This window comes from Melanerpes formicivorus, unplaced genomic scaffold, assembly GCF_026170545.1.
Source record: "Melanerpes formicivorus ecotype bairdi unplaced genomic scaffold, bMelFor1.0.p_v2 SCAF_95, whole genome shotgun sequence".
Classification (NCBI taxonomy): Eukaryota; Metazoa; Chordata; class Aves; order Piciformes; family Picidae; genus Melanerpes; species Melanerpes formicivorus.
Window position 1 is genome coordinate 1728885 of NW_027142447.1, and position 70921 is coordinate 1799805.

General features: G+C 49.7%; 1 protein-coding gene across 1 annotated transcript; it reads right to left on the minus strand.

Moving 5' to 3' along the window:
• Positions 1-18453: 18453 nt before the first annotated feature.
• ATP1A1 (ATPase Na+/K+ transporting subunit alpha 1) lies at positions 18454-50146 on the minus strand. The gene is made up of 23 exons (XM_068165968.1): positions 49903-50146; positions 43351-43455; positions 41841-41900; positions 40409-40612; positions 39934-40047; positions 39193-39327; positions 38879-38996; positions 37674-37942; positions 36469-36667; positions 33969-34078; positions 32464-32598; positions 31777-31969; positions 31107-31282; positions 30405-30541; positions 26755-26905; positions 25499-25667; positions 24727-24881; positions 23878-24001; positions 22528-22673; positions 22271-22401; positions 21641-21742; positions 19272-19363; positions 18454-18796 (listed from the first exon to the last, which is right to left on the minus strand). Exons 1-23 carry the CDS (start codon positions 49912-49914, stop codon positions 18768-18770), a joined length of 3066 nt encoding a protein of 1021 aa, XP_068022069.1. The 5' UTR covers positions 49915-50146; the 3' UTR covers positions 18454-18767.
• Between the last annotated feature and the right edge of the window lie 20775 nt (positions 50147-70921).

The following is a 70921-nucleotide window of genomic DNA, read 5'->3' on the forward strand; positions in this document are numbered from 1 at the left end:
CCTATCTACTTCCAAGCTGACTCCAAATTATTTCTTGGTGGATTTTCTCCTTCCCTTTCTTTTCATCTCCATTGGGAAAGAGGAGGGGGGAGCAGGGGAAGGATTCTCAGCCTTGCCCCCATCTGAGCTCTTAAGTCCCAGTTAAGGCTCAAACCACCACAACATCAAATATCCTTGCAGGTGCATTCTGAGGTCTTCAGGTGTTGCCCCACCGTGAGTGCTCTCCATTTGCAGCATTCACTACCTGGTAGTGTGGTGGAGAGGGCTACCAACCAAACATGGGAATTGTCTCTTCCACCCAAGTCTCATCTGAAAGAGCTCTGCCACTCAGCAGGACGACCTGCTGACTCTCTCCCTCTGCTAGATGCTGGGCACAACTGCTTGCCAAGGATCACTGCATGAGAGGCTGCCTTTTCTTGGGTAAGCATGTCCCATGGGCTGGGATTACACCAGCAGTGGTAATTTACCCCTTTTCAGGCACTGTCTTTTCTTAAATAATATGAGAGAATGAGCTCACCCTAATGAACACCAGCTAGGACTCAACAACACTACACCCCTTGCCCTTGCACTCATCTGTCAGGGGAGGAGGGAGAGCAGAATGCCCAAATGATGAGATTAGGAGGTGCTAAGGGAAACTGGAGAGATAAAACAGGAACAAGAGCACTGTGCATGCTCTTGGTATCTGCTGGCACAAGGCTTGTGACCTGCTCTCTACAACTACCTGAAGGGAGGCTATAGCCAGGAGGGGGTTGCTCTCTTCTCCCAGGCAACCAGCACCAGAACAAGAGGACACAGTCTCAAGCTGTGCCAGGGGAGGTTTAGGCTGGATGTTAGGAAGAAGTTCTTCACAGAAAGAGATATTGGCCATTAGGGAGGTGGTGGAGTCACCATCACTGGTAGTGTTTAAGGGGGGACTGGATGAGGCACTTGGTGCCATGGTTTAGTTGATTAGATGGTGTTGGGTGATAGGTTGGACTCGATGATCTGGAAGGTCTTTTCCAACCTGGTCTGGTCTATTCTATTCTATTCTATTCTATTCTATTCTACTCTACTCTACTCTACTCTACTTTAGTCCAGTCCAGTCTATTCTACCCTATCCTATCCTATCCTATCCTATCCTATCCTATCCTATCCTATCCTGTCCTATCCTATCCTATCCTATCCTGTCCTATCCTATCCTATCCTATCCTATCCTATCCTATCCTATCCTATCCTATCCTGTCCTATCCTATCCTATCCTATCCTATCCTATCCTATCCTATCCTATCCTATCCTATCCTACCTATGGTCCTGCTCAGTACCAAGGGGCTCCTTGGAGAATGCAGCCCAGCTGAGTGATAAGGAGACACGTCTTTGCCTGTGCCCTCTACAGAGGTCACTGGTGAACCAGAGCAGCACCTTCCCAAGGGGTACAGGTGGCAGAGGTCCTAGCTGGGAGCTGGCCAAGACATGCTGCCCATAGAGTCTTAAAACACACCCTGTTCCAGCACGCCTATGAACAGCTCGAGGGAGGTAGAGGAAAGAAGGGAGCCCTTTGTCACCACTCTGGGAACAAAGGCTGGTCTGTGAGAGCGAGAGCAGTACTGCCCCAGCCAGCATCAGCTGCCGCTGTTTCTTCCGTCACACTGACAATGCACAGTTGCAGGGTTTCTTTCCCTGGGAGGATAACGGGATTTAGTGATACCATAAGTTAGTCAAACAGGAGCCAAGATCCCAATTCAAGCCCCGTTCAATGGATGCAGCCTTTGCTTTGTGTTGTTTTTCTCCCACTTCCTTTATTTTGCTCGGAGGCTCACTTCCTCTCTCCTTCTCTGCAGCACCAGCACCACCACTGCCTGCAGCCTTTGCTCCTCCCGCTTCCATTTGCCCCCTAGCTTGGAGGAAGCAGCTGTGCCTTTGTATCTCTAAGGAGAGCAAATATTGTTGCCAACACAGCCTTCAGAGGAGCAAACAGTCTCTGAGATCAGCACTGGTGTGCACCAGTGGTGTCACAGAAACAATAAGGTTGGAAGAGACCTCAGGGATCATCAAGTCCAAGCTGTCACCCAACACCTCAGGACTACTAAACCATGGCACCAAGTGCCACATCCAATCCCCTCTTGAACACCTCCAGGGATGGTGACTCCACCACCTCCCTGGGCAGCACATTCCAATGGCTAACAACTCTCTCTGGGAAGAACTTTCTCCTCACCTCCAGCCTAAACCTCCCCTGGCACAGCTTGAGACTGTGTCCTCTTGTTCTGGTGCTGGTTGCCTGGGAGAAGAGACCAACCCCCTCCTGGCTACAACCTCCCTTCAGGTAGCTGTAGAGATCAATGAGGTCTCCCCTGAGCCTCCTCTTCTCCAGGCTAAACAACCCCAGCTCCCTCAGCCTCTCCTCACAGGGCTTGTGCTCTCCCCAGCCTTGTTGCCCTTCTCTGGACACGTTCAAGTGTCTCAATGTCCTCCTTAAACTGAGGGGCCCAGAACTGGACGCAGTATTCAGGGTGTCATGTTCTCCCAAATCAGTGGGACAGTGCTCCTTGCTCTTTCAGGTTGCCTTTACAGGTGTCATGGGTAGGCATTGGACCAGGTTCTTCCAGAAAGTTTCCTCTAGGAGAGAGAAGCCACAGCTGGTCCCTGCTGGCAGCTGGTCTCCAGGCAGGGGACACTGGCAAGGAAGCAAGGCTGTGACGTTGGGTGCTGAGTGTACAGACACTGAATGGGTTGTGATCGACGCAGCTTGGCTGCTGGCCTTGTGTTGTCATTAGATAACCCCTGGAACAAGGGCCAGCCAGGAGCTCTGGGTGCAACAGCTGGCTCAGGTGAGCTGTCCCTGCCCTTCCCACCCAATCCACCTTTGGTGATAGGGTGCCTTCAGCATCTGCTGAGATGGCAGATCGTGAGGCTCCCACCAGGCACTCACAGCACCCTGGTGGGGCGAAGAAGAGAGGGGCTGGGTTTGCAGGGTCCACTGATTGCTGGTGTCCTCACACCTTTTGGCACCTGTAGTTCACTCCTGGTGCCCAGAGGCAGCTGCTGAGCTACAGCTTCCCTTTTCTCCTGAGGTGTTATCCAGAGGCAATGAGTTCCCTAGAGCTCCCTTCTCTATCACAGATGTGCTCACTGACTGCCTGGTCAGGAGGAAGGCATGCAGTCTGGCTAGATTTTGTCTCTGCAAGCCACATGCTTAACTCCTCCCTGTTGCTACAAATTCCTGTAAAATCAGGACAGTTCTGGCTGACTATCTGAAGTGCTAGAGATTGGCCACAGATAAGAGAGACCAGCTGATATGTGTTCAGGTGAGCCGAGCAATCTCGTGAGGATCTCCCTGGTGCATCTTGGTCATGTATTCAAGGTGGAACTGGTGTCCAGATCTAAGGCAGGTCAGGTGGGATAGAATTGTGAGGATGTGATTTGATCCCATTGGATTTCACCTAGCAGATCTAATCCTCCTGTTGCAAGGAGCTGAGAGCTGGCAGGACTGTGGCTCTCAGGCTTTTGTGTTGCAGGGTTTCCATCAGCATTTCTTGGGACAAGAGAAATGAGGGGGCAGAGTTTGCATGTAATAAAGAGAAAGGCACCTCCTTATAGACCACAGGCAGACCCCTGCCCTGCAAACTAATTTCTGAATTACTGAGTAATCTCTGATGATCACACAGTGCCAGACATAGCAGAAAGATGGAGCATTTAATGCTCCACTGAGTTCTGAAAGACTGTTTCCCTCTGTGTCTGCAGAAGGTGCACAGAAATAAGAAGGCCTTGAGAAATAGTCCTGCTTCTTACACTATTTGGCTCTAATGTGCTTGATAGATTTGGTAGTGTTAGGGGAGGAGAAAGGAAAAGAAGAGGATAGCCAACTCCTTCAGAGGAGACCAGCCCATTGCTGGAACCAAAAACAAGAAGGAGTACACTGTAGAGCCAGAACTAACCCCAGCTACGCCAAGCAACACAGCACATCCCCTCCAGAAGCATAACTGTGGCCAGGCAAATAGGGTCCTGAAGCTGTTTGTAGAGCTAGGAATTCACAGCACTGCAAGCAAGCAAGTTAGGACCTGCAGAGCAAGGTGTGTGGGTCAAGGATGATTGCACACAGACTTCCAGGCCCTAGGCAAGCCATTCAGGCCACAAAAAAATATGAGTATGGCTGGATATGGCTGATATCTGATGCTGTAATATGATAATGTGTGAGACTGGCTGCAGTTCAGTGGGTCTGGGGTAGAGCAGACTGCACAGAAGATATTCAGACTGGTGGCTGCTGATGTCTATCACTGCATTGGTAATGACCAGTACCATGGAGGAACGGACAGAATGGAAAGTAATCCTGTTAATATTGGAAAAGCCCCCAAAACATGGCCTAAACTGGCTCTGAAACTTTCCATGGAGTTCATCTCCCAGGTAACCTGCTGTCACAGCTTCAAGAGCCATGGAATCATTTTGGCTTGGTAAAGACCTTTGATATCGAGTCCAACCATTACCGATCCCTAACAAAGCTACTGCTGAACTGTTTCACTCAGCACTGCATCTCTGCAACTCTGAAACACCTCCAGGGATGGGGATTCCACCACCTCCCTGAAAAGCCTACTGCAGTGTTTGAGAACCCTTTCAGTGAAGCTGGAGGTGGGGAGATTCAGGCTAGATGTGAGGAGGAGGTTCTTCACCATGAGAGTGGTGAGACCCTGGAATGGGTTGTCCAGGGAGGTGGTCGAGGCCCCGTCCCTGGAGGTGTTTAAGCCCAGGCTGGCTGAGGCTGTGGCCAGCCTGATGTAGTGTGGGGTGTCCCTGCCCATGGCAGGGGGGTTGGAACTAGATGATCCTTGTGGTCCCTTCCAACCCTGAATGAAACTATGAAACTATGAAATTTCTTCTAATATCCAGTCTAAACCTTCGTACCTGAGGCCATTTCCTTTTGTCCCTAACCACAGACACTTGTACTGCAAAGCACTGCAGAGTAATTAGTGATGTGTCCAGTTCTGGGCCACTCAGTTCAAGAAGGACCTCAAGGAACTGCTTGAAAGAGTTCAGCACAGAGCTACAAAAATGATTAAGGGAGTGGAACATCTTCCTTATGGGCAGAGACTGAGGGAGCTGGGGCTGTTTAGCTTGGAGAGGAGGAGACTGGTGTGGTGACTATGTAAAGGATGACTGACAAGAGGATTGAGCCAGGATCTTCTTGGTGATGCCCAATGACAAGACAAGGGGTAATAGGTCTAAGTTGAGGCATAGGAAGTTCCATGTGAATGTGAAGAAGAATTTTTTCCCTGTGAGGGTGATGGAACACTGGAACAGGCTGACTGAGGGGTGTGTGTGTGGAGTCTCCCTCTTCAAGACCTGCGTGGATGCATTCCTGTGTGACCTGGTGTAGGTGATCTTGCTCTGGATGGTCTTTTGAGGTCCCTTCCAGCCCCTAGCATTCTGTGGTTCTGTGAATATTGTGTCACATGTGTGAATACATGGCCTACAGAGATAGCTGTATGCCTGTGGATGCTTGTGCATGTTTGTGTATGTATGGGTAGGCACACAGGCTCACAGGCAGTGCACACACTGTGTATCTGTTATATGTATTACTATGTAGACTCAGAGCACTTAATAAAGAGCACATTCCTGCCTGCTGACATCACCTTCAACAGAACCCAAAGAGTTCTGTACAGAAAGAGAAGCAAGACATAACAACAATTTCCCCCCCAGCCAGGATCTAAAGTTATGGAACAGTCTCACAGTATCACCAAAGTTGGAAGAGACCTCAAAGATCATTGAGTCCAACCTCTCACCACAGACCTCATGACTAGACCATGGCACCAAGTGGTCTTGAACACCTCCAGGGATGGTGACTCCACCACCAGGGCAGTGCTATAGCAGAATGAGATCCCTAAGACCTACAGGGACTACAAAACCCCCAGGTGAGGAAATCTTCTTACTCCTGGTGGCAGCTGTCTGAACAAGGAGCATCTCTCAGGCACTGCTCACCGAGTGGGTTGCTAACCAAGTGGGTCATGGTGGTGCCCTGCACTGAAGAGCTTTGCTGTTGTTCTCCCGTTTTGGTCTGAAAAGAAGTTGTGGGACTGCACATGATGCATGCCAGACATGGCCCTGCTGGTCCAGGCAAGCTGCAGTGCTAGTTGTGCTGCACAGCAAAAGGCAGTTCTCTCGTCAAGCCCCCGAGCCTCTGAGCAGCACAAGGGCTACTGACACCCCCAGAGGACCATGCTTAGTGCCCCTTGGTGAGAGCACTGCAAAAGGGGAGCCCGTGGCATGTGCATAGCTGAGGGCAGAGCAGCCCAGGGTAGGTTGAAGCCACTGCTGCAGGGCCAAAATTAACATTAACCATTAGCTCTGCAGAGAAGGACTTCGGGAGTGCTGGTGAGCATCAGGTGCACCCTAAGCCAGCAATGTGCCCTCGTGGCCATTTCTGGGGTGCATCAAGAAGAGTGTGGCCAGCAGGCTGAGGGGGCCACCTCCATTCTGCCCTGGTGAAGCTGCACCTGGAGTATTGTGTCCAGTTCTGGGGTCCCCTGTTCAAGAGAGACAGGTAAGAGAGACTGGAGAGAGTCTAATGGAGGGCTATAAAGATGCTGAGGGGATTGGAGAGTCTCTCTTATGAGGAGAGGCTGAAAGACCTGGAGCTGTTAGTCTGGAGAAGGCTGAGAGGGGATCTTATCAATGCTTATCATATCTAAAGGGTGGGGTCATGAGGGTGGGGCTGGCTCTTTTCAGTGGTGCCCAATGATGGGACAAGGAACAAGAGGCAAAACTAGAACACAGAAGGTTTCACTTAAACTTGAGGTAAAACTTCTTTACTGTGAGGATGAGAGAGCATGGGACCAGGCTGCCCAGGCAAGTTGTGGAGTCTCCATCTCTGGACACTTTAAAAACCCACCTGGCCATGTTCCTGTGCAAGCTGATCTGGGTTTACCTGCATTAGCAGGGAGGTTGGATTAGATGATCTTCAGAAGTCCCTTCCAATCCCTGCCATTCAGTGACTCTGGTGTGAGGATCCAGCCCTGAACAACTCTCAAGCTGTGGCACACATGGAAGGAGGGTAGGGCAGCACCTTGTGTGTGTTAACAGCAGCATCACGTGTTGCCCTAGGCAAGGGTGTGCTTTGTCACTGTTATCACCAGGGTGTGATCACTTACTGGAAAGCTTTCTTATCCTGCAGCACAAAATCTGAAGGGAAGCAGTTGGATTGCATCCCCTGGCTCTGCCACACATAACTGAGCTCCCTAAATATTGTTTTAGCAGAGAGGTGGACACAGAGCATAACAAGGAGGGTGTCTCTCTTACACAGTGCAGTGACACCAAGCCCAGTTCCATGTAGTTCTGCATAAAAGAAGAACAGCAGCAAAAGCAGCCTTGAGATTTGGCCAAAACCTGCTTGGGAGGGAGCTTCAGGTGCCACTTCTGCTGGTTGGTGTGTGCAAGGTCAGATTCTTGCTAGAGGTGGCTCTCTTGGCTGCAAGACAACCCCCATGTTGAGCCTGAAATGGTGGTGGGCAGCTGGTGCACCTCCACCTAGGGTGGCACTGCCAAGGCCACAGTCACAGCACCTTCATGGGAACTATAGTGCTGGGAACATCACAGTATCATAGTATCAGTCAGGGTTGGAAGGGACCACAAGGATCATCTAGTTCCAACCCCCCTGCCATGGGCAGGGACACCCCACACTAGATCAGCCTGGCCACAGCCTGATCCAGCCTGGGCTTAAACACCTCCAGGGATGGGGCCTCAACCACCTCCCTGGACAACCCATTCCAGGGCTTCACCACTCTCATGGGGAAGAACTTCCTCCTCACATCTAGCCTGAATCTCCCCACCTCCAGCTTCATTCCATTCCCCCTAGTCCTATCACTATTTGAGATCCTGAGCAGTCCCTCCCCGGCCTTCCTGTAGCCCCCTTCAGATACTGGAAGGCCACAATGAGGTCACCTGGGAGCCTTCTCTTCTGCAGACTGAACAGCCCCAACTCCTTCAGTCTGTCCTCACAGGAGAGGTGCTATGAGGACAGACTGAAGGAGTTGGGGCTGTTCAGTCTGCAGAAGAGAAGGCTCCAAGCATCATCTAGCATGGGGACAGCTTTTGACAGTGAGAAGTTCAGACAGGGGTATTCTCCTGCTATGGAGAACTGAGGGGTCTGGAGCAAGGGACAGCTTCTCCCTGCTGCTGTGCCAATCCCTGCTGATAGACCTACTCTGGCTGTGCCCTCCTGCCCCAGCTCTGAGCCTGCATGCTGGCTGTGCTGGACCTGCAGTTTAGGGGAAACATCAAAGAGTGTCTTCCCTCTTAAGAGGGGGAATGAGTCTGGGATTTTTGTGGAAGTGGAGGTCAGACTGGACCAGGAGAAGGGAGGAAGGATCTGGTCTGAAGGTTCCTCACCTTCGTGCAATTCAGTGTAGGTCAGAGTCATAAATGTTCAGGGTATTAAAGAGATTAAGGGAAGAAGAGTGGAACAGTTAAAACCACAAATGCCCCCAGAAGAAAGCCAGAAAGGGAACATTCTGCTTAGTTGCCTGGGCCAGAGGTTTATGATTTTGTTCCTCTGTAGTAAAGCAGTGTTATCCACAGTTAAAAACCATTGGCCGTGGAGATATCTGATAAGATCTGAGCTGGCATCAGCTGGGAGAACAAAATGTCAAGAATGCATCAGGCTGCACCCCCACTTTTACCAGCAGGCAGGACACTGGGTCGGGAACAGCATGTTGTTGGCCCTTATCTCTAATTGCCCTGCCTGCCTAGCTTCTTTACTGCCTCCTAATGAGTGCAAATATGATGTTCTGAGATTTGATCTCTTCCTTAAGAGCCCCTTCTCCTCACCAGCTCTCTGTGTTTCCTAAGGTGTAGCTTTGCCTGGTGATGGGAAGTCTGGGGAACTGGGAATGCTGAATACCCCAAATCTGGATAGGTCTAGGCACTCCTAAGCCAAGGGGGGGGTAGGCAAAATACCTTTTTTGAGTAGAGGGTGCAAGCCCTGTCCCTTTAGAGCTGCTGCTGCTTTCTGCTCTCATTTAGGGCATGTCTGAGATCTTGAGCTGCCGGTGACAAAACCTCACTGATACCCTGGGAGCAACGGCATTGCTGTGCTCTCTCTGGGTAGCAGGAAAAGCCTACTGAAGCCTCAAGAGTTGTCAGGCAAGAGAGGTTTCATGTAGCTGTAAGGTGTCTCTGGTCATGTATTTAACCAGCTAGATCCTGCCTGAGTGTTCAGGTGTTAATATTCCCCAGGTGTGAGTGAAGCCAGGGCAATCCTTAAAGATGATAAAAGCAGCAAAGTCCTCTTATAGCATGGTTGTTACAGAATGGAATGGAATGGAATGGGATGGAATGGAATGGAATGGGATGGGACGGAATGGAATGGAATGGAATGGAATGGAATGGGATGGGATGGGATGGGATGGGATGGGATGGGATGGGATGGGATGGAATGGAATGGAATGGAATGGAATAGAATAGAATAGAATAGAATAGAATAGAATAGAATAGAATAGAATAGAATAGAATAGAATAGACCATACCAGACCAGGTTGGAAGAGACCTTTGAGATCATCAAGTCCAACCTATCATCCAACACCATCTAATCAACTAAACCATGGCACCAAGTGCCTCAGCCAGTCTCTTCCTAAACACCTCCAGTGATGGTGACTCCACCACCTTCCTGGGCAGCACATCCTCTTTCTATGAAGAATTTCTTCCTAACATCCAGCCTAAACCTCCCCTGGCGCAGCTTGAGACTGTGTCCTCTTGTTCTGGTGCTGTAATCAGACAGCTGATTACAAAGCCACACTGAAATCCAGGACAAAGAAGAGGAAGACTCAGACAAACTTGCAGCTATCTGCCTGCTTCCAGAGAATGCAGTGAGGAGCCCACCTTGACTGCTGTGTCTGTGACCAAAATAGATCTTCCCCAGCAGATCCCAAGGGTGCTCATTCCAGTATTAAGTTTTCTTTCCTATCACACCTTCATACTGCCAAGTGATCACACTGTTTCCAATACCTTGTGCTGGATGCCAGTAGCACAGCTGAGCCGCTCCTGACCCCTGGTCTACAGCAATGAGAAGACTTTGCTCGGAGCCTGCAAGTATTTGTTGCTTTGGGAGCAGTTCAACCAAAGAGGAGAAAGAAGGTCACTCGGAAATATTCCTCTCTCCAAGGAAAAACTCTTCATTTTTATTTTAAGCCCTCTGGGGATAGGCTGACTCCTAAAAGCACTGGGAGAGCAAGGGCAGTAAGGGCAAGCATGCATGAGGAAGAGGAGGCTGGGGACAGCTTGGTTTCAGACTGGCTGTCTCACTGGTTTGCTTTTCAAAGAGAAAAAGGAAAAAACCAAACCCCAAGGAACAGGAAAAAAGCATCTAGATAAGAGGCTGTAGTTAGAATAGAATGGAATGGAATGGAATGGAATGGAATGGAATGGAATGGAATGGAATGGAATGGAATGGAATGGAATGGAATGGAATGGAATAGAATAGAATAGAATAGAATAGAATAGAATAGAATAGAATAGAATAGAATAGAATAGACCGGGTTGGAAGAGACCTTCAAGATCATTGAGTCCAACCTATCATCCAACACCACGTAATCAACTAACCCATGGCACCAAGCACCCCATCAAGTCTCCTCCTGAACACCTCCAATGTTGGTGACTCCACCACCTCCCTGGGCAGCACATTCCAATGGCTAACAACTCTCTGGGAAGAACTTTCTCCTCACCTCTAGCCTAAACTTCCCCTGGCACAGTTTGAGACTGTGTCCTCTTGTTCTGGTGCTGATTGCCTGGGAGAAGAGACCAACCCCCACCTGGCTACAACCTCCCTTCAGGTAGTTATAGACAGCAAGAAGGTCTCCCCTGAGCCTCCTCTTCTCCAGGCTAAGCAACCCCAGCTCCCTCAGCCTCTCCTCCCAGGGCTGTGCTTCAAACCCCTCCCCAGCTTTGTTGCCCTTCTCTGGACACCTTCCAGCAACTCAACCTCCTTCCTAAACTGAGGGTCCCAGAACTGGACACAGGACTCAAGGTGTGGCCTAGCCAGTGCAGTGTACAGGGGCAGAATGATCTCCCTGCTCCTGCTGGCCACACTGTTCTTGGTACAGGCCAGGATGCCATTGGCCTTCTTGGCTGCCTGGGCACACTGCTGGCTCATGTTCAGCCTACTATCAACCACTACCCCCAGGTCTCTCTCTGCCTGGCTGCTCTCCAGCCACTCTGACCCCAGCCTGTAGCTCTGCATGGGGTTGCTGTGGCCAATGTGTAGAACCTGGCACTTGGATGTGTTCAATCTCCTGCCCTTGGACTCTGCCCATCTGTCCAGCCTGTCGAGGTCCCTCTGCAGAGCCTCTCTACCCTCCAGCAGTTCCAACTGAAAACAAGAGGGGAAACCCAGCCTAACTAAGGAAAAGAAAATTTGGTGCCTTTTCCTTTTCTCCTCTGCCCATAGGTCCAGCTTTGGGTGCTGGGACAACATTGAGCTGTAGGAGACTCTTCACACCCATTCCATGTTGTAGCTTGATGATACAGCATACAGAATTAACCAGGTTGGAAAAGGCCTTCCAGATCATTGAGTCCAAACTATCACCCAACACCATCTAATCAACTAAACCAAGGCACCAAGTGCCTCATCCAGTCTCTTTTTAAACACCTCCAGTGGTGGTGACTCCATTCTGTTCCATTCTATTGTATTCTCATGAGCATCATGAGATGCTCATCTGACAGAAAAACAGCCTCATTACCACACCAGGCCAGGTGTAAACCAGGGATAGACAACACAGCTGGGAAGTGGTTAGCTGCAAATGGCCAGATCCTTACCACCTTATATCACCAAAGTTCTCTGTGGGTAGATAGGTAGATGTTGCACAAATGAAGGGTTTCAGGAAGTGATTTGAAAGCCAGGTTCACCAAGTGGCATCACCACTTAGCTGAGTCAGTCTGGGCAAAGATCTGCAACCAGATGCTCAAGCTGTGCCAGGGGAAGTTTAGGCTGGAGGTGAGGAGAAAGTTCTTCCCAGTAAGAGTAATTGGCCATTGGAATGTGCTGCCCAGGGAGGTGGTGGAGTCACTGTCCCTGGAGGTGTTCAAAAAGGGACTGGATATGGCACTTGAAGCCATGGGTTTTGTTGGGTGACAGGCTGGGAGGTATTTAAGACCAGGCTGGATGAGGCTCTGGCCAGGCTGATCTAGTGTGGGGTGTCCCTGCCCATGGCAGGGGGGTTGGAACTAGATGATCCTTGTGGTCCCTTCCAACCCTGACTGATACTATGATACTATGATACTGTGATACTATGATCTCTGAGGTCTTTTCCAGCCTCATTGATTCTATGATCCTTGGCCAGTTCTGTTGCTGAGTAGTTGTGTGGAGCTGCATCCTTCATAACAGTGTTTGTGCTGACTTCTTGGCTGCCTCCCTATCAGGCCCAGGCCTGTTTAATTGTGAAACCTGAGAGTAGTATCCTGAGTCTGGCAGGTATGAAGACCAAGTAAACAACCCTCAATGGAAACCACAGTTGTTATGGAGAGAACACAAGTTGGGTTTCATAATTCACCTTGGGATTCATTCACCAAAGGCTGCTCTGAGGCCATTAGTGCTGGTGTCTATTTTTAACTCTGATTCCAGTCAGCTGTGGGTCCCAGTCCCTGCACATGAAACACTGGCAAGCATCTTTCTCTTTTCTTTACATTTGAAAACTACTCCATTGGGGTTGTTTGTTTGGTTCTTTGTTGTTTCTTTTTCCCCTTCTGGCTGTTCAACCTCTGCAGCAGTACTGGAAGAAGCTGAACTGCTCTGTGTGTGGAAAGGTTTTCCATTCCTCACAGCTGGTGGTTTTCAAGCCACCCCTGACTTTCTGGCTTGTTTTTGAACATTGGGGATCCAGACTGGCAAGTCTGGACACATCAGGTGCTGGCTGGGCAAGCTTTAGAATAGAATAGAATAGAATAGAATAGAATAGAATAGAATAGAATAGAATAGAATAGAATAGAATAGAATAGAATAGAATAGACCAGGTTGGAAAAGACCTTTGAGATCATCAAATCCAACCTATCACCCAACACCATCTAATCACCTAAACCGTGACACCAAGCACCCCATCCAGTCTCTTCCTAAACACCTCCAGGGATGGTGACTCCAACACCTCTCTGGGCAGCACATTCCAATAGCCAGTCTCTCTGTCTATGAAGAATTTCTTCCTAACATCCAGTCTAAACCTCCCCTGGTGCAGCTTGAGACTGTGTCCTCTTGTTCTGGTGCTGGGTGCCTGGGAGAAGAGACCAACCCCCACCTGGCTACAACCTCCCTTCAGGCAGTTGTAGAGAGCAAGAAGGTCTCCCCTGAGCCTTCTCTTCTCCAGGCTAAGCAACCCCAGCTCCCTCAGCCTCTCCTCACAGGGCTGTGCTCCAAACCCCTCCCCAGCTTTGTTGCCCTTCTCTGGACACCTTCCAGCAACTCAACATCTTTCTTAAACTGAGGGGCCCAGAACTGGACACAGGACTCAAGGTGTGGCCTGACCAATGCTGAGTCCAGGGCAGAATGACCTCCCTGCTCCTGCTGGCCACACTGTTCTTGATGCAGGCCAGGATGCCATTGGCCTTCTTGGCCCCCTGGGCACACTGCAGGCTCCTGTTCAGCCTACTATCAACCAGTACCCCCAGGTCCCTCTCTGCCTGGCTGCTCTCCAGCCACTCTGACCCCAGCCTGTAGCTCTGCATGGGGTTGTTGTGGCCAGTGTGTAGAACCTGGCACTTGGATGTGTAAGTGGCAGGGGCTGACAGTAACTTTCCCAGGCACTGGGTCTGGAGTGCTCTTAGGAAGCACAGCTTTTTCCCCAGCCCTAGTAGGCACGTTCCATTGGCATTTCACTGGAGAGATTTTTGGGTATCTCCTTCCTGATCTGATCTCCCCTCTGGGCTGCTGGAACTGGCTGTTTGCCAGACAGCAGCACAAGCCTGGCAGAGGCTTTTTGTGTACTGTGCAGGCAATTTGGGGCTTTTTAGAGTGAAAGGAGGTACAGAAAAGCAAGATCACACTGCTGCTCTTACCAGAGCTGGACAAACTGGCTGTATTTGCTTTCCAGCCTTCTGAAGAGACAGAGAGCTCAAAGGTTGGTGCAAATGGAGATGTTTTGGAAGTCAGGTGAAACAAGGAGATGGTCTCATAGGAAGAAAGAAAAGTGTGATAAGAGGGATTTCTGGTCCCTCCCTATGGGAAATAAAGCTTTCCATAGATACAGGCCACCTGCTAAACACTTCATCTGCAGAGGTCCAGGAGTCCAGAAGCTCTTGGGGTGGAGTGTGGAGCAAAGAGTGGAGAGTAGGAGGGATGCAAAGAGAGAAAAGGAGAGTGGGGAGGGCAACATCTGAATCAGCTGCAGGTAGGCTCTGAGCAAGCTTGCAGGGGGGGAAGCTAGGCAAGAGCACAGAAAAGGCCCCAAACATTCTTACTGTTTGAGAGCTGTGGGAGAACCCTGGGACGGGTTTTCAAAGCCAGGCTCCTGGGGACCTTATCCAAAAGGCTTTTAGTGGATGTGTTTGTTTTCAGGGTTCCACCTAACTGGGGTTAATCTGCTTTGTGCTTGGGCTAATCGGCTGGTTCAGAGGCCTAATTGGTTTTTGGGGGGAGGGAAGTGTTTGGCCCTTCTGTTTGCACGCAGTCCATGGAGTCAGAGGAGAGTCAGCACTGTGGAGGGGCTCAGAGCCGCCTGCTGTCAGCTCTGCTGGAAAGGCGATTTGCCCCTTGAGGAACAGCGCTGGGGGGGAGGTCCCCTGGAGGGGCTAGTGCCTTTCTTCTCAGTAATTAGCAGGTCTTGTGAAAATGATTGCTGGGGAATAAAAACACCTCGGCAAGAGCCTGCCCCTGGGGGAAGTAACTGCTCTGTAAGGCTCGGCCAAGGCTCCTGAATTCGGGTGGACATATCCCCAGCTGGCCCCGGGCTCTGTCCTCACCCTTCTGCCTCGGGTCCCTACTTTGAGCAAGCTGGGCACACTCCTTTGCTGTCCCTCTGTCCCCTGTGATCTTTTTCTTCTGGGAGCCCTTCTGTGCCCATCTGCTCAGGGACTGTTGCTATTTTGGGGCCATTTACTGGCCAGGAGGGGGTGAGTCATGGGCATCTCATGGAAAAGTCTTCCTTGTCGCTTTAGGTGAAAGGAGCTGCTGGTGCCACCGGGAGCACATGTAGTCCTCTGAGTGGAAAAAAGAGTCAGGAGGATGAGCTCACTCATGTGGCAAGAGTCCATTGCACTAAGGGGAAGCTGCTGTAAATGCTGCCTTCAGTAACTATGCATTGCTTTGCTTCTAAACATAAACCAGCAGCTAGGGCCTATGTAAAACATCTTGTGCTGCCTTCACCACCATCCCAGCCCTCGTTACCCACTACCTTCCTCAAGCAGCAGAGCCCTTCTTGCCCCAGTCACAGCTCCTTCAACTTCTTATCCAGGCAAGGAAGTTAAAGCAGCCACAGCAGGATGAAGGTTTGCTTTAGCCAGTGTTAATTTTCTCTTGGGTAATAGCAGGTAGAGTGGCAAGTGACAGCAAGTGATATCCCTGGGCTGGTGTGAGATGTCCAGGTGAAGTGTTGCTCCTGAACAGCAAGCACAGCCAAGAATTGCTTCTGCAAGAGGCTGCTTAGACCTGTCTGCAGCAGGGCCTCAGCTCCACTACAGCAGGACAGCCTAGTGAGGAACTGAGAGCTTGCAGGGAGCAGGCTCAGCTCTGGCCCAAGAGCTGTTACAAGCCACTGTTGAGATTGTGGTTTAACAAGGCCAACAGCAACCTGACCACACTCTGAAGTGGGCTTTGCTTTGAGCAGGCAGCTGGACCTTCAGGAGTCCCCCCTCAAGCCTTTTGTTTCAACAACACCCCCACTGCTAAGTCTGTTTAAAGCTTAAATACAAGGGGAAAAGAACATGTTCCTTCCTTTTTCTTTGGTCTGCATCAGACCAGCTGCCCTGATTTCACAACTTCACTGCAGTGGGAGGAAGTCTCAGGCAGCAATCAGAAAGTTCAAGCAAGTGTCATGCTTGAATGGAACAAGTGTCATTTCTACATCACTGCATCGTCATGATCATCACCCAGACTCATCCCACCTCCTCCTTTCCTTCCTGAGTGCAACTCACCCCTCAGGATCACCTCAATCACAGCTGCATCAATGCAGCCCTTGCACAGGGGCAGACTCCAACAACTGGAAGATTTTATCTCCAAGTGGGGGTTCCACAGCAGTGCCTAAGGACAGCTCTGACAGCTGCTCCCCTCAGCCTCTTTGCTATTGACATTGATCAGTATGTGAGAAGTGACCTGGCATTAGCACCTCAAAAATCCCAAAACTCATGATGAGGAAGGATGACAACATGGAGTTTAACTGCAGATCCTTCCAGTGCAGTGGTTCAATGATCCTTTGCAGAGATCACATCTTTGCAGAGTACACCTCTAGAGAAGCACAGGACAGCAGTTCAGCAATAGGACCAAGGGCCAGAAGCATCTCCACCCGGCTTTAGCACAACAGCATTAGGAACACAAAGACAGGACTTGATGGTGACTGTCCACACACAAAGGCCCCCTGAGTTCTCTGAATAGAATGGAATTAACCAGGTTGGAAAAGACCTTTGAGTCCAACCTATCACCCAACACCATCTAATCAACTAAATCATGGCACCAAGCACCCCATCCAGTCTCTTCCTAAACACCTCCAGGGATGGTGACTCCACCACCTCCCTGGGCAGCACATTCCAATGGGCAATCTCTCTTTCTGGAAAGAACTACTTCCTAACATCCAGCCTGAACCTCCCTGGCACAGCTTGAGACTGTGTCCTCTTGTTCTGGTGCTGGATGCCTGGGAGAAGAGACCAACCCCCACCTGCCTACAACCTCCCTTCAGGGAGTTGTAGAGAGCAAGAAGGTCTCCCCTGAGCCTCCTCTTCTCCAGGCTAAGCAACCCCAGCTCCCTCAGCCTCTCCTCACAGGGCTGTGCTCCAAACCCCTCCCCAGCCTTGTTGTCCTTCTCTGGACACCTTCCAGCAACTCAACATCTTTGCTAACCTGAGGGGCCCAGAACTGGACACAGGACTCAAGGTGTGGCCTAACCAGTGCTGAGCACAGGGCACAATGACCTCCCTGCTCCTGCTGGCCACACTGTTCCTGATACAGGCTGGGATACCATTGGCTTTCTTGGCTGCCTGGGCACACTGCTGGCTCCTGTTCAGCCTATTATCAACCAGTACCCCCACCTCCCTCTCTGCCTGGCTGCTCTCCAGCCACTCTGACCCCAGCCTGTAGCACTGCAGGGGGTTGTTGTGGCCAATGTGTAGAAGTGAGCCATACAGGAGTTCAACAGTAAGTCAGACCACACAGATGTTTTGCATGTTGCAGATACTCAGAGGGAAGCAGCATCACCCACTTCCTCCCACAGAGCCAAGCTGCAGCCCCTCCAACAGCAGGGCTCGGGAGTGCAGAACAGGCGGCCCTGTAGCCATGCTCAGTCTCTGCCCTCACTCCCCTGCCAGCACAAGCCACCATCAAGATGGGGCAACTGCCATGCTGAAACAAGCATGTGCATACAGAAAGGCCACCAGGAAACACAATCCATTGCTTGGCAAAGCAAGCAGGAAAATCAGTGTCAGAATTCTGAGAATGAGGCTACTTGGATCCCCGTGGCAGTGCGTGGAAGCAGCCAAGATGCATAGAGGCCAGCAAGCTTCCTGAGCTTCAGCCTTGCAAATACAAGTACCTCTGCAAAGCACTCTGTCATGTAAGGCACTGAGACAGAGTGGGACATCAAGAGCAGTGGGGGCAGCAGGAGCAGGGAAGTCATTGTGCCCTGTACTTTGCACTGGTTAGGCCACACCTTGCGTCCTGTGTCCAGCTCTGGGCCCCTCAATTTCAGAAGGACATCGAGACACTTGAATGTGTCCTGAGAAGGGCAACGAGGCTGGAGAGAGGCCTTGAGCACAGCCCTGTGAGGAGAGGCTGAGGGAGCTGGGGTTGCTTAGCCTGGAGAAGAGGAGGCTCAGGGGAGACCTTATTGATGTCTACAACTAGATGAAGAGTTGTAGCTGGGTAAGGGTTGGTCTCTTCTCCCAGGCAAGCAGCACCAGAACAAGAGGACACAGTCTCAAGCTGTGCCAGTGGAAGTCTAGGCTGGAGGTAAGGAGAAAGCTCTTCACAGAAAGAATTATTGGCCATTGGCATGTGCTGCCCAGGGAGATGGTGGAGTCACCATCCCTGGATGTGTTCAAGAGGACATTAGACACGGCACTTGGAGCCATGGTCTAATCATGAAGTCTTGGGTGATAGGTTGGACTTGATCTGTTGAGGTCTTTTCCAGCCTTGGTGACACTGTGACACCAGGGCTCTTCTGCACATGCTGCTGTCTCCTGCTTTGCCACTCCTGAACTGAGGAGCCAGGGGCTAACCCATGTGGTCACCCATCACACCTTCAGCAGGGAGAGGAGCCTGCCTTGAACCAGCTCCTGCCTTCAGAAAGACACCCACCTAAGCCCATGTGGGGGCATCCTCTTATAATCCATCTTTATTTGTAAAAATCCACATATAAAATCTTCAGTTTCCTTTTAGAAAAACAAAGGCACAATAAAACTACTCAAACTCTCTTCCCCATGGACTGATGGTCTAACACACTCCTCCCACCCCAACCTCCCCCTTGCTTTCCTCTTCCAGTCCATGTTTCTTCATTGTTTCCTTTAGTTTCCGCTCACTCCTGCCCAGGCACAGTTCTGCACTTGCAATGATGAAGTATGCACACAGGGGAGATGGTGGAGAGGTGGTATGGGCTGTGCATGGAATGTTTTACAGACACTTTTTAGTAGTAGGTCTCTTTTTCCACCCAACCTGAGGAAAAATGGAGAAAGAAAGCAGAATTAGTCTTCAGGCAGATCAAATATGAGGTTTAGAGAGCTCCCTTTAGGCTCTGAACACTTTGCCCTGTAGCACCTGAGCCTAGTGAGCAACCCATCACAATGGGAAACCTCTTGCCAAGCTGTTGCTGTGCTGGAGCTTTCAGGCCCTGTTCCAAGCTGTCTAGAACTGCCCAGGAACTAATCAGCCTTTCCCATTTACTTGTAGTGCACTGGTACTGTCACATACTGCAGAGGGATGCAGGGGCTGGGAGAGACAGTCCTTAAACTCAAACTGCACTGCTACTGCTGAGGAAGGGAAGACAGCAAAATACTGCACTGTAGAGAGTCCTCTCAGCACTGGGGGGGTCCTTGAGCACTGGCAGGGTCCTTGAGCACTGGCAGAGCTTGTACAGAGCTCAGCAGCACGAAGAGGTGGGGACAGAAACAGATCAGCAGCGTATTCTTACCACCAGGGTTGCGTCTGATAATGAGCTTCCTGACTTCATCATACACAAAGATGAGGAGGGAGTAAGGGAAAGCACAGAACCACCAGGTTGGCCTGTATTGGAGAGAAGACAGTGAGAACACTGGCAGCAGAGATGCTCTGTGCCTAGCAGTGTGCTGACTTGATGGCACAGAGGAGTACAGAAAGGTTGGCATGCCCCAGCTTGCCAGCACACCATCTGTGGTTCACCTGAGAGCCCTCCAAGCCAAGAACTATCATCAAGTTTTCTTCCACAATAGGTTAATCCACCATTGGCTATTAACTCCAAGCAAGTTGTGTCACACCACCTCTGCACCAGCACCTCCCCACCCATTAATCAAGAAATACTTCCTCCAAATACACATCACCACTGTGCCCATGGCCTTGCCCACTTGAACTTCCCTGGCTTCCCTACTGATTTACCCCAGCTGCATGGAGCTGCTGCAGGCCTTGGGCAGAGGCCAGCTGTCTGGTTAGGAAATTGGAATGGGCTGCCTGGGGAGGTGGTGGAGTCACCATCATTGGAGGTGTTCAGGAGGAGACTTGATGGGGTGCTTGGTCCCATGGGTTAGTTGTTTAGGTGGGTTGGATGTGATGATCTTGAAGGTCTCTTCCAACCTGGTTTATTCTATGTATTCTAAATGCTCACACTCCAGCACCAAACTCTAGGCAAGGCTTCAGAATGCAACACAAGAGGTACCAGGATTTCTTCTTTCCCATGAAAAGCATCTTGGTACATAAGCCAGAGGCCTGTTTGAAGTTTGGGACTGAAGCCTGCCACAAAATGTTGCAATGCTGTTGAGCAATGCTGAGGATGTTGGCACCTTTCCCAGGCAGGAAGTGTACTGTGCACCAAGTGGTCATCTGTATCTAGCTAGCAGCTGTCAAAAGACTTTGCTACCTGCACTGTGTCTGTGGAAGGAGCACAGGACATCATCACCAGCAACACAGAAGTCACCTGGCCTGTCTTAGACTAATCCAGGCGATTCTCCTTGGAGGTGCAGTCCCCATGCAAGTACAAGGGCAGCTGCACCACAGCCCACTGGCATAACCAAAGTCCTATTGCTAATTTTCAGCAGGGCCTTGAACTGCAGGCTCCTCATCAGCAGCAATGAAAAGCAAATCCCTCATGCACCACAACACAATGGATCGCTCTCAGCCTCCAGCCTGAACTCTTCTGGGTTAAGAGTAGAATCATAGAATCAATAAGGTTGGAAAAGACCTCAGAGATCACCAAGTCCAACCTATCACCCAACACCTCAGGACTACTAAACCATGGCACCAAGTGCCACATCCAATCCCCTCTTGAACACCTCCAGGGAAGGTGACTCCACCACCTCCCTGGGCAGCACATTCCAATGGCCAACTACTCTGTGAAGAACTTTCTCCTCACCTCCAGCCTAAACTTCCCCTGGCACAGCTTGAGACTGTGTCCTCTTGTTCTGGTGCTGCTTGCCTGGGAGAAGAGACCAACCCCCACCTGACTACAACCTCCCTTCAGTTAGTTATAGAGAGCAATAAGGTCTCCCCAGCTCCCTCAGCCTCTCCTCACAGTGCTGTGCTCCAAACCCCTCCCCAGCTTTGCTGCTCTTCTCTGGACTTGTTCCAGCAAGTCAACCTCCTTCCTAAACTGAGGGGCCCAGAATTGGACACAGGACTCAAGCTGTGGCCTAACCAGTGCTGAGCACAGGGCACAATGACTTCCCTGCTCCTGCTGGCCACACTGTTCCTGATGCAGGCCAGGATGCCATTGGCCTTCTTGGGCACACTGCTGGCTCATTTTCAGCCTACTCTCAACCAGTACCCCAAGGTTCCTCTCTGCCTGGCTGCTCTCAGCCACTCTGACCCCAGCCTGTAGCACTACATGGGGTTGCTGTGGCCAGTGTGTAGAACCTGCCGTTTAGATGTGTTAAATCTCCTGCCCTTGGACTCTGCCCATCTGCCCAGCCTGTCAAGGTCTTCTGCAGAGCTCTTCTACCCTCTAACAGATCAACACCTGCCCCCAGCTTGGTGTCATCTGCAAGTTTACTGATGGTGGACTCAATCCCCTCATCCAGATCATCAATAAAGATATTGAACACGTTGGGGCCCAGCACTGATCCCTGGGGCACACCACTGGTGCCTGGCTGCCAGCTGGCTGTGGCACCATTCACCACCACTCTCTGGGCTCAGCCTCCAGTCAGTTCCTAACCCAGCTCAGAGAGCTGCTGTCCAAGCCAGGGGCTGACAGCTTGGTCAGGAGTTTGCTGGGGGGAACAGGGTCAGTTTCATGCTCTTAAAATTCACAGCTACTTCTACCCATCTCCCCACCCAAGCACCACTGTTCTGTACAAAAACCATGATGCAACTTACTTGAGAGGGTACATCCTTAGAGCAACATCCATCCCAGGGCAGTAGGAGAGGAAGGCAGCCAGAGCAGTTTCCTCAAAAAGACCAAATATTAAGATCTTGTTCCTAGCAGAGAGAGGAAAGCAGTCAGGGACAGAGTACTTCCACAGGTGACATCCTACAAACAGTTACTACTTGGTAGTGAATGGCAACAGACTTTCAGGCCTGGCCCCATCAGGTGGGAACTGTCAGGCCATTGAAGGTGATGGCAGAGCTGTCACTGTGGCCCCCAGACAGATACTCCAGTTCAAACTAAGTCAACCAGAAACTGCATTCATCACAAATTCAAAAGGGGGCTGGGGCTCATGCCCTCAGATCTCTTGATACAGCAGCTCTTCTGTATGCCTTTCTCCTCTGAGGTGTACTTGCTCCACACAGACAAGGGCAGTGGAAGTCAGCATTTTGCATTGCCTCAGCCTGATGACCATAGCAGGTACTACAAGAAAGAGAGCACCTGGCCCCTCTTTTATCCACTCCTAAGGCACCAGACTGTTCCATGCTTACACCAAAATGCCCAGACACTGCTGGGACAAAGAACTAGTGCTGGAGAACAGAGAGTCCATGCCCAAATCCTCCATGGGCAGCCTGACTTACTTCATTCCCTGCTGGAAGACAGAGTTTCTTCGGGTCTTACAGATGATCAAGTCTGCCCACTGCACAACCACAATGCTGACAAAGAAGGCTGTATGGCAAGTGAACTCCACTATCTTCCTCTGCTCATAGGTCTAGGAAGCAGACAAAGCAGAGAACCTTTGTTCAGCCATGCTGCCTTGGCTCTCTGGTGTCCCCACCAAGTTCAGCAGGCATTAGCACTCTGGCTGGCAGGCTCTAAGCTGTGCCTCAAAACTTACCCACTGCTGCCCATAGCTGTCTTCCACATCATTAATCCATCGGTCATCCCACTGAACTCTGATTCCCAGCAAGCCAGAAGGCAAGAATCCATTCTCTGCCATGATTACAAAGTAGGTGAAGAAACCTCCAAGGGCCTGAATCATACCTAAAAACGTAAGGAAGGATCATAGAATCAATAAGGTTGGAAGAGACCTCAGAGATCATCAAGTCCAACCTGTCACCCAACACCTCATGACTACTAAACCATGGCACCAAGTGCCATGGCCAATCCCCTCCAGGGATGGTGACTCCACCACCTCCCTGGGCAGCACATTCCAACAGCTAACAACTCTCTCTGGGAAGAACTTTCTCCTCACCTCCAGCCCAAACTTCCCCTGGCACAGCTTGAGACTGTGATAGAATAGAATAGAATTAACCAGGTTGGAGAAGACCTTCAGATCAGAGTCCAGGCCTATCACCCAACACCATCTAATCAACTAAACCATGGCACCAAGCACCCCATCCAGTCTCTTCCTAAACACCTCCAGTGGTGACTCCACCACCTCCCTGGGCAGCACATTCCAATGGCCAATCTCTCTTTCTGTGAAGAATTTCTCTGTGATAAGAATTGAGTGCAATTAACAAAGCCCTTTGCAGGAGACCTCAATCACAACCAAAAAAATACTCCTTGTGGGGCTCAGTCTTCCAAGCAGCATCTACAGGAACAGTGCACACCATCACCACACTCAGCCACTGCTCTTTTGCTGAGCACCTTCTACTCCCAGCTTTGCACAGAGTTACTTCAGCTCTGCCCTGTGCTGACATGGTACTCAAGGACACCAAATAAAACTCTCTTTGTACTCTCATTAAGCCCTGTCCACCCACAGCCCTTGTAAAACACAACCAAGAAGGTTCCCAAGGTCTGCTGCAATTAAGCATGAGCTTGTGTCCTGTGAGCCAGGCATGTCTCTGTAGCTGCCTTTAATCGAGGCTCCCAACGCTCTGTGTGTTTAGGGATACACTGGAGAGAATCCTTTACTTCTAATTAAACTAACAATGGGATCTATGTTCTTGCTGAACAAGTCTGAACCAGAGGAGAGCTGGTTGCCAGCCAGTTCCTTTACAGTGCTGTGCAATTAAACAAAATGACTGTGCAAGCAATTCAATGGATCAAGCTGCACAAGCCACCGCTATGTGCCACAGGGGCAGAACCATGGCAAGGCCTTAACAGCCCGAGGCTCTGGTTTGCACATCCCAAACCTCAAACCCTACCAAAACAAGCAGAGCAGTCAGTGACTCAGAAGGGTGCACAAACTCCCACTGCCACCAAGTTCATCAGATGGGTGCCAAGAGAACACAGAGCAGCTTACCAATCTGCCCATAGGCCATGCTGATCAGGCGCTCATTCACCAGCTTGTCTGTGCGGGGATTTCGGGGCTGCCTTTTCATGATGTCACTCTCTGCTTGCTCATAAGCCAGGGAGATAGCAGGGACCTTTGGAGGTGGCAGTACTGCTGTTAGAACTCTTTCAGTATTCCACTGCATGTAACATTCCCTGCCCGTGCCTCAGCCTGAGGAACAGCGCTGCCCAAAAGCTCTAGGTATGGTATGCGGGGAGGAACTCACCCACTCCCCTTCCCCACTCTGTCTCTACATGGAACTGAAGGACCTTACCCACTCCCCATCCCCACTTTGCCTCTACATGGAACTGAAGAAGCCTCAGAAGGACCTTCCCCACTCCCCATCCCCCACTCTGTCTCTACATGGAACTGAAGGACCTTCCCCACTCCCCTTCCCCACTTTGTCTCTACATGGAACTGAAGGCTCCTCAGAAGGACCCTACCCACTCCCCTTCCCCACTTTGCCTCTACATGGAACTGAAGGAGCCTCAGAAGGACCTTACCCACTCCCCATCCCCACTTTGTCTCTACATGGAACTGAAGGACCTTACCCACTCCCCTTCCCCACTTTGTCTCTACATGGAACTGAAGGACCTTCCCCACTCCCCATCCCCACTTTGTCTCTACATGGAACTGAAGGCTCCTCAGACTCAGGAAGGCACAAAACAGGGAGTGTGACCCAAGGGCATATCAAATGGTGAGTTATTTTAAACCAGAACACTACTCCTGTATTTGAGCATTTCCCTTCCAGCTGTCCTTTCTTTAGGGTAGCTACAAACTATTCCACATCTCTTCTTGAGACAAAATAAAGGCATTTACCATGTCAGTGCCCAAGTCAATGCAGAGGATGGTGACTGTTCCCAGGGGAAGGGGGATGTTGGCAATGATGAAGATCAGGAAGGGTGTGATTTCAGGAATGTTACTGGTCAGGGTGTAAGCAATAGACTTCTTCAGGTTATCAAAGATCAGACGCCCTGGGGCAAAGAAGAGAACAATATAACTCAGCAGCAGAAGGCATCCAAGTTGCTCCTAGGCAGCCTCAGCAATAACATCATAAAGGCAAAAACTCTAGTGCAGCAAAGTGAAGAGTTGTCTCACATGTAAGGGTGAGACTGTGCCAGGCAAGGCATCACCCATGCAGAGTTGTCTTTTTGGTCACAGCAATTAGGGGGTCACTGCATACACTATTAGGATACTAAGCCCTGGCTCCTGAAAAATCATCAAGAGCCCCTGGAGGTACCCTCTGTTCTGCTCCTGTTTGAGAGCTACTGCTCCATCAGGGAGGAAAATGTGTCAGCCTCAGCTGGCAAAGATGACTGTAGGGTCAGTGTTAGCCAAAAGGACAAAGTAGCTTTTGTTACTCAGCTGCTTCCTACTGTTACCCATCCCCAAAGGGTTGAGCTGGTCCCATGGAGAGGGATAAGACTCTGAAAAGGATGAGCAAAATGCTGTCCCCTCCTTGAAAACACAGCATGGAGACAAGCTCAGGTAAAACAAAGCCTTCCAGGCGCCTCTATTTCAGAGGCAATCAGCAAGTAGCACTGCTGAAGCATGCTGCTTGTTCACCACAGTGCAGAAGTTAAAAGCTCACCTTCTTCAACACCAGTGACAATGGAGGCAAAGTTATCATCCAGCAAAATCATGTCAGCTGCCTGCTTGGAGACATCTGAGCCAGCAATACCCATAGCAACACCAATGTCAGCCTTCTTCAGGGCTGGGGAATCGTTGACACCATCACCTGTGACAGCCACAATGGCACCCTAGGCAAAGGGAGGGATAGAAAGGCTGAAGTGATCAGGTAACATTAGGGGCAAAACACCAAAACACTTCCTCCTATCTTCCAAGAGAAGGAATACAAGAGGCTACTTTCACTGTGCTGTAAAGAGACTTCAGTTCCTCCTTGTTCTCCTCTCATTCCTTCCCCCATTCTGATCAGACTTATCAGAGAATCATGCTGCTCTCTCCAGAGTTAGACTATGTAAATATGGAATAGAATTAACCAGGTTGGAAAAGACCTTTGAGATCATCCAGTCCAACCTATCACCCAACACCACCTGATCAACTAAACCATGGCACCAAGGGCATCATCCAGTACCCTCTTGAACACCTCCAGGGATGGTGACTCCACCACCTCCCTGGGCAGCACATTCCAATGGCCAATTTCTCTTTCTGTGAAGAATTTCTTCTTAAGCTCCAGCCTAAACCTCCCCTGGCACAGCTTGAGACTGTGTCCTCTTGTTCTGGGGCAGGTTGCCTGGGAGAAGAGACCAACCCCCACCTGGCTAAGTATGTTGAATCTTTTTCCTCTCCCAAGCACCTCCAGAACATTCAGGAATTGAGTGTGTTAAACATCCTAGGGTCAGAGGAAAGCTTCAATACCAACTGAAGATGCTTTTCTGCAAGAGACTATGTATTGTAGAGCAATCTGACATCAGCAGCTGAAGGCTGCTGACAGACTGAGGTCTAGTCTGGCCTTTCACCTGAGCACTGAGTAAACTAAGCTATGCCACTTCAGATGGCAGCACTGGTTGGTAGTTTATGTACTTTTATATAGAACAGAACTAACCAGGTTGGAAGAGACCTTTAAGATCATTGAGTCCAACTTATCACCCAACACCACCTAATCAACTAAACCATGGCACCAAGCACCCCATCCAGTCTCTTCCTAAACACCTCCAGTGATGGTGACTCCACCACCTCCCTGGGCAGCACATTCCAATGGCCAATTTCTCTTTCTGTGAAGAATTTCTTCCTAACATCCAGCCTAAACCTCCCCTGGCACAGCTTGAGACTGTGTCCTCTTGTTCTGGTGCTGGTATAGTCACATCTGGGGTTTTCTCCCTTTACCTGTCGCTGACAGCCCTCCACAATGATAAGCTTCTGCTGAGGAGATGTCCTGGCAAAGACAATTTCTGTGTGATGCATCAGGATGTCATCCAGCTGCTCACTAGTCATGTCCTTCAAATCTGTGCCATGAACAACACAAGCTTTGGCATCCCTGCAATCAAGAGACAACATCATGGATTACTTCAAGTTAAACTAAGCTTCTCATTAGCTGTATTTGCCCCATAAAGCTATGGCTCTTTAGTGCTCTAGGGAAAGATCAGCTCCTGCTGTGCCTGAATACTGAGCCACACAGCCTCTGTACAGAAGTTTGATGATCAGAGTTTAAAAAAACATAGATGTGAAACACAAAGGAAAACAGAAGAGGACAGGACAGCACCAAGCAACAGACAAAAATTCCTGTGAGCAGGGTAATTCTGCATCTTATAAAATCACCATGGCAAAGACCAGCTGCTTCCACAGCCTTTGGCCCCTCTGCAGGAAAAAAACAACAACAAACCTTTATTTAGAATAAAGCAAACCAGGTTGGAAGAGACCTTCAAGATCATCGTGTCCAACCCATCAACCAATCCAACCCACCCAAACAGCTAACCCATGGCACCAAGCACCCCATCAAGTCTCCTCCTGAACACCTCCAATGATGGTGACTCCACCACCTCCCTGGGCAGCACATTCCAACCTAAACCTCTCCTGGCACAGCCTGAGACTGTGTCCTCTTGTTCTGGTACTGGCTGCCTGGGAGAAGAGACCAACATCCACCTGTCTACAACCTCCCTTCAGGGAGTTGTAGAGAGTGATAAGGTCACCTCTGAGTCTCCTCTTCTCCAGGCTAAGCAACCCCAGCTCTCAGCCTCTCCTCACAGGGCTGTGTTCCAAACCCCTCCCCAGCTTTGTTGCCCTTCTCTGGACACATTCCAACAACTCAACATCTTTCTTAAACTGAGGGGCCCAGAACTGGACACAGGACTGAAGGTGTGGCCTAACCAGTGCAGTGTACAGGGGCAGAATGACTTCCCTGCTCCTGCTGGCCTGATGCAGGCCAGGATGCCATTGGCCCTCTTGGCTGCCTGGGCACACTGCAGGCTCATGTTCAGCCTACCATCAACCAGTAACCCCAGGTCCCTCTCTGCCTGGCTGCTCTCCAGCCACTCTGACCCCAGCCTGTAGCACTGCATGGGGTTCTTGTGGCCAATGTGTAGAACCTGGCATTTGGATGTGTTCAATCTCATGCCCTTGGACTCTGCCCATCTGTCCAGCCTGTCGAGGTCCCTCTGCAGAGCCTCTCTACCCTCCAGCAGATCAACTCCTGCCCCCAGCTTGGTGTCATCAGCAAATTTACTGATGATGGACTCAATGCCCTCATCCAGATCATCAATAAAGATGTTAAAGAGCATGGGACCCAACACTGATCCCTGGGGCACACCACTGGTGCCTGGCTGCCAGCTGGATGTGGCACCATTCACCACCACTCTCTGGGCTCAGCCCTCCAGCCAGTTCCAGGAAACCTTGGCTCAGGCAGTTAGCTCCCAACATCACAAGAGTGTAGCAGTCTTCTACAAGCAATTCTTTTTACAACACACTGATGATGTACAAGGGTCTCTTGAGGAAGCTCACACTATGCCAGCTCAGGCCACTTTACTTTCTTCAGCAACAAAAGCATGCAATGTTATATTTAGACTGGTTTGGTACCCTGCATGCTACCACAGAATACCACCTCTCTAACCCAGCATACCATCCCTTATAGGTCTAGGAGACTGTCCATGCAGCTCATGACATCCCCCAGTTTAGACAGGGAAATTCCCTTCCCTTCCCCACCCTTACAGCCAGCTGCTGACCTGCTCAGTCACACAGCCCAGTGATCCCCAGCCTGCACTGCTGGGTTGGGAAGTTACCCTCAAAAAGATAACAAAGAAAAAGAGAGTTCAGCCACAATGCTTGTCTTCCCCAAGCAATTTCATTCCACAGGGTGTCTCTATTCACAGCTCATAAGCTACATGGCTACCCTCCAGCCCAAACACAGGCTGGGTCAAACTAAGCAGTGCAGACAGCCCAGCCACTCTGCAAACAGCCTGCTCAATGCCAAAGCACATTTTCTGAGGATGCCTCAGTTCTGCACCAGGCTATGAAGACAAGCATTAACCCCTAAGAGGAAGGAATTACACTTCCCTATTTATTCTGCTTGCAGGTACTGAAGTGTGTCAATTTCTATACTCAGCCAAAGTCCTGCTCCCTTCTCCCACCTGCAATCACAACCTGGAAGCCAGTTTGAGGAGGGACAGAACAGGGTTTTAAGTGATCAAGTTTATAGGCATGATTCAGCTCTTTTCTCTAAGCATCATAAACTGGTTTAAGAGTTTGCTTTCAGTAGCCCATTCAGCCTGCACAGTGACTAACAAACTAAGTGTTCTCTTTTCACCAGGGTTTTCCCATGGAGGTGTACCTTGTCTTAGCCAAATAAGCCCAACTAAGTATGTGTTTGAGGGCAAAACTATGCCTGGCCTCTACTTAAAGACCTGGAATTACAGGAGCAGAGTTTCAGACTTAGCAGCCCCACTGCTCAAAGCAGCTCCCAGCCAGCCACCTCCTCCACCCACACCACTTCAAATACATTTTCCTGCCTGCTACATGGGGCCAGTTCATGGTGCTTGTATCATCATAGTATCATTCAGGGTTGGAAGGGACCACAAGGATCATCTAGTTCCAACTCCCCTGCCATGGGCAGGGACACCCCACACTAGATCAGCCTGGCCACAGCCTCAGCCAGCCTGGGCTTAAACACCTCCAGGGATGGGGCCTCGACCACCTCCCTGGACAACCCATTCCAGGGCTTCACCACTCTCATGGGGAAGAACCTCCTCCTCACATCTAGCCTCAATCTCCCCACCTCCAGCTTCATTCCATTCCCCCTAGTCCTATCACTACCCGAGATCCTGAGAAGTCCTTCCCCAGCCTTCCTGTAGGCCCCCTTCAGATAGTGGAAGGCCACAATTAGGTCACCTCGGAGCCTTCTCTTCTCCAGACTGAACAGCCCCAACTCCTTCAGTCTGTCCTCACAGGAGAGGTGCTCCAGCCCTCTGATCATCCTTGTGGCCCTTCTCTGGACACCTTCCAGCACCTCCACATCCCTCTTGGAATAGGGGCTCCACAACTGGACACAGTACTCCAGGTGGGGTCTCACCAGGGCTGAGTAGAGGGGGAGGATCACCTCCCTTGACCTGCTAGCCACACTTCTCACACTTGTGCAACAGAACAAGCCAGGCATGGCAAATGCTCAGCTCAGGGAAAACTGTTAGTTTCCCACAAGACTCCACTAAGCCAGCTTGGGTGGCTTTTTTTACCCCCCTCCCCCAGTATGGGGAGAGACCAACAGGACAAGCAGCTACTGGGCAGCAAAAGGACAGAAGAAAGTGGCCAAGCTCCCTGTGCAGGGCTTACTCCCGATGACTTCCCATGCGTAAGTGACATGCACGCTCAAGACAGCCTTGTGCATTCTCCGCATAACTTGTGATGCACTTTGAAAAGCCACAACATGCTGAGCTAAGCACATGCCAAGCTTTGCATGGGTGGGAGAGATGCAGAGGGATTATCTGAGACAAGGAGAGAGAGGCAAAGGCTTAATTCTTTGAATAGCTCTGGCCTCTACTAGTCAGTACCTAGGGTTGACCTGGCTGACAGGAATGTTGAGTCGAGCGGCAATGTCCTCCACGGTTTCGTTGCCCTCGGAGATGATGCCAACCCCCTTGGCGATGGCTTTGGCTGTGATGGGATGGTCTCCAGTAACCATGATAACCTGGAAGGCAAGCAGAGCGCTGTCAAAGCCTTGTCTGTACCGCACAGCAAGGCTGCCCAAAAGGCAGCATCTCCTGAGACCCAGAAGGCCACGTGGCTTTTGTTCTGCTAGCAAGCCCTGGCACAGAGCAAGCCCGAGGAACAGGCAGGAACCTGTTAGCAGAAGGCAAGGGATGGGAGGTGGATGGAAGGCAAAGAATGGTTAATCCTCAGTCAACGGATCTAGTTCCGTTTCCAGGCTGCGCTTTGCTCTCTCATCTGTCAGCCCTGTGGGGCATGCAGAACGCACCTGAGCCAGCTCACAGGCTTCGGGACACCACGCTGTCAGCACCTGCCAGTGCCCCAGCAGTTTGGAAGCCGTTTTTCAGTCCATTAACACACAATCACTTGTATTTAAGTCGGCAATGAAGCCTGAAGGAGTACCCGTTAAATCCTGATCAATACTGCACTCACATTATGGCAACAGAGTAAGGGAAGCCCTTTCCATCAATAGGCATAGAGCAAGGCAGTTTCCAATCCAGGAATAAACTGCTTTTGAGGTCTTTTCCAACCTTACTATTCTATACCTTGATCCCAGCACTTCTGCATTTGCCAACAGCATCTGGCACAGCAGCACGAGGAGGGTCAATCATAGACATCAGCCCTACGAAGCACAGTTTGTCCACAGGGAAGTTCAAGTCATCTGTATCAAACTGGAAGCCTTCAGGGAACTGGTCATCAGGCAGAGCCAAGTGACAGAAACCTGCAACACAAATCCCCATTTGTTCTGTTCCCACGTATCAGGAGGCAGAGAACATGAAAGCTTATTGCTTCTGTAAACAGCTCCACAAGAATCACAGGGCAGTGGCAGAGGTTTAGCCAGGGCTATTGAGGCAGGAGTCGTGCTCATACTCTGATAACTAATGGCTGTTGCTATTAGACACAGCTTGGTTCACATGCAGTGGAGCAAATCTAATATCACACAGCTCCATGGAGACTGAAGGTCCCAAAGGCTTTTCTTCATTTTGATCTAGACAGCCCAGCTGCTGGGCAAGACAAGACCCTGCAGGCTGCCTTTTAGATGAAAGGCTAAAAGGCAGGACTGTTCCTGTACAAATTGAAGTGACCTTGACTCAACACTATGGTTACACTGCAGGAACAGAGTAGAGTACAACCCTCCACTTTGCCTGTAGGGACACCTTGCAGAGGAGAGCAAGGGACAATCTCTTCCAGAGTATTAAGGCTGAGTTTCCTTACCTAATACTCTCTCACCAAGGCCTCCCAACTCAAGGTAGGCATTCTGAAAAGCATCCTTCATCTCCTCATCCAGTGGTTGCTCTTTGCCATGGATAAGAATGGTGCTGCAGCGATCCAAGATCCTCTCTGGAGCTCCCTTCATCACCAGCAAGTAACGGGATTCTGATGGATTGGCATTTTTGTGGATAGACAGCTGGGGTGGAATGAAGTAAGCCAGTTTATAGCCATCTACTGTGAACACCACAAATAAATCACTATCACCTTTATCTTTTGGGACTACAGCAGCTCAGGACAGTTTGTGATACTCTCCTCTAGCTTTCATTTGCTCACACTTTAATGAGGGCCACAAACTGAGGAATCACTATGTATTCTTTAACACTACTCTAACCACAGATGTTCAGAGGGCCTTTTGGTATCCAAGTTCTACCTGTTCAGGTCATTTCTCAGCAGTTCATTGCTATCCCCAGGTGAGGTTCTTCCACTCTCTTGCATGCTACTGCCACACAGGCAGGAAGCATGCTCAGTCTTTCCTCAGCAACTGACACCTTACTGTCAAGGCAGCTCCGAAAGCTCTTGCACAATGTAACTAAGTGCGGTGCCTTAAGCTAATCATCTGGAGCAGCCTACAGGCAAGATTTTGGAGCCCACAAGTTTATGCAAGTGCTTCACACAGGGGCACATGCTTACCTGGTACTTGTTGGTAGAGTTAAAGGGTATTTCCACCACTTTGGGATACCTGTCTCTCATCTCCTTGACAGAACCACAGCACAATTCAATGCATTTCAGAAGGGCAGACTCGGAGGCGTCTCCTGCCACCGCTCTCTAAGGAAAGAGGCAAAAGTATCATAGCATACATCCCAGTGGACTCACCACAAAAGACCAGATATTTGGTGGAAAAACAAAAGTATTCATCTCAGCCCACTCTCAGCTTCTACATAACATGCTATGAAAGCAAGAGAGAAAAATTCCACTATCTAGTACTGACAAACACTGCAGTTCAGAATGCCAGGCGCTTTAGATTGACAGAGCAGCAGCCTTCTGGTGCCAAAGTCAAGAAGCCCTTTTGAAGGGCAGAGAAAGTCAGATAACCAGGTGCAGTGAGAGAGAGGCTGGAGGGTAAACTTTGAGAACTGCTTGCCATGAAGAACAGCCAATGCAAGATAAAGCCTGATGACAGGCACACAGAAACCCTTGCACGTGCTCTCCCACCCTAATATAAGATCGGCTTATCAGCTCTCTGGCACAGAAGGCAGAATCTGCCCATGCCTCCTCTCCCCTGCAAGGTTAGCACTGCTAGATGAGGGCTCTCAGCCCCACAGATGTGTGTGCACTCAGTGTGCTGCTTGAGCTTCCTGTGCTGGGATTTAAAGCAAGCATTCCTTGTCCTTCTGGTCTTTGTCCACAAGAATTATTTTTACACTGCCTGATTTTTTGTATCAAGGACTTTTAAACAACTTCTCCCTCCCAAATCTTCCCTAGATGGGAAGAACTCCAGTTCTTTATCTTAGGTCTAGAAACATGACCTGAAGTTACAGTCAGAGGAGTGCTAGGGGAAAAACAGTGTCATTCTATCATTTCTATTACTGCAGCATCAGAACACCCTTGGGAGAAAGTTTACTAAGCAACATGATTTGACAGATTATAAGCACTGTGCAGTTAATTTCAGCCCTGGCTGGGTCACAGTTCAGGAGCAGGAATCTGAATTGATGTTATGCTGGCATTTGCACCAGCACTGAACCAGTAAAGGCTTCAGAAACCAAGACTTGCCAGTGAGAACAGAATGGTAAATGACAAACAGTCCCCTCCCATGACTGCTGCTCCCCCTGCTCTGGTGACTACTTCTTCCAGCTCCCAGCTTTTAAGTGTACAAATGCCAAGACAGTGATTCTTGGAACAGCCAGACATTGGGAAATGCTTAGGAAAGCTTTCTGGTCTTTCCTAGCCCTGTCTGAAATATCTGACCTCCCATACTAACTGTAGGTGCTAGTGGGTGGCAGGAATCTGCTGTGGGAAATGCTTCCCAGTCTCATCTCCTCTGCCCATAGCACAACACCTCTAAGAGTGCTAGACTACAGAAAAGAGGCAAGAGTGGCAGATATTTTGTCCTATGGGTCACAAGAACCTCCAATCTCACTACCATTATGGGAGGACAGTGGTGAGGGACAGGATGAATATTTCTTCTAAGAACCCACCTTGAGAATTGGTACATTTTCCTGGTTGGCCTGAAACACAGCACGGTTGCAGAGACCTGCAATTCTGGACAAAGCACTCCAAGTAGCTGAGCTCTTGTCAAAGGAGGCACCTGAAAGCAGAGGAATAAAGTCATAAGCCTCCCATAAGCCCAAAACTCTACAGGCTTAGGAGCAAGAAGCCTTTAACTCAAGAACAGGAAACAAACAGAGCCTGTTAGCACAAGGAATCTCTCTTAATCCTCTTCCCTTCCCATGTACTTGATGATCAGATGATTTTAAGACTCAAGGGTGTAACAACAACAGTGCAAGAAACACCTTTGCTTTCCAGATTGCAGCAAAGGCCATGCTGACAAAGCCAAGGAACTCTCCACAGATTATCACTCTTGCAGAAGGGTCTGAGTAATGGACGTTAGGTTCCACCTCTGGGTTGTCTCAGCTCAGTTGATTAGATTGTGTTGGGTGATAGGTTGGACTTGATGATCTTGAAGGTCTTTTCCAAGCTGGTTAATTCTATTCTACTCTAACTTTTATCACCCCAGAATTGGATGAAATAGTTTCCAAAGGAGCACTGCTTAAATAAAGCTACTGCTTCTCTCATGCTGGCTTGTAAGTTGCCTTCATGGGAGATGAATTCAGACAGTTAATTGATAAGCTAACGTACTTTCCATGAAGTGAAGTCTTGCAGGCTTATTTCTGCTGCAGCCAAGTCAGCCCTTGCCAAGCCAAACCCAAATGCTTCTAAATAACACTTTATTTATAGCTTGTTACTTTGCACTAGTGTTAAAGATCAAGAACAGTAAAGCAGCTTTAAGTGCTTCAGAGAAGCAACGTTTTGGAGTAGCTGAGGGCAGGGCACAGCAGTACCACTGCAAAGAGTCTGTGCTAGCTATGTGCTGCAAGCACAACAATACACAAGGTAGATGACAGGAAAACTCCTGGATTTGGTTGTACTGAACAGTTCTGAGGAGATAAGTACCTCCCAATTGCACAGCACACAGATTTTTGGATTCTTATCAATAGCAAGAAGAAACTTCACACTGAAGTCTTGTAGTAACTTCATGCATTGCCACTGCTCTGCAAACACAACTGGGGAGTTCTGGGAAAAACCCTTCTTCAAGGGTTGCCATCCAGGAAATTCCCATCTCTATCCACTCTTAAGTAATTTATTATCAGGGTCAACACCTCTACTGTCTGACTTACACTGGGGCAATTTCATCAGATCTATATTGGCAAAAATAACCAAGTACTCTGGAGTGCAGAACAGCAAGTGCTTCTACATACAGGACAAGTGTAAGGGGCTGAGCACTCAAGAGGCTCAAATTCCAGTGGAGTTAATTCTGTGCAAGAGCAGCCTACACAGAGTTTAAGGATTATACAGTGGTACAGTGCAAAGCTTTGTGTCACCTCAAGTCTTTTAATGCTCACTGCAGGTCACGTACGAAGACCTTGTACTGTGAGCTTCACTTGGACTAGAGAGCTAGAGACACAGGTTCTTAGAAGTGCTGGGCCCTGTCCTCTTTAACATCTTCATTGATGATCTGGATGATCAGGAAGTTTGCAGATGACACCACGTTGTGAGCAGATGTTGGTCAGTTAGAGGGCAGAAGGGCTCTGCAGAGGGACCTCACTGACTGGACAGATGGGCAGAATCCAATGAAATGGCATTTAACAAGTCCAAGTGCCAGGTGCTGCACTTTGGCCACAACAACCCCATGCAGAGCTACAGGCTGGGGTCAGAGTGGCTGGAGAGCAGCCAGGCAGAGAGGGACCTGGAGGTGCTGATTGACAGCTGCCTTAATATGAGCCAGCAGTGTGCCCAGGTGGCCAAGAGGGCCAATGGCATCCTGGCCTGCATCAGGAATAGTGTGGCCAGCAGGAGCAGGGAGGTCATTGTGCCCCTGTACTCTGCATTGGTTAGGCCACACCTTGAGTCCTGTGTCCAGTTCTGGGCCCCTCAGTTTAAGAAGGACATTGAAACACTTGAATGTGTCCAGAGAAGGGCAATAAGGCTGGGGAGAGGCCTTGAGCACAGCCCTGTGAGGGGAGGCTGAGGGAGCTGGGGTTGCTTAGCCTGGAGAAGAGGCGGCTCAGGGGTAACCTCATTGCCCTTTACAACTACCTGAAGGGTGGTTGGAGCCGGGAAGGGGTTGGTCTCTTTTCTCTAGCAACCAGCACCAGAACAAGAGGACACAGTCTCAAGCTGCACCAGGGGAGGTTTAGACTCAAGGTGAGGAGAGAGTTCTTCACCGAGTGAGTTGTTTGTCATTGGAACATGCTGCCCAGGGAGGTGGTGGAGTCACCGTCCCTGAAGGTGTTCAAGAGGGGATTGGATGTGGCACTTGGTGCCATGGTCTAGTCATGAGGTCTGGGGTGACAGGTTGGACTCTATGATCCTCGAGGTCTCTTCCAACCTTAGTTATACTGGGATACTGTGAAGTACAGGAATGCAGAAAAAGGCACTTGTCAACAAAATGCCTCAAGTGCTCAGAGATGGTCTTACCACTCTGGTTCTCTGTAGTATCAGCCTCATGAATCTGATTGTCGAACCACATGTGTGCGACCGTCATGCGATTCTGTGTCAGGGTGCCTGTTTTGTCGGAGCAGATGGTGGAGGTGGAACCCAAGGTTTCCACAGCCTCCAGGTTCTTCACCAAGCAGTTCTTACGAGCCATACGCTTGGCTGTTAGTGTCAGACATACCTGGAGACAAGGAACACGGCAGGTTGGATGTACTCATACGCTAACATGCTGCCACCCAAGTCACAAAACAGCAACCAGCTTAACTGCCCTGAAGTGACTCCCTAAATCCATGCTCACTCTGTCAGCACAAAACAGCAACACTTAGGCCCAGCTGTTAAGTGTAAATTACATAAGTTTAAATGATACATTTTCCTCATCATAAAATCTCCAGACCATATCTCTAAAAGCTTCAGTCTCCTGCTTTTCAGTACATCAGAAAGAAAAACAACATGCCCTGGACTAGTATTTTAGCTAAAGTTGGACTTCCCTTATCATTTGACCTCTCAAAATAGGTGGAGGCAGGCTGCACATGAAAAGGCCCAAAGTAGTTTTGGTAATAGGGTGCAACTTACTGGTGTTGGAAGTGAGCAGCCCCAGCGACCCTTTCTCACCAGAGACTCCTACCTGGTGCCAGATCACTTGCTACTCTGCTTCCTAAGGCTGCATGGAAGCCCCTAGGCCTGTCCACCACTGCACTTTACATGCCTACATACTGCCTCTACTGGGAAACCAAACTTAAAAGAACCTCTGCTGGGTCCCAGATCTAGAGCTGGGAGTGGAGTGAAGCTTGCTGGATGCTCTGCCAGCCCTTCAGGCTTGCAAAGGCTGGTGTGCACAAGTGTAGAAAACCTCAACAGCTTTGGAGGAAGGCTACTCCTTGTCCCAGAAAAATGCAAGGCAAGACAGTGCCCAGAACTCCTAGTCTTGCCCTCTTCAGTTCTGATGTCAAGCCTCTGTGTAGGTCTAGCTTAGGGACTCAGTGTCTTCAGACAAAACATCTGCAGCACTTGACAGATTCAGGCAACTAGTCTGAACCCACCAAATTTCTAAAACCAAGTCCTGCACACGACAGAGTACCTCACATTACTTTGGTGTTTACCTCTGGAAATGGACACTGAGCATGAGGCACTCCACTTAAAGACTGCATGAGTTACTGTCTGGTTCCTGCTTTTCCAGCTTCACTCACCGTGACAGTTGCAAGCAGCCCCTCGGGGACATTGGCAACAATGATCCCGATGAGGAAGATGACAGCCTCCAGCCATGTGTATTCAAGGATGAGTGAAAGGATGAAGAAGGAGACACCCAAAAACACAGCCACTCCAGTGATGAGGTGAATAAAGTGCTCAATCTCCATGGCAATTGGAGTTTTTCCCCCTTCCAGTCCAGAAGCCAGACTGGCAATCCGACCCATCACCGTGCGATCCCCAGTGCTAATGACAATGCCACGGGCAGTGCCTAGGGGAGAGAGAGAAAGGGTTTAGAAAACAAACACTTCCCAAAGCACACTGAGTTTGTTCAGCCCATCCCTAGTTTAGCCCAAGATAATGCAGGTAGGTATTCCACTAGCTGAAGTCTCCCACCACAGCTTTTTTAAACTCTCTAGCAGCATGAGAAAAGGAGGTAGGTGGTGCATGGGATTCTTGTTTAACTGGTCAAGCTGTCTGCCCCCTCACTTCTACCCCAGGGAGTGAGGAGCCACCTTCAAGAAGCAATGAAGCAATGTCCTCTTCCCTCCTTTTCTCTCCCAGAGATTCTTGAGAAAGACCATGAATATGCTTCAGTTTTGCTTGACTTTTTTGGGGGGGATGGGGATGGAGGTGGAAGGAGCAGGGGACAGAGTTTGGTGTTAAGAGGTTCTCTCCTGTGCAGGAGAAGCCCCAACAGAAGTCAGGCAAAATTCTGCAGAACCACACCTTGACATCCTTGGGGTGTGTAAAAGATGCTCTGGACTTCAGCACAGAGTACCTACACCATGCTCAGAGTTGCAACAGCAGTTCTGCCAGAGATGATTGAAACTCCTGCTTTCTGCAGAAGCTGTAGCATTTCTTACAGCTCTGCCTAACCACCTTGGTTCACATTTATGTTACCTGCAACCCAGCACTGCTGTAATAAAGCAGGCATGCTCTATGGCACATCACATAGCTGCTCCTCTAGTGGGAGCAAGAAAACAAACACAGATCAACCAAACAGTAGTGTGGTAGAGTTTTCTTAGCCCATTGTACAGCACTGCAGCTGGAATGAGCAAAGCCTTTGCTGGGAATTTCCAGCCTGCTCTTGCATGGTGGGAGCAGGCTACCAGCTAATACAGTGAACTCAGTGTCTGCATTGCTTACCTATGCAGTTCAGTCCCTAGCATTGACAGTACTTCAGGGAAGTAGGAGGGTCACATACCTTCCACACAGTTGGTGGAAAAGAAGGCAATGTTCCTGGTCTCCAGTGGGTTCTCATGGGAGAAGTCTGGAGACCTGGTCTGAGGCTCTGATTCACCAGTAAGTGAGGAGTTATCCACCTACATGGAAGAGATTACTCTGTCATACACAGCAGGCAGACACCCTCAGCAATGCAAGCAGATAAAACCCTAGGCACTCCCTCCACCCTTCTCCTCCAGTCCACCACCCATTCACAGCATAAAAGACATTCTTTGAAAGCAGACAAATCCATCATCCTTCAGAAGGAAGTTTTCAGACAGCCTGTCACCGCTGTACCTTGCAACCATGTGCAGAGATGATCCGAAGGTCAGCTGGAATTCTGTCTCCTCCTTTCACCTCCACTAGATCTCCAACCACAACACCTTCTGCGTTTATGCTGATCTTCTCACCATTTCTGACTACAAGAGCTTGCTGAAAGTCAGTAAAGAAACAGAGTATGTCAAAAGCAGCTCTTCAGGAGGGGCTCAAAAGACCAAAGTATCTTAAGATAGCTGTGCTATGTTTCCACAAGGTTTCTACTTTTACTAGAAAAATGTTTGTCTCCAATATGTATGCCATTTAAGGGGGAAAAAAGCTGGTTTTGTTTTCCTTGACATTAAAAGTCTTTGTTGCCAAGAAAAAGTCTTTGTTGCCTACTCTAGTCATGAGGTCTGTGGTGACAGGTTGGACTCAATGATCTTTGAGGTCTCTTCCAACCTTAGTGATCCTGAATACTGACCATAGGATAGGTAAGTATGACGCAGACTGCCCATGAAGGAATCAGAGGCTTATGGCTTGTCACAACAGTTACTGAACTCTCCAGACTATTGGGACTCACAGGGTGCCAGAAACTGCCCTAGCCTATTGGAATAGTTAGTAGGAGCATAAAGAGAAAGGAGTTTCACAGACACCTTGAAATGATGGGCTAGTAATCCATACTAACAGCCAGGCCTTTTGCAACTGATGCCAATGCTTCAAACAGTTAACCTCAAGTGAGCTACAGCTTGGCAGATCTCAAGGAAATGAGGTATTCCGTACCTGAGGCACCAGGTTCTTGAAGGACTCCATGATTTTGGAACTTTTTGCTTCTTGGTAATAAGAGAAGCAGCCAGTAATGATAACCACAGCCGCCAACACAACACCCAGGTACAGCTACAAGGAGCAGAAAAAGTGAGTCAGAGAGTAATCTGCTTGAAAGGCTTCCAGTTTGCACAGCTAAATTACTTGGCATTTAAGTGCCCCATTACAAAGCATGGAGGCACTTGCAGCCTCTGTACATTTTGTGCACAGAGGCCATCCACAAAGCTCATGTTCTTAGCATAACACAAAGGAAGTCGGCTGTTCATTTCATTACGTGGAAGCGCTCCAAGACATGTTAAGCTTACAGGCTGAATTTCCCGTGCTTATGGGAAAAGCTTCTGGACTGCACATTAGAGGAAGTTAGCCTGCTTTGAGCCAAGCAGGCTGCCCAGCCTGCCTTTTTGAGGTAAACCAGACTCTTTTTCTCACTTACATTATCATTGGTGGGCTCCTCCTCTGTCAGGCTCTGTATGGCGTAAGCCAGGAAACACAGAATAGCACCGATCCACAACAGGAGCGAGAAGCCTCCAAAGAGCTGCCGACAGAACTTGACCCATTCAGGGGTGGTGGGTGGAGGTGTGAGGGCATTCGGGCCATCACGAGCCAAAATCTCAGCTGCACGGGCAGGAGTCAAGCCCTACAAGAGAAGATCCTTTTACAGGCCTTGTGGCAAGACACTGCGGGGAGGGTAGCCCTGGATTTGTTCCTCTCCTATCACAGCAACGAGGAGACGCTAACAGGTAACGGAGGTGTCCACAGTTAGTATCATAGTATCAGTCAGGGCTGGAAGGGACCACAAGGATCATCTAGTTCCAACCCCCCTGCCATGGGCAGGGACACCCCACACTAGATCAGGCTGGCCAGAGCCTCGTCCAGCCTGCTCTTAAACACCTCCAGGGACGGGGCCTCAACCACCTCCCTGGACAACCCATTCCAGGGCTTCACCACTCTCATGGGGAAGAGCTTCCTCCTCACAGTTGCAATGGTCTCCAACACAAGCGCACGATGCAAAAGCTGAATGCCAGGAGAGGAGCTGCAGGCTGTTGGATGCTATCTGAGAAGCCTGCAGACCACACAGCTTCAAAAACCAAAGGAGGGGAGGATGAGAAAACCACAGCAGCAGACTTTGAGCTCTGAGGAACAGCCCAGTGCAATCCATCACATCAAATTATAAAAGAAGTGAAAGCTGGAGGCCATAAAGATCGTGACGCTTTGGATTTGCCTTCCACGCGTTCACCTTTCAGAAGCCAAGGTCTCTGACATATGCACATAGAGTAAGAGCAAACTTGTTGCTATATGCAATCATGAGGGGAAAAAAAAAAAGAGCACTAAGCAAGCAAGAGCAAAGGTGCAAAACCACTGCAGTACTTTTGCACTGGACTTTGAGGTTAGCTAGGACATTTGCACACCTCTTACTATAAAAGGGTAAAATTTTAACTACTACTAGCCATCATTAAGTCTCTGGGCATGTGCTAGCTCACTAGACTACATGTGAGAGAAACATTTGCCTTTATTGCAAGCTCCTTGTGGAGGGGAGAAAGAAAAAAATAAATTCAAGAATCAACTTGACCTTGGAACAATTCAGAGGCAGATAACAGTCACTGTGTTAGAAACAAAGTCACTGAAGTACTGCGGCCAGGCTGTACAGCAGGAGGACGGAGAGAAGGATTTGTGAGCTCAACAGTCCTAAAGCCTGGGAAAGTTAACTGGAGGAGGGGAGATTAAACAGTAAAGGAAAAAAAAAACCCACAACAAAAACCCAAGAACTATCAGACCACCCAGATCTCCCTTTGTGAAATGCTCTCAGTCAAGACTGTTGCTTTTCAGATCAGGGCAAGGATGGAGTGAAAACAAGGTCTACCTACCCGACTCAAGTCTGTTCCGTATTTGCGATGAAGTTCATCAAGGCTCAGTTTATGGTCATCCTGAAAGACAAGAAATGTTTTGGGGGGTTGGGAAAGGTCACAGGCCCTGCAGACTGATCAGCAAGAGCTCAGCAATTCCTGCCTCCACCCCAGGTTTCCCATCTGTAGCAGCCATACACACAAAGCGCCCTATAGAAAGTTATAACCCTGTAGAAGTTAAAGGCAGAAATAATCCTGAACTGCAAGAAGTTTGGGCACTGCAAGACACCAAAAGACATTGCTGTTCCTTCTGAAAGCACTCCATGCATTTCCAGACTCTTGAAGCTTCCAACAGCAGCTTTTCCTTCCCTTCCCTTCTCCAAAGCTTGGCAGATTGATCAGCAAGAGCTCAGCAACTCCTGCCCCCACCCCAGGTTTCCCATCTGTAACAGGCTGGGGAGACAAGAAGCATCCAGCTCATCTTCTCTGTGAAGAGAGCTTGAATCTCCTTCCACAGCTCAAAGTGGTCTCATCTTCAGTGTTCCTGTGGCTACTTGGGTACAACATCACAGCTTTTTTAAGCAAACTGATATCTCAGTGCAATCTTCACACTTACAACCTGTTCTGTGAAGTCTCAGTGATTGATGGTGGTACATTTCTTGGGTTGGTTGGGGTTTTGTTTGAAGGTGAGGGAAGAAAGGAGCCAGAAAGGTAGGAACAGACAGAAGATTAACCCTTCACACATTTTTAAGCAATGCTGCCAGTTGAAGCAGTGTTTCTTCCCCCAAGGGAGGCTCCTTTTCATAGCCAGGCTATTTTACAGTTGGATCATGCTGCAGCGCAGCAGTGCCTCACTCGAAAAAGGTTGTACTGGAGGCAGCAGATGCTTTAAGTTAGCATCACTACTGAACACAAAAATCTCATCTTGGAGCAAGCTGCAGCATTCCCTCTCCTTAAAAGAGGGGCCAGAAATGTGAAAGCTCAATTCCACAACAATCAGCATCATCTTCAAGGAAAGGAGATCTGAGATGCCTATAGACAGATGTAGAGCATCATCCAATATTCACAGATGCAGATGGGAGACATCCTTCAGAGCCTCAAATATGATTAGAAGAAATAATACTGAGGTCAGTCTGAGCAGGAGGCCATCAGTAAATGAAGCTGCACAGACTCAAGTCTTCAGCTGGAGTGAAAGCAGCAGTCTCATGACAGAACAATAATGCCAGTGCTCGCCTGGGTGAGGAAACACAGCTACACTGTGCTATGGGTTACATAGGTAAGCAGACACTTGGGTTCTGTGTCAACTCCATTCTGAGAAGTGAAGTTTTCAAGGCCTACTACACAGCCATTTTGACTCTGAAACACTTGCAGCATTTCTGGCTAGGAGACAGAGGGGAGCAGAAGGCAGATCAATGCCTTCAGTCACATCACGCTGTCAACCCACCAGCTTTTCTCTGCTTTAGTCACGTAAGGCACAGTGGTTTAGAGGCAGTGAACACTCAAAGCTGCTCTCTGTGCTCTACACTCTTACCATTTGAACTTCCTTTTTAAGCTCATCCATGTCCCTCTCTTTCTTCCCCTTTTTCTTGGCGCCATGCTCTGACGTAGCAGTGGGCTCATACTTGTCTCTTCCAGCCTGCAAGAGAAGACACAGTACCATTAGAAACACCTTACAGTCAACTTCTGCAGCAGTAGACCTGGACCACCAGACAGAAATCAAACCTTTCAAAGACAAAAATGAAGGTTTAAAGTTGTGCCATTTCAACAAACAAAATGAGCTAGTAAGCAGACAAGTCTACTCAACAGTATTGCCAACACACAGGTTACAGATAGACTTTGTGCAAGCCTAGCTAGGTGAAAAGCAAGCTACATGGAATTCAGACAGATTTGTGAGCCCCAGCTCAAGCTGAAAAAGTGATGAAGAGCAGAAGAAACCAATTCCTGAGTGCATACGTTATGTTCCCTTCAAGGCATTAACTCCTCCTCCTCCTCCCCCCCTCAAGTCTTCCACATCCTCTGGCAAGGAGCAGCCTAACAACTGAAGATAAATAAGAGGTGCTATCGCTGCCTGGTGGAGTCTGGGGGATAAGTTTGTACACTTCCATTCTCAGTTTGGCACTCTAGCTGCCTGGTTACACAACAGAAATCTGCTTTCAATTTATGGCAGTTTGACTAGCAAGAAGGTACACAAAGTAGTACATTTTTTGCAGACTTAAATCTGTGCTCAGTCCTGCATACACTTCACAGAGCAAATGATTCACTCCAAGCCTCTTTATTCAGGTGGATTTTCCTTCCCTTTCGTCATGGCTAATTCTATGTGACATCATGCAGGGATTTCGATCCTGCCATGACAGGGTAAAGCAGCATCCAAGGATAAGCAAATCATCAAATCATGACTTACAGCATGTAAACAAAGACACACAAAGAGCCCTACAGAAGTTACAGGCAGAAATAATCCTGAACTGCAAGAAGTTTGGGCACTGCAAGATACCAAAAGACATCGCTGCTCCTTCTTAAAGCATTCCATACATTTCCAGGCTCTTGAAGCCTTCCCTGCTAACACATGGGACCTATTAAACCACTGCCAAGTTCTATGCAATGGGATTTTTCACCCAATAAGATCCCCTGGAAGTATTTTGAGATGAAACAGCAGTTAGGGGCACCAGAGTCAAACTGTTAACAAGATTAAGAAACGGTTTGAAAGGCATCGCCTGGCTTGATCTTTGCACGAGCTCCTCAGATCAGAAACTGGATCCCTGAAAGCAAACCAGACACAGAGACATACTGTTGGGATTCAAGAACTGTCCTGTTGAGCAGCAAGCACAGCTAGGTTTTATTTTATTTACTGTAAGAGTAGAAACCAAAACCAAAAGTGAAACTACATGAAAAAACAGGGGGGGAGGGGAACCAAACCCCAGCTTTTCTAAACCAACCCATCAGTCACATCTAGACAAGGATTTGTATTGTTCTGAGCAAGCTCTCTGCACACCCCTGGCAACCAGTCAAACATTTCACATGCACAAAAACCCTCTCTTGCCCTGTGGCTTGGCATCCCCCACATCCTTGAATGTAGCTACAGGGCTGTGCAATGGAAATAGTTTTCAGTAAGCGGAGGGGAGCGGAGCTGTTTGCCTCCTCTCCTCCAGCAGAAAGACACGAGAACTACAGGCTGTCAGCATTCCTGACATTCTCTTCCTTGCACCTCAACTCCTGTTTCACCTCTGGAAAAAAAAGCAAAAGCCACAGAACTTTAACCAGTCCTCACATTCCAGCATCACAGGAATTTGCCATGAGGCAGTTCACAAAAAGTCACCATGAAGAGTCTCTCTCTCTCTGCAGTCTCTGAAGGAAGCAACGTTTAGTTCTGCTTGAGCTTTAACAGACAAGTCCAAACAGAGTCTTGCACAAAACACATGCTTCTTGATTATTGCTCAAGATGAGAAATGATTTCTAACGAAGGTGAAGGGGCTAATGCCTTGGCTAGCAGCCAATCACCTCCAGCTTCACCACTTCTCCCCCCAAAACCTTGATCAGCTCCTGCAAGTGATCTAAAGAAATCTTGTCTCTTTGAAGCCTTCCGTGAGAAGTAGCTACTCAGCTTATCAGGGGCAGCGGTGAACGATCCATGAATATTAGACTATTTAGTGCTTTCAGCAGCAGAGACAACCTAAGTGGGCAAACATGAAAAGGCTCACCGCCCTTGTTCAAGAGCGATTAGCTTAAAACCCCAAAACAACCCCCAGCAATCAGCTGCTGTCAGGACAAAACGCAGATAGAGGTTCTAAGGCAGGGCGTCTTGTTTAAAAACACCCAACCAAACAACCACTAAAAAACCCCAAACCAACCAAACCCCTTTATTTTGTTGCTTTAGCATTGCATCTCACCCTTACAAGGAAGGTAAGTCAGTAACCATTACTTCCAGCTCTTGCTACAGGATCAGCTCATGCAGAGTATGAGCTTCCTGCTGCATCATTCAAATCTGAACTTGACATAGATCAAAGTCAATATTCAGTCCCTGCGCTGTGCCTTCAGGGCCACTGCCTCTCTTCTGGCAAAGTGAACCCAATCAGTTCAACAAAGGCTAGCACTGGTTGGGCTATACAGTGGGTTCATCCCCCTCCTCTGGGCTATAGGATTTCCCTGCTCTCCCCTCCTTTTCCTGCTGTACAATGAGAAGAAGGCCCACGGAGCTCCAGATCCGAGAATTCATCACATGGTCTGCACACAAAGGAAGGCCTGTCTCATCAGAAATGTCACTTCTGTTCCTTGACTTAGCCTAGGAACTCTGACTCATCAAAACTGCCAGAGGGGGGGAAAAAAAAAGGCAGCTTTTTTTTTTTTTTCCATGCAAGATTTTTTTTTCCATTGGCTCAAGCACAACATTTGTACACATCAGTGTAAGAAGTTGTATGCAGCCCCCTGAAAACCCTATTGTCTTTCAGGCGCCAGGTTAGGCTTTTCCGCTCTGTATTAATTGAGCCATTCATGGCTGATGCTCTCCACACAAGCCAGGGCTGCCCCAGGAAACGGGAGGGGTGCAAATCAGCAGACAAGCTCCGAAGTACTCTATGCTACCATCACCTAATGGAACAAGAAACGTCAAGTAAGAGCCAAAATAAATTACCGTCTCTGGAGGCCTGGTCTGTTCTAGTACTTATGTCATTCTAATCAAGTGTGCAGAGAAAACAGAAGAGTTACTGTCCTGCTGCCTCATGAGACAGTTTTCAGTAAATATATTAACCAGATGAGTCATGACACAGACTATGCCATTTGGACTGGAAACACCACCCCAGGACCCTATGTAATGTTAGCAAATGTCCTCTCTGGATCCCTCTTCACTCCCTCCTAAGAGCTGTTTTCAGTCTCCCATCTTTAATCAAAAGTCTAATCAACTGCACCAACTGAACAGAATCTCAGCATCTAGGACAGCACAAAGTTGTTTTTTTTTCCACTCAGCAGCAAGTAATTGTTCATTGTGAGCAGACTGCTGCTTCCCAAATCATGAAAGGACATGCTCTCCTTTCTTAAAGCAGGATCTAAGCCTCGCAAGTTTTCATCATCAGGGCAAAAACAGGTCTACACACACCTTAAGCCTTCTCTGGATTTCTCATGGAGCTGCTCCAAGGCCCAAATGCAGAGCTGGCTTTCCAAATGCCACCACTGCACAGCCGAGCAGCCCTTCCTGGTGTTCTTTTGGTGCTGTGCCAATTATGGAGTATCATCTCCCACACTTCTTTGCCCAGAATATTAATGTAACTATCATCAATACCATCATCTCTAGTAGCTGTTAAATGCATGAAGGTGAGTTGACTGGACATTGTCCTCCCTCAGAGGAGCTGGGGACTTCAGCTGTGCCTTGAAAAGGTCTGTGTGAACCATGACCGCCTGCAGTTTTCAGGATCCCACTAGATTGTGGGATGGCAGCCTGCAGGTACAGACCACTTGCCAGAGACACTTCACCTGGTTACACTGCTGCTGCTGCAGAAACTCGTGTTGACTAGGCTTAGAGGGCTGGGTTTTGGGTTTTTTTGCAAAAGGAGTATCCTCTAGCTACAGCAGTAAAAAGTAGGAATGAAAAAGATGGGGGTGGAAAGTAATTCATTAAGATTTCTTAATCACACCTGATAAGGATTGCTTGGATTTGCATAATTTTCCCTCACTTGGTCCATTGTGCAATAAGCCTTCCTAGTTTCTAACAGGAAAAGAGAAAAACAATATCCTCAAGTGAGGCTCAGGCATTAGCCCTAACCTCCAGAAGCAACTCAAAACACGCACTGAGGGCTGTGTGCTGTGCCTGCGCAGCGAGGGAGATGAAGTGAGAAACCCTGCTGCCTGCAGACAGCTTCCAGGCAACTCTGCACAGAAATGAAATCCTGCCTGCTTTTCTCCACTACACACACCCCCTCGGATAATCTGCTTCTGGGGCTGAACAACATACTCCAGCAGTCCACGGCCTTCTCTTCATCCCGTTACCATTTAAAGTAAAACAGACACCGCTCGGCTTCTCACAGCTGCAGTGGCAAGGAACTTGTTGTGCCCTCACACTCAGTGCTCTTACTTTCTCCTCCATCCCATGCTCTCATGGGAGGGAGTTTCCCTTTTTGGGCACCCTTACTGGGAGCAGTTCAGTGCTGCATCCACACACTGGCTTTTTCATTTGTTGCTTTTTTTTCCAGCCTTGCTCCCTCCCATGCCCATTTTTCAGAGGGTCCCCAATCGGCTATATGCATTCTCACTGCTAAGTGAGCAGATCGTATGACTTGCTACCAGAAAGCCTGAGGCGGCCACGCAGCGCTGAATGATTCCTTGTGCTGGCACCTCGAGTTTCAGGATAATTGCTTTATTAGCCATACAACCTACAAAATCTGAAGTGGAAATGAAACAGCTAACAGCCTTGCACATTAGAGAGCTTTTGTACCTCCCAGTAGCCTGACCAAGGCAGCCTAAGACCTCAAAGTCCCTTTTTTGTTGTTTGCACTACAAACATATACACACAACTGATGCTTCTTCAATATTTAAAGTGACACCAAACGCTTCCCCCCCTTTAATGTTTTATCACACTACCTGTTGCCCACCAGACCGAAATACACCAGGGTGGGCTTGCCAAGCATCAAAAGGACTTCAGTGTGGGGGGAAAAAAACCCACCACACAATTTTTTTGAAGACTCCACCTCGCACATTCGGCTTTTCCAAGTAACTGTTCAGCCATGTTCCCGCAGCTCTCCTACTATTCACTCGGTTATATCAACCCTGCTGCTGTCGATACAATGATGAGGACAATGCAAAGTCAATGTTTGAAGAGTGCCCGGAGAAGACAGAACACCTGGAGGCAGGGGCACCACCACCACCACTTCTGCCACTGTCTCCATGCCCTGTGCGGTTGCTCTCTCCCTCAACAAGTGGAGAAACTGGGGGATTTTCCAGGAAGGAGTCTGAACCAGAAGTAAATAAAGAGTCCAGACACCTGTAATTCTACGAGATACACAGGGAAGTATTTGGAGGATAAAAAACAAACATCCAAACAATAAAACACCAGAAGCTAGTCATTACTTCTCCAAAATAAAATCGCAGCAGCCCCAGAGGAATTTCTGCTCCACACACGCGTGTTTGTTCACAACGTCCAACTACACAACGACCCCACTCCTGCTCGCAAGGACCTTTTACACACGCTTTCCTTTCGTTAAGAGGATTGATTCGACCTGAGGGCTTCGCCTCCTTTTGGGCAGAAACTGCTGCAGGGCGCTCTGGGAGGCTTCTATGGCCCCGACTGCCAGGACAGACACCTCAGTATAAAGCGAGGGGCGATCACCTCTCTCCTGCCACCAATTCCCATCCCGCCCTCACCGCTACTAAGAAGAAAATCAGCCCAAATAATCCTAACAACTCCTCTTTCCCAACCCACACCTCCACACACGCACCACCCCCCCGGGCCCTCGTGTCTCAAGAGGTCTAAAGCACTCTGAGGAGCCCGGGGAGCAGCCCCGCTCCACAGCCGGGCTCCAAAAGGGCATCAGATAACATCAGCCCCGTGTGCTGCGGGCCCCACACGCACGGGGGGCGGCGAGCAGGGAGGCCTTTTTCGGGAAGTGGACTCGACGTGAAGAGGAAGGCGGCAGCGTTCGGGCCCTCACCCCGGCGCCCGGCTCACCGGCACATGGCCCTCCCCGCGGCCATGTCTGCGAGCGGGCCCGCGGCGAGAGGCCGCCGGCGCCGCGCTTCAGCCTGTGCGCTTCAGCCTGTGCGCCTCCCTCCCGTCCGCCCGTTACTTCCTCTCTCGCCAGCGAGGGAAGGCGGGCGGGCGGGCGGCCGCTCGCTGGAGCACGCTGCTCGGGGGCAGGCGGCACCGGCGCCGCCCTCTTAACGGCTATTGCCGCGCTCCCCGGTCCCACCACCCTCGCACACGACGTGGCCGCCCCGTCGCCTCAGCCCTGCACAGACAAAGCGCAGCCCCGCCCGCTCCAGCCGGAGAGTAAAAGGGTAACCGTCCACGGTCCGGCTCCTTGAATTTCCCACTCCCGGCCGCACACCCACGCCCCGGCCATCCGCTCCGCCCCAGCCCGCCCGCCGGGGCCCCGCCGCTCACCCCCTTGCCCATGGTGGCGGGCGACCGGGCGCGGGTCAGTCGGCTGAGAGCGAAGAGCGGCGCTCAGTCAGCGCCACGTGTCCGATCGGCGGCAGGTGCGGAACAATAGCAGCGCCCCGGCTGCTGCTCGCCTAGCTCCGCCGCTCCTCTCCTTCGCCTCAGCCCCCGCTTCTGCGCCCCGAGTCCGGGACGCTCCTCACTGCTGCCGCAGCCGCCCGCAGCTCCGAGAGCCGCCGGCTTCCCGCCGCATAAAGAGCCCTCGCAACACTGCCCCGCCCCGTCCCGCCGCGCCGTCCCGCCCCCTCCGAGGCAGCGGGCAGGCGGGGTCGGAACGGCACCGCGGAGTCGGGGCGGGGGGACTTGTGAGCGGCAGCGGTGCCCGCGGGCCCGGCCCCGGCCCCGGGTGCACTTCGGGGCTCACCTCGGCTGCCCCGGCCGCGCCTTGCCGTGCTAGGGGGGGCGGGTCGGCGCGCGGCGGCTCCTTTCGGGACGGGGGAAGCTCCTCCCGGCTTCCCGGGGCGCGAGGCCGCCGCCGGAGGGGGCGCTGGGCCAGGCCCCGGGGCGGTCGCCAGCCTGGGCGCCTCGCTGCCCTCCCTTCCCACCGCTGCCACGGGCTGCCCGCTGGATTTCCCGCGGCTCCTGCCGCCACGGCCGCCCCTCACGGCAGGGCACAGGACCTCCAGAGGTCCTTTGCCACCCAGCCCTGAGCCTGTACCCTGCTGCGAGGGTGAGCTGTGAAGTGCAGGCACGGGTGGCATGGCGCCCACGAGGCTTCAAAGTGTCCGAGGCGGTGGAAGATGCGTGTGTGTGTTTGCCAGAAACGGCTTTAAAGCGTGGCCATCGCTGCAGTTGGTGATCAGGGACTTGACAAAGAGTTACAGGGCATCTTCCAGTGCCCTCTGCTGCTCAGAGAGCCATAGACTCATAAAATCGTTCTGGCTGGAAAAGGCAAAGCTTTAAGATCTCTGAGTCCAGCCCAAGACCACCCATGCCCACTAAACCATCTCCTGACATGCCACATCTACACGTTTATTAAGCACCTGGAAGGATGGCGATGCTGCCGTCTCCCCGGGCAGCATGTTCCAACGCCTGACCACTCTTTATGTACAGAACATTTTTATCAAATCCAATCTAAATCTCCCTTGTCACAACCTGAGGCCATTTCCTCTCATCCTATCGCTAGATAACTTGGCAGAAGAGACCGACACCCACATCTCTACAACCTCTTTTCAGGTAGTTGTAGAGAGTGAGAAGGTCTCCTCCCTTCAGCCTCCTTTTCCCCAGACTAAACAACCCAGCTCCTTCAGCTGCTCCTCACCAGCCCTGTTCTCCAGACCTTCACCAGCCCTTCCCTGGACCCACTCCAGCACCTCGATGTCCTTGTTAGTGAGGAGACCAAAACTGAACCTAGTAGGTGTGGCCTCACCAGTGCTGGGTACAGGGGAGCAATCATTTTCCTGGTCCTGCTGGTCACACTATGGCTGAAACAAGCCAGGATGCTGTTGGCCATCTTGGCCACCTGAGCACTTGCTGGCTCATGTTCAGCCGTCTGTCCACCAGCACCCCCAGGTCCTTTTCTGCTGGGCAGCTTTCCAGACACTCTGCCTCAGGCCTCAAAGTCTGGGAAAGATGTACACAGAAGTTGTGACTCTCTGTTTGATCACTTTGCTTTTTCCTTCTGCCTGGATTCTCTGGTGAGGAGTATCATCTGCTCTTTTTCATTCTTGACAGCTTAGTAGAGGCTTCAGCATCCTTCATGAGCTTGGAAATGAGAATATATTTATTGCCTCTTCCACAGCGGAGGCTTCACTTGCTGAGGGCCCCCAAAAATAAGTTGGGAGCTTTCTTGTGGAGGAGGGATGTGGTTATACAACCCCATGCAGTGCTGCAGGCTGGGGACAGAGTGGCTGGAGAGCAGCCAGGCAGAAAGGGACCTGGGGGTACTGGTTGAGAGTAGGCTGAACATGAGCCAGCAGTGTGCCCAGGTGGCCAAGAAGGCCAATGGCATCCTGGCCTGCATCAGGAACAGTGTGGCCAGCAGGAGCAGGAAAGTCATTCTGCCCTGTACTCTGCATTGGTTAGGCCACAGCTTGAGTCCTGTGTCCAGTTCTGGGTCCCTCAGTTTAAGAAGGACATTGAGACACTTGAATGTGTCCAGAGAAGGGCAATGAGGCTGGGGAGAGGCCTTGAGCACAGCCTTATGAGGAGAGGCTGAGGGAGCTGGGATTGCTTAGCCTGAAGAAGAGGAGGCTCAGGGGAGACCTCATTGCTGTCTACAACTACCTGAAGGGAGGTTGTAGCCAGGTGGGGGTTGGTCTCTTCTCCCAGGCAATCAGCACCAGAACAAGAGGACACAGTCTCAAACTGTGCCAAGGGAAGTTTAAGCTTGAGGTGAGGAGAAAGTTCTTCCCAGAGAGAGTTGTTAGCCACTGGAATGTGCTGCCCAGGGAGATGGTGGAGTCACTGTCCCTGGAGGGTATCAGGAGGGGATTGGTGCCATGGTTTAGTAGTCATGAGGTGTTGGGTGTCAGGTTGGACTTGATGATCTTTGAGGTCTTTTCCAACCTTATTGATTCTATGTCATTTCCCTGCTCAACAGGGCTTGAAGCTCCCCTCTGCAGAAGAGAGCTGAATTCAGGCCTTAGACATCCAGCCCAAGAGCTTGGTCATTGAACTGTTTTCCCCCAGACCTTTGGACGTAAAGGGAAGGGATGTCATTGCAACCATCACAGTTTTTTAAAAGGTGGTGGAGATTGTTCTGTTACTGTGCCTGTTTTTGGAGATTCTGTTGCACATGGTGGATGCAGATGTGCAGGATGCTCCACCCTTTCGAATCCACTTGACCCACTCAGTGCTGAGGTGCTTCTGGAGCTGAACGTAGTGAGCATTAGCAGCAGTGAGACCAGATGCAAGACTTTTTAAGTCTTCTGGATAAGCTCCATTTTGTGCCTCTGATGGTCTTTAGTGGATCTGGCGCTGTGTTCACACTGGGAGACTGGAGCCTTGGGTTTACCTAAATAATACATGGCACCTGGGCAGCCATCTCCCTCCCAAGCTGCAATGTCTTGGCCCTGAGGCAGCGTTCTCAGTTAGCTCTCATTACTCATCTTTGAGGCTGTCTTTTAAGACTCCCCGTGAAAGGCTCAACTCTTGCCTGCAGGCAGGGAGAAGGGGATAAGAATTAGGAACTGTGAGACCCCACCTGGAGTACTGTGTCCAGTTCTGGAGTCCCTATTCCAAGAGGGATGTGGAGGTGCTGGAAGGTGTCCAGAGAAGGGCCACAAGGATGATCAGAGGGCTGGAGCACCTCTCCTATGAGGACAGACTGAAGGAGTTGGGGCTGTTCAGTCTGCAGAAGAGAAGGCTCCAAGGTGACCTAATTGTGGCCTTCCAGTATCTGAAGGGGGCCTACAGGAAGGCTGGGGAGGGACTGCTCAGGATCTCAGTTAGTGATAGGACTAGGGAGAATGGAATGAAGCTGGAGGTGAGGAGATTAAGGCTAGATGTGAGGAGGAGGTTCTTCCCCATGAGAGTGGTGAAGCCCTGGAATGAGTTGTCCAGGGAGGTGGTTGAGGCCCCATCCCTGGAGGTGTTTAAGCCCAGGCTGGATGAGGCTCTGGCCAGGCTGATCTAGTGTGGGGTGTCCCTGCACATGGCAAGGGGGTTGGAACTAGATGATCCTCGTGGTCCCTTCCAACCCTGAATGATACTATGATACTACGAAATGTCAGAGCCTGAAATCACTCATTAGTTTCATTTTGACTTCCTTAAGAGCAATCCACCTTACCAAACTTGGGTTTCTTTCCATGTTGCAGCAAAGCATCACCTATAGGACCTCCAGACAACCGAGCTGTATCGCCTCTTGAAGTGCCATGTAGCCAGTGTAGCTATTTTGGCACACTATCAGTTTGATCCATCTTTCCCCTTGGGATAGTTGATGCATTGCCATTTCTTTACAACATCAAACTGTAGAGTGCAACTTTGGTGCTGTCAACCCAGACCATGTGTCTCTCTGAGGAGGAAAATCCATCTCAGTCTGGTTACTGGCAGTGATTTAAACAGAAAGCAAATCCATAAGGGTCAAAAGAAATTCTATTATGTCAAACCAGGCAGGGAGGGTACAGTACTTGTGTCCTTCTCCAGTAATAGGTATCAGTGAGATTAGCTTAAGAGAAATCAGGACAGCTCTGTTTTCAGTATCTACAAGCAATTACAAACTGTTTTTGATACCTTGGCAGTGCAACTGAGAGAAGCCGAGATAACGTACCAGGAACTTCACTCCTGCCAGCGGGTCAGATGCAAATCACGTTTCAATAACTGAAATTTCCTGCTCTGTGGCTTGTATGTCCCTCTCAGTTCATCCTGGGAGCAATCACAAATCCTTTCTTTGCAGGTTTGCAGTGATACATCATGGCTTTGCCTTTGGACCACTCACTGTTTGTGGTGCGCTGTGGGCTTCTGAACAGCAGTTGAATTCCAGGAGTAGGTAGCACAGGATGCAATGAAGGGAGTGGGCCATAGGTAAACAGTGCAGGGTGTCATGTGGATGTCTGCTGCTGTGGACATCCTATGGCCCTTCTGCTGTGTTTTTTTTAAGCTACTTTGAGTGTTTTACAGCAGGGATTTTTATTCTGGCCATTTTAGGGACAGGAAAATAGAGTCAGAGAAAGGGAAGGCAGGCATGCAGAAAAGCCTTAGCAGGTTCTATTTAAGAGTCCAAGAGTCTGAAAGCCCTTTGCTCTTGCTGCTAGTTATGGCAGCTTCTGCTCAGGCATATTCCTGTTTCCAATAACAGACTGCATGTAGCTCAGCACAGAGCAGCAGATCTTTATTTTTGCAACTTGACAGCCCAGGGCTACATATGCTGCAAAGAATAGGATTCTAGCAGCAGATAATATCCAGACTAGGAAAGAATGTCATTTCCCACCTGTTTTTTGCTTTCTGTGCTGTCTTCCATGTTCAGCAGCACTGTGCATGTGTTGCAACAGGAGCCACACTTTGGCCTTCGCCTTGGAAACCACAGCCACTCCTTCAGTGACAATTAATATGTAAACGCTGGAGTAATTTGCCTATGGACAGCACAGTGCCCTTGCCAGCACAGAGGTAAAACTCCTGTGGCTCCCACTTGGCAGGAGAAAAAAAGGGGGGAAAAAAGGAACAGAGCTGGGCTCAGATAAGCTATTTTCCCTCATCCACTTGTACTTTATCTCGAGAATCTCCAGAGGATGAAGTTACCTTCGGCAGACTAACGCAGGCAACAGAAGCAGCAGCAGAGCAGATATGCTGGACCATGAGGTCTCTTATCAATGCAGTTCAGAAAGGTGGTCAACAGGGATTCATGATTTTGTTTTTGGAGGGTAATTCTCTTAAGAGGGGACCCAGAGAAGATAAAATGATTGTATGTGACTGTATTTCTGTCAACCTTCCCGCTGTAATCGCAGGTCTCACACCTCCCGCTGGCTTTTCCTCTGCCTTTAATGAGATCCCTTTAAGGGATAAGGCAGTGACTCCATTAAAATGAGGGGAGGAAAACAATATCTAACCATGAGGAGAGCAAAGATCAAGATCCACTCTACCTGGCCATGCTTGGCTAAGCTTCTTCCTGCTCTTTTTTCCCCTCCTCTTGGCCGAGGGACACAAGCAGTTTGCATTTTTGACAGTCTTTTGCATTTTTCTGCAGCCACCCGAGTAATTCAAACACTGTTGCAAAACCAAGGCAAAGGCTCCTCAAAGGGCCTGTGGAAATTTGTGCTCTGGCTTTTGCCTATGCATATAAACAGTTTCACCTTCCTTCAGAGCGACGGCGTGGAGTGCTGCAGAGGCGAGGGGCGCAGCATTCCCGGCATTTCAAGTGCCTTAGTGCTGTGCCTGTCCAAAATTCCTGGGCCCTTGGCACTTCCGTAGGTGGGAACGCTGGCTGCTCAGCCTTTCTCCATAGTAAGCTCAAAGTGCCTCAGCCCAAGACCTGAAAAACTGTGGATGTTTTGTCTTTTACCGGGGAGGAGGTGGAGGCTTGCTGGAGTCATGCGGTGAATCAGATCAGTGTGTGGGTTTTGGGAGAGCGTGGTTCCTCTCCGACTGCTAGAGGTTGGGTTTTTACTAGTGGTTCATAAATCCCCAAAGACTAATTTGGGAGTGGGGAAAGCTGTGAGAGCATGAAAAGCAAAGCCATTGCCAGCAGATTGAAATACACTCCTCAAAGGTTTGTTCTTCTCCAGGAAAAATGTTTAGGAATCCACACAAGCTAAAGGTTAAACTCTTGCCCTGGACAGATCTGCAACATGCATTTAAGTGACACTTCTTTTTTGCAAGCCTATAATTATAACCTATCCTTCTATTTTTAGTTATCAATGCTGTTTTTAATTCACCCTTCTCTGCCAGTCAGTTATCTGAGAGATAAAGCAGCTTTGAAATCCCTAGACTCCTTGGAACCACAGTGTGTATGTGTGTGCGTGTGCTTTGTCATTCCTGAGCAGATAAACTGAGTGCTGTGCAACTTTCACCTTCTCTGCAGAATCATTTGAGCGCTAGTGGCTGTATGGGAATAGACCTAAATACGTGTAAGGTTGAGCCAAAAATGGCTCCATGTATGTTTTGTTTTTCTTCTTTCCCCTCCCATTTGCACCTGCTTGTATTTAGAATCATAGAATCAGTCAGGGTTGGAGGGGACCACAAGGATCACAGTATCACAGTATCACTAAGGTTGGAAGAGACCTCGAGGATCATTGAGTCCAGCCTGTCACCACAGACCTCAGGACTAGACCATGGCACCAAGTGCCACATCCAATCCCCTCTTGAACACCTCCAGGGGTGGTGACTCCACCACCTCCCTGGGCAGCACATTCAAAGGCGAACAACTCGCTCGGTGAAGAACTTTCTCCTCATCTCCAGCCTAAACTTCCCCTGGTGCAGCTTGAGACTGTGTCCTCTTGTTCTGGTGCTGGTTGCCTGGGAGAAGAGACCAACCCCTTCCTGGCTACAGCCACCTTTCAGGTAGTTGTAGAGGGCAATGAGGTCACCCCTGAGTCTCCTCTTCTCCAGGCTAAGCAACCCCATCTCCCTCAGCCTCTCCTCATAGGGCTTGTGCTCAAGGCCTCTAACCTCTACCTGGACTTCAGCAAGGCCTTTAACACCATTCCCCACAGCAAACTCCTGGCCAATCTGCCAGCCCCTGGCTTGGACAGCAGCACTCTTTGCTGGGTTAGGAACTGGCTGGAGGCTGAGCCCAGAGAGTGGTGGTGAATGGTGCCACAGCCAGCTGGCAGCCAGGCACTAGTGGTGTCCCCCAGGGATCAGTGCTGGGCCCCATCCTGTTCAATGTCTTTATTAATGATCTGGAGGAGGGGATTGAATCCATCATCAGTACATTTGCAGATGACAGCAAGCTGGGGGCAGGTGTTGATCTGTTAGAGGGTGGGAGAGCTCTGCAGAAGGACCTTGCCAGGCTGGACAGAAGGGCAGAGTCCAAGGGCATGAGATTGAACACATCTAAGTGCCAGGTTCTACACATTGGCCACAACAACCTCATGCAGTGCTACAGGCTGGGGTCAGAGTGGCTGGAGAGCAGCCAGGCAGAAAGGGACCTGAGCGGGGTACTGGTTGAGAGTAGGCTGAACATGAGCCAGCATTGTGCCCAGGCAGCCAAGAAGGCCAATGGCATCCTGGCCTGCATCAGAAATTGTGTGGCCAGCAGGAGGAGGGAAGTCATTGTGCCCCTGTACTCTGCATTGGTTAGGCCACAGCTTGAGTCCTGTGTCCTGTTCTGGGCTCCTCAATTTCAGAAGGTGTGCAGAGAAGGGCAATGAAGCTGGGGAGAGGTCTGGAGCACAGCCCTGTGAGGAGAGGCTGAGGGAGCTGGGGTTGTTTAGCCTGGAGAAGAGGAGGCTCAGGGGAGACCTTATTGCCGTGTATAACTCCCTGAAGGGAGGTTGTAGCCAGGTGGGGGTTGGTCTCTTCTCCCAGGCAAGCAGCACCAGAACAAGAGGACACAGTCTCAAGCTGCACCAGGGTAGGTTTAGGCTGAAGGTGAGGAGAAAGTTCTTCCCAGAAAGAGTAATTGGCCATTGGAATGTGCTGCCCAGGGAGGTGGTGGAGTCACCATCCCTGGAGATGTTCAAAAAGGGATTGGATGTGGAGCTTGGTGCCATGGTTTAGTAGTCATGAGGTGTTGGGTGAGAGGCTGGACTTGATGATCTCTGAGGTCTTTTCCAACCTTATTGATTGTATGATTCTATGATTCTAACCTGGCATAAGTGAGGCCATGCCTTACTTCCTCATACCTTTTGCATCTAGTCGGGGTATTAAAGCTGGGTGTTCCTGGTAGGAAAAGATAGAATATGGCTGAAACTTGTTGATCAGAAATAGCCTGAATGTGATGAATTTCTAAGCGAGCTCCATAAGCCATCAAATTGACAGGGGTGCTGGGGGAGGACTGAGAATATTCTTCCCAGCATGTCAGGGATGGATTTTCTGGAGGTGGCTGCTTCTGTTCCCGGAAAAATGATTACTTTAATACAATATCAAATCAACCATGTGAGTTTGGGCACCTATGGTCTTAAATAGCCACCTCTTTAATTTTCATTTAAGTCTGCATCCATCAATAAAATATTGGATATTAGTCTCTCAGATAACTGAGTTCTGCACAAGATGTTCATTCTGGCCCTGGTTCATCAAAACACTTAAGGGCTTCTGCTGAATCAGGGACTTGCTTCTCATTAGAGCAGGCACTTTTTAGTCAAGGAAGGCGAGAGCGTGGTGCAACCTTACCTCACTGTGTGGGCTCCTTTGGCAAGTGCTGGGCACACTAAGAAGTGATGGATTAGGATGCTGTTCTCCAGGCCCACACTCCCACTCTGGGTCTTCCACCAGACCCATTTTTTTAAGATGGCAGTTGTCAGAGGGGCGTGGGAATGCATGAGCTTTGGAAAGGAGCTAGTTGTTGGTTAGAAGTGCGACTGTTTGGGGATGTTGGGGTTGTTGTTTCTGCCTCTGAACAAGGGAAATACTTCTCTACAGCCTCACAAATATAGAGAATGGGTTGGAAATATTTGGCTCTGAAATTGAGTCAGTCATTGAATGGAATGGAGTGGAATGGAGTGGAATGGAGTGGAATGGAATAGAATAGAATAGAATAGAATAGAGTAGAATAGAATAGAATAGAATAGAATAGAATAGAATAGAATAGAATAGAATAGAATAGAATAGAATAGAATAGAATAGAATAGGAATTGAACTGAATTGAATTGAATTAACCAGGTTGGAAAAGGCCTTTGAGATCATTCAATCCAACCTATCACCCAACACCATCTAATCAACTAAACCATGGCACCAAGTGCCTCAGCCAGTCTCTTCTTAAACACCTCCAGTGATGGTGACTCCACCACCTCCCTGGGCAGCACATTTCAATGGCCAATCTCTCTCTCTGTAGAACTTCTTCCTAACATCCAGCCTAAACCTCCCCTGGCACAGCTTGAGACTGTGTCCTCTTGTGCTGGTGCTGGTGGCCTGGGAGAAGAGACCAACCTCCTCCTGGCTACAACCTCCCTTCAGGTAGTTGTAGACAGCAATGAGGTCTCCCCTGAGCCTCCTCTTCTCCAGGCTAAGCAACCCCAGCTCCCTCAGCCTCTCCTCACAGGGCTGTGCTCCAGACCCCTCCCCAGCGTTGTCGCCCTTCTCTGGACACATCCCAGCAACTCAACATCTTTCCTAAACTGTGCAGGTTCCCTTCTGAGATAATCCATCCCTTGTGAAGATTTCTGGGGAAAGCTACCAGGTATTGTGATAAGACAAGCTCTAGAGAGCAGGCATTTTAATAGCTGCCTCAAAAGCAGCATGTGGCAAGGAGGAAGCCAAAATGAAACAAGGCATTCAAAGGACATCTTGGTAAGAAAGGAGGAGGGTAACCTTATTATTCAGGAGTCTGGGGCTGTGCCTGGATGTCCCCAAAAATCCATCAGCAAGGGGCAAAACCTTTGCTTCACCACCATAATCCCCTGTCTCTTCCTTCTGCTGCCCTGGCACTTCCCAGCTCTTCCAGCAGTTTAGAATGGAATGGAATGGAATGGAATGGAATGGAATGGAATGGAATGGAATGGAATAGAATAGAATAGAATAGAATAGAATAGAATAGAATAGAATTAATCAGGTTGGAAAAGACCTTTGAGATCATTGAGTCCAACCTATCACCCAACACCATCTAATCAACTAAACCATGGCATCAAGCACCCCACCCAGTCTCTTCCTAAACACCTCCACTGATGGTGACTCCACCACCTCCCTGGGCAGCCCATTCCAATGGCCAATCTCTCTTGCTGTGAAGTTGTGTTGACTCAAGTGCTGTAGACAAAAGCTGTGACAACCAATGCAGAAAGCATCCTGCCTTTTTCTTTTCCTTGGAGTCTTTTATTTGGGGATCTACTCTCACATTAGGTCTACACAAACAACAGTGCCTGCACAAGGCAACCTTGCCTTAAACTGGCATTGTGTCCCAGCATGTAATCCAGGAGCCCTGAGATCTGCTGGCAGTCAAGTAGAGTTCCTATATGGGTCTCACATCTTGTGATGGCCAAGTGCTTCACAGCTATTAGGAAAAGCATCCTGCCCACCTAGAATTAATAAGGAAATGCTCTTGTCTCCCTAAGGCACAGAGGCAGGGCTTCAAGTAGGATGCCTCTGGGGTCCTGTAGAAGTGACAGAGCCAGGGAAAGGGTTAGGAAACATCCCAGTCTCACTCCAGTCTGGATTTGGGACAGTCTAAGTATGGGCCTAATCCCTGGCACTCAGAAGTGCTGCTGAATCCTGGAGTTTGCATACAGAGAAAAAGCTTATCAGATTAGCTGAGATGGACAAGAAGTCTAAGATCAGGTAAGGATGGCTCCTGTACCAGCTGCAGCCAACCTGGCGGGCAGAAGCTGCAGGCTCACAGCAGTTCTCCTAAACTGTGTTTACAGAGGGAGTTTTGTACCCTGGGAAACATGAAGCACATAGGCATCGTTGGTGTTTATATCCAGGGCTATTTCAGGACAGTGTAACTGCTGGGAAAAAAGGAGGATTAAAAAGGGGGTTTGAAACAGACAAGACAGCTCCATAAAGCCCTCCACTGCCTGAGATACAAAGCCAGCAAAAATAAGCTTCACCAACAAATACAATTCATTCCAGCTCTTGTGGTGGGGAAATAAAGCCAGAGAGCTGCCAGAACAGTGGGTTGCAGTTCATGGCATGAGTGCATCAGTATCATTATAGCCTTGAGATGAGCAGTTACACTTAGCAAAGAAATGCACATTCAGCAGCAAAATTGTTCTCTGCAGATGGGCTGTAGCCCAAGGATGTGTTGTATTCCCTGTGTTTACTGCCCAGAACAACTCCAAAGGGCATGAGCAAGCAAGGCACTGACTAGCTGCAGACATTTGCTGTAAGTATGTGAGGCTTCCTGATCTGCAACACTTTTAAATCAGGAAAAATTTCTGTTTGCAGAACATCTTTCTCTCCAAGGATTTTAAAGGCCACCCACACTGTAATATAACTCCATGGGGGGGACACAAACCTAAGGAAATTGATTACAAAAAAGAGAATTGATGAGTGTGAGAGAGAACTCAAGTGACAGGCACAGCTGATGAGCTTCACAGTATCACAGCATCACCAAGGTTGGAAGAGACCTCAAAGACCTCAAAGATCATCAAGTCCAACCTGTCACCACAGACCTCATGGCTAGACCATGGCACCAAGTGCCACATCCAATCCCCTCTTGAACACCTCCAGGGATGGTGACTCCACCACCTCCCTGGTCAGCACATTCCAATGGCTAACAACTCTCTCAGTGAAGAACTTTCTCCTCACCTTGAGCCTAACCCTCCCCTGGCACAGCTTGAGACTGTGTCCTCTCATTCTGGTGCTGGTTGCCTGAGAGAAGTGACCAACTCCCTCCTGGCTACAACCACCCCCCAGCCATCTTGCTGGCTTTTAGAAAAGTATAATTAAACAAAATATTTGTGACCATGCCTTCAGAACCCAAAGAAGAGAGCCTAAGTATCAGGCTCAACTGGAAGTAGTTGAGATCTTGAGGAGAGTTTCTCTGCCTGGTTAGAGAAGTAATAGCATCAATAGCATGGGGGTTGGTCTCTTCTCCCAGGCAACCAGCACCAGAACAAGAGGACACAGTCTCAAGCTGTGCTAGGGGAGGGTCAGGCTGGAGGTTAGGAAGAAGGTTTTCACAGAAAGAGAGATTGGCCATTGGAATGTGCTGCCCAGGGAGGTGGTGGAGTCACCATCATGGAAGCTATGGACAGAATGGATTCCCAAGTATTTACTTTTAAAGAGATAGAATAGAATAGGATAGGATAGGATAGGATAGGATAGGATAGGATAGAATAGAATAGAATAGAATAGAATAGAATAGAATAGAATAGAATAGAATAGAATAGAATAGAATAGAATAGAATAGAATTAACCAGGTTAGAAGAGACCTTTGAGATCATTGAGTCCAACCTATCACCCAACACCATCTAATCAACTAAACCATGGCACCAAGCACCCCATCCAGTCTCTTCCTGAACACCTCCAGAGATGGTGACTCCCCTGGCACAGCTGGAGACTGTGTCCTCTTGTTCTGGTGCTGGTTGCCTGGGAGAAGAGACCAACCTCCACCTGGCTACAACCTCCCTTCAGGTAGTTGTAGAGAGCAAGAAGGTCTCCCCTGAGCCTCCTCCAGGCTAAGCAATCCCAGCTCCCTCAGCCTCTCCTCATAGGGAGAGGGTCAAGATGCAGTTCCCCTGCTGTTTCAGAAAGAATCTGAGTAAAGTAATTTTCTCCTTCACTGTGGGTGAAGTTCATTAGACCCAAGAAAATCAGAGCAAAGTCCCAGCCAGTGTTGTCTGTTGCTGCTTACTCTGTGTAAAGACCAAAGAACATGGAAACTCTTGTACTTTAGCCAGCTTCAGCATGTACTGCAAAGGAAGGGTTTGAATGGGCATGGACACAGGATATACCCACAGGAGCTTATCTGGACACTGTCAGCCTAGCACCACTCAGCATAGCCATGATCTGACTGCAGAGCAGAGCAGCATGGAGCTCTTCATCTTTCCAAGTCAGTACAGAGAGGTGGTGGGCTCTGATTCAAACCAGGGAACGACCTGGATTATCTCCTCCAGGCCACATCGCCCTAGTTGGCTGTGTTGGGGCAGCCTTGGAGGAGGAGCTTTGTGGAGAATGCTGCTCCTTTCCTGCCTGTGCTTTCTCTTGCCCTGGGGGCCTGCAGGCTGAGGCGATTTACATCCCTGCTCTGAGCTATCTGTCCAAATGCGCCTCTGAGTTATGGCTTTCAAGCTGCCCCGGGCACTCTGCCGTACCAGCAAGGCACCTTGGCAGTTGTGCTGTGCTGCTGAGAGGAACAGGGTAGTAGGTCAATTCTTCCTGAGCAGAGGCCACCCATCTCCACCCCACTGTACCAGGCAGACTATCAAGCAGCTGTCACGCACTTGGGCAGTGCTTCTGGCTGCCCTAGATAAAAGAGCTGCACATCAACCAGAGGCTGTGATAGGTTCAGTCAGAAGGATTACACCTACACTAAGAAAAAGTGGACCTGTGTTTAATCAATTTATCAAAAGTACAAAGTGGCAGCTGACAGCTACCATTCAAGGGAGGTTCTCCTCCCTCTCTACTCTGCTCTGGTGAAGCTGCATTTGGAGTCCTATGTCCAGTTCTGGGCTCTCTGGTTGAAGGACAGTGAACTGCTTAAGAGGGCACAGCAAAGGGCTATGAAGATGATTAGGTGAGGGACATGAGTCTTTTTAGCTTAAAGAAGAGAAGACTGAGAGGGGGAATCTTACCAATGCTTATAAACACTTGAAGTGTGGATACCAGGAGCCTGGGGCCAGTCTTTTTTTCAGTGGTGTCCAGTGATAGGACAAGGGGCAGTGGGTACCAGCTGGAACACGGGAGGTTTCACTTGAACATAAGGAAAACATTCTTTGCTTTGAGGTTGCTGGAGCACTGGACCAGCCTTCTCAGAGAGGTTGTGGAGTCTCCTTCTCTGGAGACTTTCAAGACCCTTTTGTACATGTTCCTCTGTAACCTGCTCCAGGTGAACCTGCTCGACCAGGGAGGGGTTGGGCTAGATGAATCATAGAATCATAGAATCAATAAGGTTGGAAAAGACCTCATCAAGTCCAACCTATCACCCAACACCTAAGGACTAACTAAACCATGGCTTCAAGTGTCGCATCCAATCCCCTCTTGAACACCTCCAGGGATGGTGACTCCACCACCTCCCTGGGCAGCACATTCCAATGGCCAACAACTCTCTCTGGGAAGAACTTTCTCCTCACCTCCAGCCTAAACTTCCCCTGGTGCAGTTTGAGGTTGTGTTCTCTTGTTCTGGTGCTGATTGCCTGGGAGAAGAGACCAACCCCTATCTGGCTACAACCTCCCTTCAGGTAGTTGTAGAGAGCAATAAGATCTCCCCTCAGCCTCCTCTCCTCCAGGCTAAGCAACCCCAGCTCCCTCAGCCTCTCCTCACAGGGCTGTGCTCCAGACCCCTCCCCAGCTTTGTTGCCCTTCTCTGGACACCTTCCAGCAACTCAACATCTTTCCTAAACTGAGGGGTCCAGAACTGGACACAGGACTCAAGGATGATCTCCAGAGGTCCCTTCCAACCCCTACCATTCTGTGGTCTGTAGGAGCACAGACAATACACATGGTAACAGTTGGCTTCTGGGGAAGATCATGTGAATTTATAATGCATCAGTTCCCTTGGCTGCCCAAGGCAGTGCCTGCTGGGGGGAGGATGTTGTCCCATTTGCCAAGGGTAACAAGAGGTGCACGTGGTACATCCTTCTGAGAGCTCACCTGTGCTCTCATAGCTGTTTTGGTGTACTTGATGTTTTGATGTGCTTGTACATGAGCCACTTGTGGGTTTACCCAGCTGGCAAACTGTATCTCCAGTTTAGTCCCACACTAAGAACCTTGTTGTGCCACTACCTACATTGCACAGAAGGGAGAAAGAAACGCAGCACAGAGAGGCAAGGGTGGGTTTTGTGTTGTTTTCATACTAGAGAGCAGCTCTCCAAAGAGCAATTCATTCCACTGAGGCTCTGGCCAGCCTGATCTAGTGTGAGGTGTCCCTGCCCATGGCAGGGGGGTTGGAACTAGATGCTCCTTGTGGTCCCTTTCACCCTGACTGATACTATGATACTATGATCTTCCACCAAACCTGGAGTGAGGTACTGCTCTAAATGGTACCATGTTTCTCTGCTGACTTTGGCCCTGTCTCAAGACCTAAACTTTTGACAAAAGCTAAGGTTAGAGGCAGTGCATTGCACCTAAGCTTATCTTGCCCCCTCTGCTCAGCCCTGGTGAGACCCCACCTGGAGTACTGTGTCCAGTTCTGGAGCCCCTATTACAAGAGGGATGTGGAGGTGCTGGAAGGTGTCCAGAGAAGGGCCACAAGGATGAGCAGAGGGCTGGAGCACCTCTCCTGTGAGGACAGACTGAAGGAGTTGGGGCTGTTCAGTCTGGAGAAGAGAAGGCTCTGAGGTGACCTAATTGTGGCCTTCCAGTATCTGAAGGGGGCTATAAGAAGGCTGGGGAAGGACTGCTCAGGATCTCAGGTAGTGATAGGACTAGGGGGAATGGAATGAAGCTGGAGGTGGAGAGATTCAGGCTAGATATGAGGAGGAGGTTCTTCCCCATGAGAGTGGTGAAGCCCTGGAATGGGTTGTCCAGGGAGGTGGTTGAGGCCCCGTCCCTGGAGGTGTTTAAGCCCAGGCTGGCTGAGGCTGTGGCCAGCCTGACCTAGTGTGGGGTGTCCCTGCCCATGGCAGGGGGGTTGGAACTAGATGATCCTTGTGGTCCCTTCCAACCCTGAATGATACTATGAATGATACTATGAATGATACTATTGCCTCCTGAGTCTCTTGGGAGATTCATGGCAGAGCTAAGATCCGCCCTTGTTTCTCTTGGAATTCCAGGTGAAAGCCCAGCCCTGCCTTAGGTGGATATCAAGTCTTCATCAGGAGACTAATCATTCTTTAGAGTGTTCTGGCACTGGCTGCTTTTGGGCAAGTGCTGCTTTGCATTCATGCCAAATGCATGTGCAGCAGGACCCCAGTGTTGGGTTAACAGTGCCCGGGGCTGTGGTAAATCTACTGACTTGGAGCCTGGGGCTTTTTTTCCCAATAAAGAGCAAGGTGCTTACCATTATGCTCTGACTCCGGCGCTCTCCTGTCGCCGCCTTTGTTCTTCCCCACAGGCTGCTGGAAAAGCAGTGTTCCCTGGGGCCCCAACGTTAACATCTAGCACTCCAAGAGGCAATTACCGTGAAGATGGTAGAGCGAGGGAGCATCTTGGAGCAACACAACCATCCCTGGGGAAGGTGCTTTGCTCTTCCACAGACATTGCTCTGTGCAACGCCCAGGTACCTGCCAAGTACACGCAGTACAGCAGTCTGGCTCCCTAGCCCCCAGTGTGGTTTCTTTTTAAATGATCATCTAGTGTTTAGGTGCTTTTTAGACTTTGGCTTGCCAGCACATAGCTATTGTCTGCACCGGCATGCCCTCAAGAAACAATGCAGAGAGCCCATTATGGTTAGTGATAGACCTGAGCTGCATAATTGAGTTCCACCCTTAAGCCTCAAGATGTTCTGATCTATTGCTCAAATCCAGCAGATTCCTTCATTGCAGATAAAAGCAAAAAAAACACCAACCCCCCAAAAAAACAACCCAAAACTCAAACCTAACCCACCAGACTCAGAATTTTCAGAGCTTAATTTCATCAGTTATAAAGAGAGCTGCGGATTTGAGTTTGATTTGAGGGCTCAGCGTCAGAGGCCAGGTCTTAGAATCATAGAATCATGGAATCAATAAGGTTGGAAAAGACCTCAGAGATCATCAGGTCCAACCTGTCACCCAGCACCTCAGGACTAACTAAACCATGGCTTCAAGTGCCACGTCCAGTCCCCTCTTGAACACCTCCAGGGATGATGACTCCACCACCTCCCTGGGCAGCACATTCCAATGGCAAATCTCTCTTTCTGGGAAGAAATTTCTTCCTAACATCCCGCCTAGACCTCCCCTGGCACAGCTGGAGACTGTGCCCTCTTGTTCTGGTGCTGGTTGCCTGGGAGAAGAGAACAACCCCCACCTGGCTACAACCTCCCTTCAGGTAGTTGTAGAGAGCAATGAGGTCTCCCCTGAGCCTCCTCTTCTCCAGGCTAAACAACGCCAGCTCCCTCAGCCTCTCCTCACAGGGCTGTGCTCCAGACCTTTCCCCATCCTCATTGCCCTTCTCTGGACACATTCAAGTGTCTCAATGTCCTTCTTAAATTGAGGTGCCCAGAACAGTACTCAAGGTGTGGCCTAACCAGTGCTGAGTACAGGGGCAGAATGACTTCCCTGCTCCTGCTGGCCACACTCTTTCTCATGCAAGCCAGGATGCCATTGGCCTTCTTGGCCACCTGGGCACACTGCTTGTTGCCATAGCTGAGTATTGAGGAGGACATTAGCTCCTGGTGCTTGTTTCAGGCCAGGTCTCCAGTTACATTTACAGTGTTCAGTGAGGTAAAGCTGATAATTAACTGAGTGAACACTTGGGAAAATTAATTTCCCTATAAAAGTATTTTTTCCCTTTTTTTGGTGCCAGGATAATAATATTATTAAGGAACATCTTTCTTTCCCCCCCTGCCTTTTCTTGTTTTTCATTTTGGCAGAGAAGCTGACATTTTCATGATGCCAAAAACCTTAGTGCAAATGCTGTTGAATCCACTTAGAAAGTAATTTTGCCAGTGTACAGCCAGTTTTGTTTCAGTTACCAGATCAGCTAAACCAACAGAACTCTCTCATGGCAGCAAAAGCAGTACTGCCACGAGGAAGGTTTGCTGGGATGCTTGCAGCTGGAAATAGAATCATAGAATCAGCCAGGTTGGAAAAGACCTCAGAGATCATCAGGTCCAACCTATCACCTAATACCTAACACCTCAGGACGACTAAAGCATGGTTTCAAGTGCCACATCCAAGCCATTTTTTTAACACCTCCAGGGACAGGGAGTCCACCACCTCCCTGGGCAGCACATTCCACTGGCCAATCAGTCTTCATGTGAAGGCCTTTCTCCTCACCTTGAGCCTAAACTTCCCCTGGCGCAGCTTGAGACTGTGTCCTCTTGTTCTGGTGCTGCTTGCCTGGGAGAAGAGACCAATCCCCACCTGGCTACAACCTCCCTTCAGGTAGTTGTAGAGAGCAATAAGGTTTCCCCTGAGCCTCCTCTTCTCCAGGCTGGACACCCCCAGCTCCCTCAGCCTCTCCTCATCCTCATAGGGTTTATACTCCAGAGCTCTCCCCAGCCTCATTGCCCTGCTCTGGAGATGTTCAAGTATCGAAATATCCTTCTTAAATTGAGGAGCCCAGAGCTGGACACAGTACTCAAGTGTTAAGGATAAGGCCTCACTGGTGTAAATATGTATAGAAATATATACCTTGCAAAGAGCTAGTGAGGAAACCAGCCTGAGTCATCTCCAGTGCCTCCAAATGCACAGGTGAGAATGCCATGCTTTGCTTCCAGTTCCTGCAGAAACAGTAGGAGCTTCCTCTCTCTTATTTATGCCCTGATGAGCAGGAAGACACCACTAACAAACACTAGCAGCCTTGTCTTCATTCTCAGCAGCTTATTACCCTCTCAGTGTGCACACAAACCTCTCCAAGGGCATTGCCAACCTCACCAGACGGCTTCTCCAAGGCGTGTTCTGAAGAGCTAATGCTCGTCACGCCTGTGCAATCCTCTTTTCCTGCATCTCCAGGCAAGGGCACGCACCACACATAAAAGCATGCAAATCATTCCCTAAACATTGTACCAGCCTGTGTAAGAAAGTATTTCCTTGCCCTGAGGAAGTCACCAGCAGTGAAGAGATGGAAAAGGCTAGGGAAGAAGTGGAGGGGGTCAGCTGTTCTCTGCTTGAAATAACAGGGCTCTGGAGCTGGGACAAACTGGCTGATGGGGAGGCCAAAGCCACCCTGCTGGCCAGCAGGAGCAGGGAGTTGGGCAGAGGGCTTCCTTCCTGGCTCAGTGCACCTTGAGCTCATCAGCTGTGGTGACCCTTGTCTGGGCTCAGGGTGCTGCTGAACCAGCAGGATCAGGGTGGCTCAGATGCTGCACCTCTCCAGGACCTGCCACACAACTTGAGCTAGCCTGGTTCTCTTGGCCATCATGGAGGGACTTCAGTTGGCTAAGGAATAGTTGCCCTTGGCTATGGCCACCAGCTTGGACCTAAGAGAATTATGCCACTTAGAATCATAGAAACAATAAGATTGGAAAAGACCTCAAGGATCATCAAGTCCAACCTCTCACCCAACACCTCATGACTAGACCATGGCACCAAGTGCCACGTCCAATCCCCTCTTGAACACCTCCAGGGATGGTGACTCCACCACCTCCCTGGGCAGCACATTCCAATGGCTAACAACTCTCTCTGGGATGAACTTTCTCCTCACTTCAGGAGCCTTAGTGCCCAGGGCACCAGCAGAAATACATTAGTGCATCTGACTGATCAGAGGAGCTGCCATGGGCATGGAGGGGACTGCTTGCAAGCAGTGGATGCTCTGCTGCTTACTTTTACAGGCTGGAAACTACCGCAGAAAAGGGCCTCCCGAGTTTTCCAGATGTGTTTTAATCTTGCCTAACAGCTTGAAGAAATATCCTTTTTCCTCTTCCTTCATTTTGAGGGCAACATTTCCCCAGTATGCTTCCAAACTCAAAACATAGGCTTCCTGATGCAAGCTGAGCCTGTTGAGCAAGGAGCTGGCACTACTAACTGGAGCTGTACCATCTTCTCCTGGAGAACCACAGTGGAGGAAACAGCAGGGTTTTTTTTTCAGACCTAATCAGCTAGCAGTACAGGAAGTCACGAGGCCAGCTCCTCTCAAGCCAAAGCACTGAATGCTTAAACAACAAATTGAGATGTTGATTAAATGGGGGGAGGGGGGAAAACACAACACAGAAGCCTTTTAAATCTATATTGGCCAATGCAGTTCAAAAAAGGGAGGGAGGTTGGCTCTGAGGTGGCCTTATTGTGGCCTTGCAGTATCTGAAGGGGGCCTACAGGAAGGCTGGGGAGGGACTTTAGGAGCAGATGTTAGTCAGTTAGAGGGTAGAAAGGCTCTGCAGAGGGACCTCAACCGACTGGACAGATGGGCAGAGTCCAATGGGATGGCATTCAACAAGTCCAAGTGCTGGGTGCTGCACTTTGGCTACAGCAATCCCATGCAGAGCTACAGGCTGGGGTCAGAGTGGCTGGAGAGCAGCCAGGCAGAAAGGGACCTGAGGGTGCTGATTGACAGCTGCCTGAATATGAGCCAGCATTGTGCCCAGGTGGCCAAGAGGGCCAATGGCATCCTGGCCTGCATCAGGAATAGTGTGGCCAGCAGGAGCGGGGAAGTCATTGTGCCCCTGTACTCTGCATTGGTTAGGCCACACCTTGAGTCCTGTGTCCAGTTCTGGGCCCCTCAGTCTAAGAAGGACATTGAGACACTTGAACGTGTCCAGAGAAGGGCAACAAGGCTGGGGAGAGGCCTTGAGCACAGCCCTGTGAGGAGAGGCTGAGGGAGCTGGGGTTGCTTAGCCTGGAGAAGAGGAGGCTCAGGGGAGACCTCATTGCTCTCTGCAACTACCTGAAGGGAGGTTGTAGCCAGGTGGGGGTTGGTCTCTTCCCCCAGGCACCCAGCACCAGAACAAGAGGACACAGTCTCAAGCTGTGCCAGGGGAGGGTTAGACTCGAGGTGAGGAGAAAGTTCTTCACCGAGCAAGTCGTTCACCATTGGAATGTGCTGCCCAGGGAGGTGGTGGAGTCACCATCCTTGGAGGTGTTCAAGAGGGGACTGGATGTGGCACTTGGTGCCATGGTCTAGTCATGAGGTCTGTGTTGATAGGTTGGACTCGATGATCTTTGAGGTCTCTTCCAACCTTAGTTATACTGTGATACTGTGATACTGTGACTTCTCAGGATCTCAGGTAGTGATAGGACTAGGGGGAATGGAATGA

Excerpts from the sequence above, each read along its gene's own strand:
- ATP1A1 (XM_068165968.1), bottom strand. Across the intron at positions 31,970-32,463 it reads ACTCTACCAACAAGTACCAG|CTGTCTATCCACAAAAATGC; the intron begins GTAAGCATGTGC and ends ATTCCACCCCAG. Across the intron at positions 30,542-31,106 it reads GCAGAAGTGCTGGGATCAAG|GTTATCATGGTTACTGGAGA; the intron begins GTATAGAATAGT and ends CTTGCCTTCCAG.